Raw genomic sequence first — 72,089 nt, 5'->3', positions numbered from 1 at the left:
GAATGAGAGCAGATGAAAAGAACCAGCAGCTTTTATCCCCTCACATTGTTACATTCGAAATTGTTACATTCGAAAGGTAATTTTTGGTTTATGAATAAAAAAATATTTTCGGAAAATCATTATTTTGAATAAAATTAAAGAAATAAAGAAAAGAAGAGCATAGAAATATACTATTTGCAGCATGCTGCTTTGAAAATCAGGTAATTACTCTCATTAAACTAAAAAAAATAGTTAATAGATGGCGTTGCAAACTTGAAAAACTGCAAGCAATGTTCTTAAAATAACCACTATTTGCAGAAACTAAGAAAAGAGATGCAGGCTGAGGACAAAATTAAAAAATACAGGGGCAAATATTATACTGCCCCTGTATGCAGTTGAAACGGTCGAATAAGCATTAGCGCCATCTATGTATGAAATTTGTTACTAATTTTGAACTAGTTGCGAATAAAACTCTTAGCTTTCTTAGCAGAACGCGGGGAACCATACATTTCTATACTTACCTGTTTTTTAAAAAATTGGTTTTCAAATTATGAGTCATTTTGGGGGGAACACACAGTACGTTGTAGGAGAACTGCTGCCAATAATAAAATATATATGCTGCCAAAATCAAGAAGCTTCGAACTGAAAGAGTCATGTGAAAAAAAAAAGACCAAAGAAATACCGAAAACGATAATTAAAAAGTATGAAGTTTAAGCAAGATAAACTTTGAACTTAAACTAAATTCAGCGATTCAAAATTTAATTAATTATTAAATAGGACCAGAGGCTCAACCATTAACTCAGAGACAACTTAAAATTGAACAAAAGTTAAGTCGGAAAAGACTATTTTCTTCAATTACAGATTTATTAATTAGCAAATTCCATTTGCTTCACTAAAACACCATTTTTCATCCCCACACTTCTCCATTAAACTGGTTAGAATATACTATTTTCCAAACATTAATTAACCCATCTACCCCACTACAAACTCGTTTGCATTTTGGGAACAGGCAAACTTTATCAACTCAATGCTCCAGATGGAGCACTCAGTTGTTCTTGATAGAGTTCCACCCCTTATCATAAATGAACCATCAATCCTATTCCCTAAAGGGGAAAAAGTAGAACACTGGATGATGCAGACGATACTATCCTACCCTGCATCACGTTTTGCTAATCGATTAATGTATCGATTAGGCTACCCTTTCTTGCTATGGTTTTTATTTTTTCTTTAGTTTTAAACATTATTCATCTTTTTCCAGGTATTTATGTAGCTAATTCCATCATAAATATTTCTGTTGAAGTAAGTTTGATGATAAATTAGACTTAGAGGTTTTATTTTCAGCTTTTGCATTTTCTGAGAAAATTTCCGAAGGTCGTATAATGATTGAAACGTTTGTGGCACTACGATTATGCACAAATAAAACTCATTGTTTTTTTGAATAACTTATTTAAAAATATATTTCTTTTCATTGGAAAATATTTTTTCTATTAATCGAGAGAAACGGTTGAATAATCGGTAAAATCAAATAATAAATGTTTATCGATAATAACCTTTTTCGCAACTTTTAAAATTAATCGCTTTCAAATTTTATTCAATCTACAAACGACTAAAACGATATTATTTATTATGAAATGACATTATATTATTTTGCGATCGTTTTCAAAATTAAGAATTAGAAAACGATTTTGAAAACTTGCCACGCAGAGAAACGTTTGCTTAACATCATGTTCTTGTTTCTCATTTTAAAATATATATACGTATATATATTTTTTTTTTACAAAACAGGGTACATGAAAGCAATTGCACGTCTATAAATTATTCTAGCAACAGCGTGTGAGTAATTTGAAAGTTAATTCTAACGATTGTAGAACTTTCCTATTTAATATAAGTAGAACTTAATAATGAAACAACGCACAAAAATACTTTTTATTGATACAAATAACTTTATTTATAAATTGTGAAAAATTCGAAAGCTAATTTTAACACATATTTATCAAAGAAATTAAGAACATAAAACGTTCATACACCTTAAGTTTACACATTAATTATCAAATACATTGACATAACTTAACCAAAATTCCGATTCTCGATCTCAAAGCTTCATCACTATGTGCATTTATGAATAGTTATTGGATTTCAGTGTTAACAGAGCAAAGTGCTTTAATATATAGTAAAATTCGCTATGAATTAGAATAATCAATGCGCCGTTAAATCTGTTTAACTCTGAGAACTGACACGACTAAGCCATAGAAGCTAATGTTAATTGCTAATTGTTGTCAGTAAATATACATTCTCTTCGTTTCTCAATACCTTTAAAGACCTCTATTTTTTTTAAAAACTGTTCTATATAATTGCATAAAACATACACTAGCGTGCAAAAAATCTTTGATCAAACTCAATCTTTTTTTTTTTTTTAAAAAAAGAAGAAAAAAAAGAAAGAAAGTTGGAAGTGGAAAAAAAAGTTAGCATAATTTTATTTGCGTTCAAATTCGATTTTTTAAAATTAATTTTGACGTGCAATTGCTGATTTTACTTAACTCGATAGCCCGGGATAACCTGATTGGTAAGGCGTTGGGATCATGTTCAAGAGATCGTGAGTTCGATCCCCGCAGGCCGAAGACTCCCCTTGTAGTAAGCGATGACTGGTGCACGTTAAAACTCTTGGGTCACAAAGTCCTTCCGGTTACCATAACAAGTCATGCCTTTGGGAGTATTGAATTGGAGATTGATCGTTCTCTTGTTTAGGTCAAAATTACGAACTGTGGATGAATGAATGGGCCCGCCTTATTAACAGATTTGGACGTGTGTGTGACTGAAGTTGCTTTCTTGGACATAGATGGCGCCACTACAAAAACAAGAAACGCTCCCTCTGCCTTAAATACGCTCGTTTTCACCAAACAGGCTTGCTGGATTGGAAAGTGATATTAGAAAAAACAACAACTTAACTCGATTGGTAGCAATGCAGCTGTTAAATTTATATGAAGTTTAAATGAATGTAAAATTTTACTCATAAGACAGTGGTTTCATTTTTGTATCCTGAACTAAAACTTCTGTTTTCGATTTTAACAGTAATGTATTAATAGTTCATTTTATATTAATAATTTTAAAGGGTAATTTTTATAAACGTAGAAATTCTATAATAAAACCTCATTTTAAAAGATATAGCATAGGTGAGTAATTTTAAAGGTACTATTTTAGAATTCACAAGCACTTTCTAACTAAACATTCGAACAAAAAATTCTGTTTTAATTTTTATTTTAAGTACATGATTTCTAAACATTTATTCTATTGCAAAATAATGCTATTTCTAATCAAAACGCGGCTTTGAAATTTTTGGAAAACCGTTGAGAAAGTCGCTGAAAAATTTCTTTCAAATCATTATTATTTTTAAACTTTCAATTCCATGTCAAAAACTTGACTCGACCAGAAGTAAAAGATAATCGGCTGCTGGTCAGACACAGGTGGTTCCGGTTGCAGTGAGTTGGAAACATTTCCTTTTCGTTTTGAAGTCCCTTGTGGGCATATGCTTCATTTTCTACTCGACTGGCCTTTTTCCGTTTTCCACCATAGGACAGATGTTCTCCGTTACAATTTCATACCGATGTCCGGATATTCGTTTTCGTAACAACAAACGACGGGCAGCCGCTATGTTTCATCATTAATTATATCCATGAATTAAACCCAATCTTTTTATTCATTCTTTAAATGAAAAAGTATGTCAAAATTCGTGCAGTCTGTATTTCGAACTTTACAATACTTTCTATTCAAAGAGTTATTATTAATGTTTTCTTATTTCCTCGGAAATTTATAAATGAATACGAAAAGGGTAGCTTTGAAGGTTATTCATTGCCAAATAAATACAAAATTCATGTATGTAATGAGAAAAGCATAGATTATTAAATCTCTTTTTTATTCATTTTTTTTAATTTTTGAGGTGTCCGACTAGTTACGACAATTTTTTTTTTTAAATATAAATAAATAATTTTCAAAAACTAGTTTATTTGCTTAATCATGTGTAAAAACTTATAAAGCTAGCAAAAACAATTATCATTATTATTATTATTTTCCTTTTATGTGGCCATTTTTAGGTAAAAATAATGCATTTTTTGTCTTTTTTTGCATTTACGTTAAACACTGTAAAAATTTTTCTATTCCCTGAAACAAAAAATCATTGTGGATCTTAATTAGAAGACTATCAATTATGTTTTGAACTATTATCTTAAAAACGAGTGAATATACTACTGAGTTAGGGATTTATGTAGTTGAAAAAGCAATTTTTTAAAAAAAATTTGCACTTTTCTTTTAGAAAAAAAATTGCACAAAAAAAGGAAATTTTACTTTTTTCTTAGTCTGTAGTTCAAAACATGTGTGCTGTAATCATAAATTCTCATAATAAATTGGTGAAAATTACTTTAAAAACAATATGAGATATCATGTTTAATGTGGTGCAAAATGAGAAATAAAAATCTGATTTTGAGGTAAACGCATTTAAAGACTTAAAATCACTAGTCTATTCACTGTTATCACCTTGCACGAAAACTGCTATAAGTTTGTAGATAGAGTACAAACAAAAGTAAAGTATTGTCGGAAAGCTAAGAGTACAGGAATTCCAAATTTATAATAAGCTCAATTTTGCTCAAAATCATGTTTTTGCACTAGTTTTAAGCGAATTAACTTGCTACCCATGGTTCCTCATTTAGCTAAATGCCCATGAACAAGCTAACAACCCATGGTTTCCTAGTTTTTTTCTAGTTTCACCATATCCCGAGAATTTCTCCAGCGAATTGAAAATTGCTTAAACAAAATTATGAAGTTCAAAAAATATTTTTTAGTAAATATTTATTATTTTTTAGTGTTTTATTTAATGATAGTCGGAAAAATTTTGAATTGTAAGATATAAAATTTTTCACCTTATTTTAAAAAATGTAATTTCACATCGCAAAATATAAAATTTAAGCAACATCGGCCGAATAGTTCCTGAAAGATCGAATTTTAAAACAATTTGCAAGTTTAAAATACACAAGTGGGCGACCTTTGTGCTAAAATACAAACTAAGGTAGACAACGTTAAAGAGCACAAAAATATTATTAAAAGCAGACAGCTGTTTCGGATGCTCAAAGGGCAACCTTCATCAGTGCAACAGATTTCATTGCATTTGCATTTTGTAAACAAATTTGTATTTTTACGTACTTTCACATTTTTACTTTCAGCTCACTTAAATACATTTTTAGAAACCAATAAAATATTTCTCGCATCTCAATTTATGCATTTAAGCGTTTTTTTTTTTTTTTTTTTTTTTTTTTTTTTTTTTTTTTTTTNGTAATTCTAAAAGGGAAAAAAAATATAGCGAAAGAAAAATGTAAGAAAAGCTAATTTGCAATTGAATTATAGAGTTAATCAACGGAATCAATGAAATGGATTGTAAAAGCGTTTTCCCTTTCAATCTTTTTATCAACAAAACAAGAAATGTCTAAGTTTTGAATAGTTTAGATATTAAGCTTGTTCAAAATGTTTAAATACTNTAAATATATATATATCACGTGATTTTGGTTTCAAAAGTACAACCCTATTATAGTAAATGTTTTTTCTGTATTCTGAGAAATACCATGTAAAAAAGAAAGTAGGCATAAGGCACATAAAAATATATAGTCTTAAAAAATAATAGCTCGCATAATTTTTACTAAAATTTTTATTTTTGCCATTTTGTCTGAGCTCAATGGGGGTGTTTAAACCCCTAAACCCCTCCCTTGCGTACGCCACTGATTGTAGTTATCTCTTAGATTATAGTTTCAAAGTTAAGCTATAATTCGTCGCAAATTTGCTACAGCATTAAGAATGCGTGAAATGGAACCATATTCCCGTTTAAGTTAAAATATAATGGTAATCAAGTGAAGGGAAGATGATACAATAAGGTTCAACGTTGAACCGTATTAAGGTTCCGCCAAAGTCAAACGATATTATCGTCCACCACATTACAAAATTTCTAACAGTCTGGAAAATTATTTAGGTTAATCGTATTTAAAAATTGGAAATCCCGTAGAAAAAAAAATTAAAAAACTTGGAAAGTCAAAGAGTTAAACACTTCTTAGAAGTAGTAGGTTATCTAAAATTTAAAATGAAATTAGGAACTGACCGCTATAGGATGTTACATAAATAGAACAGTTTTCCTGTAGTGTCTTCAATAAAAACCCTATTTCGTCTTGCCCATTATAGGAAATTATATTTTTAACCCTTCAACAACAAAAAATAGGAATATTACTTTTGTACTTCTCTAAACTTGATTTATATGAGTAAAATAAACAAAACTAAAAACTGGCACACCAAAAAAAAATTCCATTTATTTTTTGGGGCACATTTCAACAGTGAGAATTACACGTAAGACTTCTTCAACTCAAAAGCCAATAATTAAAAGAAAAAAGAAAGAAAAGAAAAAGAAACCCAGACCCATTATTTATTTTCTCTCTTTTTTTTTCTTCTTCCTACCCTGATATTCTCACCAGGGAAAAGTCTGATATAGAACCCTTACGAAACAATCAAGAATTGAAACATCTCCTTTCATACGAAGAGGATTTAAAATCCAATCACTGTCTTAAACCATTGCTTAACTTTTGACTGAAATCTTCAATATGTCGCTCACGACACGTAATAATAAGGCGCCAAGCATCGACAATTTAAGAGTGGCGCTGACCCAGAAACCCGCATTTTTTTTACAAAAAAACGAGGAAATTTAAGGCTTTCGAACAATTAGCAGCTTTCACTGATCGCTGAGTTTTTATAACTTCACCTTGAAGCCACAACGCCCGTAGGTGGCCCGCCAAAATGAGACATTAACAAGTTTTTCAGTTGTTTGATCATCTTTGTTTTTTCCCGCAAGCTTGTAGAAAGTTGTTCTTTATTCTTTGCTTAGCACACCCTTTCGTTTTTTGACTTATTATTGTGATATGATCCTTTCACCATTTCCTTCATCGTATGATGGGGGCAGATTCAATTTAAAAATTTTCCGTGATAGTATCCCTAATGTAAGCCGAGTGCTTTGTAATACTGGGGCGTATAAAGACATTTTTGAGGGCGAGGACCGATATGTAAAATCTTTTAATACTCCTACCCTTCTTCAGATAATGAATTGGTACGTAAATTCGAAATTTAAATTAAAAACAATTCATGAATGGATTCTAAAGGTGATTTTTTTTTTAAATCTGCCCCTTACTAATTCTTATTCTCTTGATATAAAATGAGTAATGGCATAAAATCGTTTTCCATTGTAGTCGATGCATTCTTATTGGCCAGAAAATCACGTGGTATGAATCCGCCTTTTTATTTGAAGATCCAAATATCCCTGGTTGTCATCAGCATAAAATTGATAAAAGATCATTTCTAAAATCTTGCTGTTGTTCCTTATCCTCCAATTGGGTATACTATAGCCTGAGTCACAGGTCGTGTTATTCCTACTAAATCTTAACTAGTAAACAGCATTTTCTGAGAACCTGATTTCTAGTAACAAGTAAGCATTAAACGAAGTGTGTTGTTATAAGTCGCTACTCGTCATATTGGAAATGTATTAGTCTAGTTCCTTTTTCAATAATTTATTTTGTTGTTTTATCTAAGTTTATGAATTTAGTAACCATATTTAAAACTCAGCTTATTAATTGAGCTAAAAGGTAAATATTATTCCTAGTAAAATTTTCGGAGTGGAAGTAGTTGTGTTTTTTTCATATTATACCCCATTGGGTATAATATAGCCTACGTCACAGGTTGTGTTGTTCCTACTAAATTTAACCCATGAACGGCATTTTCTGCGAGCCTAACTTCAAGCCACAAATAAACAAACGAAGTGTTCGATCGTATAAATAGCTGCTCGACAGATTTTATTGCATTCTAAAGAAAAGTTATTGAAACTAAATACAACTAAATAAACAACAGCAACTAAAACAAATAACAACAACTACTAATAACAATAACTAAATAAACAACAACTAAATTCCATTCGTTTAGCATTGCGTCATATGTTGTTCCTACTAAATCGAAGTAGTTGTGTTTTTTTCATATTATACCCAATTGTCTGACGGTGTTGAAATCTTTCTTCTATGATCAATTTAAAGGAGATATGAGAATTCAATGTGGAACTGTAATGTTTTTTAAGTTTATAGAGAAAAGTAGCAAAATTTAATATAATTTATATAGATGTAAATACAATTTATAGAGATATGATTCTGTGCTGCACCGAGTTTATTTTTTATTTATTTATTATTATTTTTTTAAGAGTTTATAGAGAAGAGTTCATTTTTCTCATTTGGTGATGCAATGTTAAACCGAATTTTTTAAGAAACCCAATTTTCTTGGTTGTCATCAGTACAAAATTTATAAAGGAATTGTTCATCTGTAAAATATTTCTACTATCACGAAATATTAGGATTCAATGCTGAACCGAATTTTTTTAAGAGTTTATAGAGAAGGTCCACTCTTCTTACTAGATAATTCAATGTATAAACGATTTTATTTTTTTAAATTTAAAGAGAAGAGGTCGATAATTTAATGCAATTTATAGAAACATTATGATTGAATGCTGAACCGAACTTTTTTGAGTATAAATCCAGCCAACTTATACAATTACATTAAGGATTTAGTAATCATAAAATAAATCGTACTAACTTTTCGCACAATTACTAAATGATCTCAAAAGTGAAAAGCATTTGGCGAGTTTTTATAGTTACTAAATATTAATTCAGGTGGAGTTGTAATGGTAATCGAGCGAAATGATTAGGAATGGTTATGAATTTTATCCCAGTAGGATAGGGAGCTAAATCTGAGAAACTAAATCTATGTTTAGACATAGAATAAAACATTTGGAATCTTTTAACTATATATTTTTTAATTTAAATGCAAATATATGGTCGAGAAACAAAAAATTATTCAAGAAATCGTAAGGTTGAGGGAGCAAAGCGATCAGGTTGCAGAGTCCCTTTGTTTTTATATATTTAGAGCTTGGTTCAGAAATGAATTATTTGAGCACATAAAAGTTCAACAAGTGGTGTACGAAGAAAGCTTTTTATTTGCTCAAGTTAATTGATTGTCCCTTATCCTCTCGGTACTCTACTCAAGTATGCACTAAGTATTGCCATCTTGAGTTTTAGGTTATAAATAATATTTATTTATTTATCGTTTTCTCGATGCGATTTTAAGATAGAATAGAGATATCTAAGCTAACGTCACTTAACTTACCTGTCGAATGAAAATCCATCAATGATCAATCCATTACAGATGCAACCAATAAGAATGCGCTTTTAGAATAGAAATACGAATCATCCAATAGGAAAAGTGTAAGGGGAAATTGATTGATTGATAGCATAGCACTGATCTAGTTCAGACCCTGACTTGGACATCCCTTTTGATCCACACATATGGGATTCTGGAATCACATAGGAATGTAAACCACATAAGATATAGGATTTGGTGCGTGCATGCAGCTTAATGGCTATTTATTGTATTTTAAAGTGTCTTGATTCTTCTGGAGTTGCGACTCACACTAATGGGATTCTTTGATCGCATAGAAATGTCAACAGTATGAGAAATAGGATTGGGAGAATCTATACTACTCAATAATTATTTAATTATTTTAAGGTGTTCTATGGTTGTACTGACATTTAGAGTACGAATCACACATTTGGGATTCTTTGATAGCATAGAAATGTCAATGGTGTAAGAGATTTGATTTGTAGAATCTATATAACATAATGACCATTTACTTATTTTAATGTGACCAATGGTTGTACTCACATCTATACAGCCATAGAAATATTAACGCCATAGGAATTAAGTTTCATTGCAAATATGCAACTTCTGGCTGAAAGGATCCAGTTTTTTTCAACGGTAATACAAGATTAAAATTAGCCGATCACAGTAAAATCGAAATGAAACTGAAGCTGTTTGAATTTTTCATCATTAAAAACAGCAATTCATCCAATTTTATTTTTCATTAAAATTTAGGCCATAAACTAAATCTTCTATAAAGGAAACGCAATTATTATAATATTTTTTTTTAAATGTTTATCCCCTGATAATTTGTTTCAGCTGTCACCAATACTTTTACAGCATCTCTTACTTAATGAGTATTAGTTTTTAAAGCAGATGATCAAAGGATAAAAAGGTTAGACCTTTTCATAAAGGCAATCATTAAGAAATATATAACTGACGCAATAATGTTAAACATTTTATGTGATATAAAATTATATAAGAAAAAGGGGTAAATAAATTGGAACTCGTAAAAAATTCAATTAAAAAAAAAAGGATTTGTGTGCCAAGGTTTTAATAATCACGACCTGGGCGCTATCAAGCATCAAAGAATTGACCTAAAATCCCAGAAATCGAAATCTTCCGTCTACACACCCAAAAGAACTGTATCTTCCTAAGTTATCGGAGAGAAATAATTCGTTAATCTATCTCGGCCATAGGTCTGTCGTCTGCTAGTTGTATCGATTTCCGATACACGTGTATCATTATCAGACAATAATGATCTTTTCAAAATGACAAGAAATAGTTTTGGGTTTAAATGCTTAACTTTTTTTCTTACGATTTGCTGTCAAATTGAAAAATGCTTATACTCTCCTAAAAACATTCCATGCAAAGCAAACGACAAGATTTAGTTTTTATATATTTCTTTATATAAAAAATAAAGTTGTCTCATATTGTAGTCAGGCCGTTTTGTAGACGTTTTTATTGGCTGGAAAATCACATGGGAAGGATAAAGTTTTCCCTCAATGACTTTTTTGGTTTTTTCTTTATTTACTTTTTTTTGGTTATCATCATAAAATAAAAAAAGGTCATGATGGTTTTGTTTTCCTATAAAATATTTTGCATCCGTAATGAGATACCTGTAAGTGACGTAGTGCGGGTATCTCGATCCTGATTGGTCGTTGAAACGTGACATTTGCTTACGTTAGCTCTTTCCATTCTATTTCGAGTAAGCGAAGCCCGTCAAGTATTAATTAACTTAACTGACGCATTCTATATTCTTTCATAAAGATTTCAATTATTTCACTATACATTTCTTTCTTTCCGGGACAGCCTGGTTAGCAGGGAGCTGGCCTTACGTTCGTGAGAACGAGAGTTCGAATCCAGCCGGCCGAAGACTCCCCGTGTAGTAAATGATGACTGGTGCACGTTAAATATGTTGGGTCACAAAGTACTCCATGTTCCCGTAACAAATTAAACCTCAGGGGTACTGAATTGATCGTTCTCTGGTTCTGGTCAAAATTACGATCTGTGAATGAATGAGTGAGTCCGCCTTATCAACGGGTGTAGTTGAAGTCAAATTCTTGGCCATAGATGGCGCCACTCGAAAACAAGAACAATCGCAGCTCTTCCTTTAATGTCCTACGACAACAACATCAACAACATATTTCATACTTTATAGACAAGCACGGAGCCATTCAGAACATAATAAAACTAATTATGTTGCCAGGTGCACAAACCAAAAATATATCACTGTTACAATAAATTACATAAACAAATAATAAATCTAAGTGAAATAAATGATGTAGGCGAAAAAGAATTATATTTCAACAAATTTGAGGTGCGATACGAAGCTGTATATAATTAACTTCACGTTAGTTAACATTACAACTTATGTGGAAAAACTCAGCTCAACTTTAACGCTCAATTTTGCTTATAAGCGATCATCTGGGGCTGACGTCTTACGTCGCATGTGAGGGTATTCGTGATCTTCTTCTTCCAGAAGTGCAATCACTCAGTTTAAAGGTACTTACCTATACATAATGGAATGTAGCTTGCAAAATTGTATTCACTTAATTTTTAATGCTATTTTAAAAATGATTACAGAGCAAAATTAAAGTGTATTAGTACAGGGGGTGCACGGAATATTTTCTTTCAAAAAGTACGGAAACTACTTTGAAAATTGTTTGAAACTTCTTAAATTTTTAGAATATTCAAATCGGACTTTTTTCATTAGTTGCCAAATACGATTCACTATAAAATTAAGGATTTTTTTCCCTTTAATTTTTCCCATGCATGTGAAGTACTAAAGATCTACTTTAACTAAAGATCTACTTTAACTAAAGATCTACTATCTATATTTTGCGCAATTTGACACGAATTTTTCTCAAATTTCAAAGCTAGAATTTTGTAACTAATTTAAAATTGATATAAAACTTTTGTTTAATTTTATTGAATATTTTTAAAGTTATAGTAAAAAAACAGAAGACAAATTTTTTTTAAAAATATTTTTCTATAAAAATGCCCATATCTCCATAAATATTTAAGCTAGGCTTACTAAATTTCGTGTGATTATTGCTTATAGCAACCAAAATAAATGTCACAAGTTGCAAATCTAATGCTACATTTTTCGGCATAGTGAAATAGTGCTCAAAATCACTGAGTAATTGCCTGATCGAAACACTTATAAAATACTTCGCTAAGCATTTCTGGAGAAACAAGAGAAAATAGTATGGAAGTGTTTCCATTATTTTGTTATGATAACACTGAAAAAGGTTAAAGTTACGATAAAATAATTATGAAGCAAACCGAGGGAAAAAGAAACAATTGAGTAGCAGTTATTGGCTGTTGGGGGGGGGGAGCAGAGGGCAGAGCCTTCTAATATTTAATACCCATTAATTATGTATTTATTTAGAATTAATCTCAATCAACGTTACTAAAGATTTGGAAAACTATAAAAGACTACATCTTTTTATTTAAATATTTAAGTGGATATTGCAAAGTGTTCTGTTAGTTAAAATCGCAATTAGCATAACATAAAATCGAACTGCATCTTTCTATAAAAGAGAACTGCAGAGTTATATAAAACAGATTGTATTATGTGATATGATACATTTTTCTGACAATCTGTTGCCCGACATACAAGTTTGCTCGATAGGTCATCTTCCCGACAGGTACGTTTCTCCGACAGGTACGTTTTCCCGGACAGGTTCGTTTGGCCGACAACTCATTTGTTCGACAGTCTATTTGCCAACCTTTTGACGCTCAGAATTAACTATAATTCTGGACGGTCCCAAGTGAGGGAAAGGTTTAGAACATAAATAGTTACTACACAAACAGATTAAATATCGTTTGCATTTTCTTGCCATAAGTAGCTCAGCCTTATTTAAAAGGTTGCCAACAAAGAATCTTGTACTCTTTTCTCTTACATACTAGAGCCCTGTCGGGAAAATAAATTGTAGGCCAAATGTACATGTCCGGAAAATGAGTTGTCGGGAAAATGAGTTGTCGGGAAAACAGCATCGAATATTTAAGTTGTCAGGTAATCTAGTATCAGACAAGTGACCGGATCCGATAATGAGTTATAAGACAGAACTGTTAATTGTAAAAAATCAGAACATAACGTTGTAACAGAAAAGTCGAACAATTGACGCTGAAGATTTTTACTATGTCTAAACTATTAGTGTAATAGTTATCGTAATAACAGTGCAGTGTTGACAGAAAGATTTAAAAATATCCATTACTCAGGTCTAGAAAACAAATCTTTGAGATTTATTTCTATTTAATTTTTTTGGGCTTGTATGTTTTGGGTATTTAGGGTTTGTGGAATTTGCTTTCATTTTAAAATCATTCAATATGATAAAAAAAAATAAAAGTACCATTTTATCAACTTGTGCATGTCAGCAAAATACTAATGATATTACGGATTTTATTCTCTTTATTTCATTTTGTGAAATGATTGTAAAGTTGGTTTTTTTCCCCCTCAATTTTTGATGTAATGTACCACAATTTTTTTTCATCGACCCAAATTCTGAAAGTAATTATTTTTTCACTTAATGATGCTATGTCACGACGAAGTTCTTAATGGAAGCATCATAATAACGTACTTCATATATTCCTTCGCATCATTAAATTTTATATAGTTGTATACATATAATAAAATTAAAATTGCCTTATAGTTTCCATTAATATTAATACGAACAAGTGATAAAAATGACCAATTAAAGTGAAATGAATTATTATTTCAGAACAGAAGTTTAACAGACCTACATTTTTGATAATGATCAAACGACAAAAGTAATTACACAACAATGGGTTAATTAAAATAGGTTATTAAAAATTTGTTTTTCTCTTTTTAAGTTGCTAGGAACCCCACCCCCGCTTACTTAGCTCGTCAACCTCCGTAATTAATTCTTGTTCATCATTGTTTATTTCTTCTTAAACATCACAATTTCTCACAAAAATACGGACAGAATATTTTGCCTTCAAAAGATACAATTGTTATAGTTTTATGTAAGAACATTTTGTCTTCTAAAGATATAAAAGGACATTTTGGCTTCATAAAATACAATTATTGTTGTTATATGTAAAAACATTTCGGCTTCAAAAGAATGCAAATATTGTAGTTTTATGCAAGAACATTTTGGCTTTATAAAATACAATTATTATAGTTTTATGTTAGAACATTTTGACTTCAAAAGATACAATTATTGTAGTTTTATGTAAGAACATTTCTACTTCAAAAGATTTAATTATTGTAGTTTTATGTAAGAACATTTTGGCTTCAAAAGAATACAATTATTGCAGTTTTATGTAAGAACATTTTGGCTTCAAAAGATATAATTATTGTAGTTTTGTGTAAGAATATTTTAGCTTCAAAGGAATACAAATATTGTAGTTTCAAGTAAGAACATTTCGGCTTCATAAAATACAATTATTGTAGGTTTATGTAGGAACATTTTGGCTTCAGAAGAATACAATTATTGCAGTTTTATGTAAGAACATTTTGGTTTCAAAAGATATAATTATTGTAATTTCGTGCAAGAAAATTTTGGCTTCAAAAAGATACAAATATTGTAGTTTCATGTAAGATCATTTTGCCTTCAAAAAATACAATTATTGTAGTAGATATTTGTAAGAACATTTTGGTACTCTTTTAAGCGTAGCAAAATATACATTTACCTAGATTTGAAAAATAATCATCTGTACTAAAAAAATTACTCGTTGAAAAGACTTAGAATGAAGAGAATATGATATATATGAAGAGACAAATAAGGAACAATTTTTAGGACTAAGGTATAAATCTTATAAATTTTATGTTTCAAAACTTAAGTTAAGATTTGTATCTGGCAATATGTGATTTCTCTTTCTTCTTCGTAACTTTTGATTGACTTCTATCAGAGCATGAGCTTATAAAATAAAGATCTCGTGAGGGAAAAATAAATTTTTGACATCAATGAATAAATAGTCAATATTTAAAGCAAAAAAACTGAAAAAAAATCGCGAAGGTTATTCAAATCACGATTATCAATAATCTTTAAGCAAATAAGAATTTCGAAGAAAAAAAACTTTCGTTGAAGTTGGAATTCAAAATGGTCTTATCAAGCTGATAAAATTTCTTCTCTGTAAGCTCATTTCAGCGGACAGTACATCAATGAACTTTTTTTTAACTACAAGTTTAACAGTTACTAATTCTTGAATAAATAGTCAAATATTTTTCATATTTATATATTCCATGAAATTCTTTGTACATTTCTCTACACACCTTCGCAATTTTACGCTAAGTCTTAGATTGTGGGTCGCAAAGAAAATGTAACGTAAGGAAGAAAAAAAAAGCTCTTAAAAGTGCAATAACTTTAGAGCAAATTGGAATTTCGAAAATACAAACAAACTATGCGTTAAGTTCAAAAACAAATGTGGACATCTGAATATGCCAAATTTCAGCCCTGCGGTCTGTAGAGAGGCTCGCATGGTATTTTTTCCAATAAGTTTCTTTCAATTCTCAAACAACAAGTTTCCAAATCTTGAATAAATTATTGAATGTTAATTATTTTTGTTCCAACGTAATCTCTGTACCCTTTTCTTCTTCAAGTTTCTAAGTCTTATAGTTTTTGCGCAGCAAAACAAAATGTACCATTAAATTCTACACCCAAAACAGCGAGGACTTCGGCGACCTTTACACTTTGTTGGAGTGGTTTGTTACTCCTCTGAATACATTAAGTTAACAGAATTAAGTTTCGGTCGTGTGGTGGCAACAGACATTTTCTTTTCAGATAACGTAAGTGACGTCATCCGTGCATATGATTATGGAATCTGTATATAAAGCATGCATTGTTGTAAGCATGTTTTTTCAGTCGACTTCTTGTCTCTTCACTATGTCACGTCACTGTGTTGTTGTTTCCGGTGACGTACCAACATTTTTGTTAAGATATATTTATGTTTAAATATCTTCAGTTGTACGCTGTATCGAGATGGTACTGTATGAAATAAAGAAATGTTTAAATCTTCAAGTTTCTTTATGTGAGTTAACACTTTCACTCAATACTGTGCTACTCCGCTAACGCATCAACACACTTTTTAATATGGAGAAAAAATTGAACCGGAAATGTTTTTTTTGAAAAGTTCTTTGTAGTAGAAATTTTTTAAAAACGTTTTTGAATGGTGCTATGGGATGATACTCTATCATAAAAGATAATTAAAGGTGAAAAAAAAATATCGAGAAAAAGAAAACAAAAATTCAATCCAAATCCAAAAGGGGAATACAAGAGGTTTTTTAATCTATATACTCTGCCTGACGATCTCGACATTTGTTATTACTATGCATTAATACATAGTATGGAATGTTTTACATGATAATTGGACACTTGCAAGTGACGTCATCGTAGATAAATCATCACATTTGTCGATTAGGTAGCCAATCAGGTTAGACACGCACGCGTAACGTCACTTGTAGGTATCCCATTAAATCTGACTTAAATCACGTGGTTAGGCATAATTAATTCTTTTTCTCGAATTGCAAATATCCAGTAGTCTATAATTTTACCAAAAAAAAAAGAAAATCTTTTTTAAATGTAAAAAAGTCAGTGAAAAATAAATTTTGCTGTTTTATTTATTTCCATAATTATTTTCTATTATTAAGTTACTACAATTATTTTTTTTCTCCAACTTTTATTAATAAGTCTATCAGTTTATTTTTGATTTTTCAAAAATAACCTTCAATTGCTTGTTACGAATATCACTTATAAAAAGAATTCTAATTATCAAAAATAATCCAAATTTAAATGAAATAAATAATGACTAATATCTTATTCACAAAAAAAAAAAATAATAAATAAATAAAATAGGTACGAAGGTTATTATTTTTAATAAAAACAAAATATAAATCAAAAACAACACATCAAACATAGATTGGGGAAAATAAAATAAAACAAATCGATTGTTTCAGTTAAAAAACAAAATGCTTAAAAGGAATTACAAACAAATTATAACAATTCTTTCCTCTACCTTTTTCCCGTATGGAGCAAAGGGAAAGAAAAAAATAATTAAAACCGATGTTTCGATTGCAACTTAAAAAGCTATACGAACGCAAATAGTAGTGATTTTTTTTAAAAAACGAGTTGAAGAAAAATAACTAGCAAATCGAGAAAAACCTTGAGTCCGATCAGTACTCCGCGAAGGTCTACAGATCATTGATTTTGAGGGAGAAAAAAAGGGTGTGAGTTGAGACTGACCATGAATCGAGGGCGGCTTATACGACTTTTCCCTCCCCACTCCTTTAATACCATTTTTCTTACATTTATAGACCGGCTTTTTGTCTTGATTTATTTTCTTAAACATAGCACCACCGCAATCAAAAAACAAATTAGTTTCTGTCTTTTTTGACTTTCATTTTTTTTTCTTCTCCGGGTATATACCACCGGGAAAGCTAAAAGCTTTAAATAACTACTTGTAAGTTAGAGTACGCTGTTATCATAAATTGACTATTGTTTAGAGATGGGGCGAGAATTTTATTTTACTAGTTGTTTATTTATTATTAGTTGCTTTGATTTATGGAAGCTAATGGCGCATAAAGTTTTCATTTTACATTCTTGTACAAATAGTTTTAAGGGTACGAATAATATTGTAATTTGTATTTATTTTTTTCTGCTCTGGATAAAACTAAATAATACGCAGAGGCTTAGTAATCATGTTTTCAAAATAAGGTGACTGTCTTAATAAGGTCGTTGTAATGGTACAAATAATATTGCAAATTATTTATTTTGTGAGCTCTGGATAAAACTAAATAATATGTCGAGGCTTAATAATCTAAGGTGACTGTTGATCAAAATAAGTTGATGGTACAAATAATATTGCAAATAATCATATTTTCAAAATAAGGTGACTCTTAATTTGGTAGTTGATATGGTACAAATAATATTGAAATTATTTATTTTGTGAGCTCTGGATAAAACTAAATAATACGTCGAAGCTTAGTAATCTAAGGTGACTGTTGATCAAAATAAGGTGATGGTACAAATAATATTGCAAATAATCATATTTTCAAAATAAGGTGACTCTTAATTTGGTAGTTGATATGGTACAAATAATATTGAAATTATTTAATTATTCTGCTCTGGATAAAACTAAATAATACGTTGAGGCTTAATAAACATATTTCAAAATAAGGTAACAGTCTCAATAAGGCCGTTGCAATGGTACAAATAATATTGCAATTATTTATTTTTTCAGCTCTGTACAAAACTAAGTAGTACGTAGAGGCTTAATAATCATATTTTCAAAATGAGATGACTGTTGATCAAAATAAGGCGATGCTGTTTTGAAGCTTATTGAACCCTATTAAGGCGTTTCTTAAAGTTAATTGCTCAATACTAAGTTCATCTTGAGCATTATTAACATCCATCTAACACCTTAAAAATCCTTATTAAAGTTGCTGTTAATTTGTAAGGTATTATGATTCACGGTACCCATATTATGATTCAATATTAAACCGAATTTTTCTAAGAGTTCAGTAATTGAATATATTTTTATAGCTATATAACGGTTCAATGTTGAACCTAATTTTTCATGAGTTCATTGAGAAGAGTTCGATATTTTAGTATATTAAATTTCGTCGAGAGTTTATAGAGAACCGTGTCGCAACGTATTTGCGTAAATGTTTAGAGTTTACACGAATTGACTGTCTGATATAGTTGTAAGATTGAATCAACATACATTTGTGTATTAAGGTTTTCTATGATAAACATCAAAATCCATGATTAACAGTTATGCGTTGAAAGTATCTAATTTTGTTATCGTTTTCAAATAATTCTATTGATATTTAAAAAAATAGAAGCACTACGAATTCAAAAGCTGATTACTTAAGAATTATTCTTAATTAAATGTTTCAAGTTGTTGATTTTTATTTTATGCATTACCCAGTTCAGGGCACGAAATTTCCACTCGCTATTAGCGATCGAAGACACCCGGTGGCTGAGTGGTGGCGCCCTCACGCTCCCGTACCACAGGTCCTGGGTTCGTTCCTCGGGCCGAGCAAGGTTGACTCAGCCTTTCATCCCTTCAGTGGGTCATTAATTGAGTATCAAGCATGCTTGGGAACTAAACACTGGGGGTTTTGCGTTCGGCTGACCACCAGACCAGAGCATCTACTCCTGCACCCTAGAGCCCAAAGTCAAGAAAACTGAGATGGGCACAGTAGGCCTTGGCCCTCTATGGGCTGTCGCACCACTGAGTTTAGTTTATTAACGATCGAATATTTAAGACTGGCGAGTACATTTTGTTCAAGAGATAGACCGCTCAACTCCCAATAAGGTAACCCAGGTTCTAATCCCAGGGATGGCTGGTTGATATGAACTCCGCACCCCTCTCGCATTGACCACAGTGCTAACGTAAAATAAAATCAGCGGTTGACTGATCATGGGTTAAAATCCCCTTGCCATCAGGCTAACCGTGGGGGATTTTCGTGTTTTTTCCTCTCCGTGTAATGCGAATACGGATAAGTTCCATCATAAAAGTCTTCACGAAGGCAAATTTCTCCCAATAATTGATCCAGGAATTCCCATGTTTTCTCTGGTTCAAAATTACATGGCTACTGAGTTGAAATGTGGTACTCGTGAACTCAAAATTAATTGGGTCGGCTGTTCAACAACGATTATAAAAGAAAGAAGAAATATAGAATTCCAAGCTGGTAAACCATTTCCATTCTTTGTACCACTACGATGGAAAGCTGTTTACTTTTTTTAATTCATTTCTTTTCTACAATACGCCAAATAAGTTGTCTAAATTCCTGCCCCCCATCTCGATTCTACAACAGTTCTACAACAACGAACAAACGAGACCGAACGATTCTCGTTCGTTCGACTACCTTTGCCTTGGCTGGAATAAACTTCACCCGTTCGTTTTACTCTCACTTTGCACATGCCAACTCGTGGTGGAAGACCTATATTACACCTGTTTGCAGTTTAAAAATTGTTTATTTGAAAATAAAAAAATAAAAAAATAATAAATTAGTAGCGAGCTTCGTCTGACTTGCACCTTCATAATTAAAATTTTATGACCTGACCTAGTCGAACCATTAAAAATATTTACATTAGTCAGTATTCTTGTATAATCTATTATATTATTTTTAAAATATCAGATACTCATATTTTCATGAATGAATATGTTTTTTGGTAAAATATCCCATATTCTACCTATAAATAAAATGTTTCACGGTTTACATATTTTTTAATATATTCAAAAATTTAGAAGTGGTGTGCATACATTTTTTTCTTTAATTTTTAGATAGTTGCACCCTTTCCAAAAAATCCTTTGGTACACAGCGAAGTCAGGTGATGAAGATTTGATTGAGTGAAGTGCCTGACCAACACACTCTATTTTGATGGTGTTAGCCTAATCAACTTGAAAAGAGCATCCTCGAGAAAAACGCTTCTAAGTATCTCCTCGTCCGCTTTGGATTTGAAAGCGCTGCATGAAAATTCAAAATATGAGATATTCTTTCCACTTATAAACCTTTGAGTATTTCATTTAACCCCTTCCATCTCGCTCCCGTTAAAATCACGGGGAGAACTTTCGGCTATTATTTCTTGTACCCGTGATATTTCCGGGCTAGAGCAGTCAAAAGTAATACACCAAAAACGTTTAAATATATCCATTGCTTGAGCCCGGAATATTTTTCATTTCTTATTTTACACACAAGATGGCTGCACCGGACTATTTTTAATGTAACTGGAAATAGTTTATTTTAAACTAGTTGTCAGCACTATCCAAATATATACAATTGTGATATGTATTTCGTACTCTTAGGTCAGCTATTTATGCTCTTCGAGTGGGAGTTAGAGTTGCATGGACACATGGAGTTTTAAATTTCAAGCTGAAAAAAATTCTAAAAATCAAAAATTATTTCATTGTTCATACATCTTTTTTTAATATAATTTTCTTGAATAAAAAATGAGACACTTTTATGACCGTTTTCTTGAAAATAATAAGATCGCTAAGGGGTTAAGACAATTCCCCCCCCCCTCAAATTACAGAGTGGATTAATCCCTTAATTCTTTCAATTAATGTCGATTAGGAAATAGCGGGTTCGAAATCCTCAGATTAATATGAGCGAAGAGCAAAGGTAGAAAGTTAACTACATTTAACCTCTAAAAACCTTTGATGAAGAAAAAAAAAAGAGATTAATTTATGAGTTGAAAATCCTTTTACAAGATTCGTAAAAATACTTATAAAAAATGTGACGCGACACCTTAATAAATTTCATATTTCATGATACAAAGATGCCGACATTAATAAAACGTCGTTCCATGAGCCGGCTAAATGATTTAACCCGATTTTATGCATGAAAATAATAATAATAGAGTAATCAGTAGGGTATTGTGTAATCTGTAACCAATCGAGAGCCATACACAATTGTCGCCAAATTTGACAACAAGATTTTTTGTCGGTGATAAGCCTCGCTTGATACAGGACAAGAATTTTAAAGACTTTTTTTTTACTGTGAGTAAGAATTATTTTTATACCCGTTTGCCTTCAGCGCTTGTCTACAACAGCTTTTTTTTTCTGGTGTAGTTTTTTTACAGTAGATTATTAGTAGCAACACTTGTCTAATCTTCACTTTTTTTTTTATGTAATTAATACCGAAGACAAACTGGTGTCGATTCCGATTGGTATTGTATTATAAATACTGATTTTCTTTTTAAAACCTTGATTGCATCTAATAACTCGATAATCGACGATGTTTCGAATGATGAAATACTTGATATTTTGTTTTAAAGAGAAAGAAACGTTGATAGCAAAGCGGCGTTCTATAAAAAAATGATATTTAATCTTTCAGTATAAAATAGTGTCTTCTAGCTACACGGTGATAAACTATAAGAACAGTAGCGTGCAAAGATGGTTAGATCGTTTGGACAAACTCCCCGATTACGCTGTTAGAATTTTCATTCTAAAATAACGGTAAAATAACCGGTAGCTGTCTGTCCATCTGATTAACCGTAAAGTTTACGGTAAAGCACATTTTTTACCCTTACAGTTTTAAAAACCATTTACAACTAGTATGGTTATAAAACTATGAAGACAAAACTGCACGTTTTTTTAAAGCCATTTACAGCCAGCATGGTTTCAAAACCGTAAAAAGAAATTTAACTGAGCATAGGAGCTAGGATTTTCGTTAGGTAATGGACATTGGAGAGTGCAAAACACTGGAAAATCGGTATGTGAAAGGAATAGAAAAAATATTATGGTGTCAATGATGAGACTCGAACACCAGGTCTTTCGGCCGTGAGACTGACAGATTAACCCTCTCGGCTATAATATGTAAGCAGTTGTAAGGAGCAAAGTGGCTTCATTAGGTGGGCTTAGTTAGTGCGATAAAATTCTGGTTGTTTTACCGTATTAGGTAAAAGCAGTTAATAAACGGTTTGTCTCAATTTTAAGAGTTTGATTGCCATTTTATTTAAGGTTATTTAACTGTTTTGTTTGAATATGGTAAAATAACAGGTATATAAATTGTTATTTAACCACATTTTTTGAAAAATTTCTAACAGTGTAGATGTCTCTGAAAAAAGGAGCGCAATCGCTAAAGAGCGGGAAAAAAACATTGGAAAAATATATATCTATACAAATATATTTTCGAAAGTCATTTTTCATGTTAATATCAGCAGAAATTATTCAGTAGTAAAAAATTAATTATTTCCAGCTAAATGTTCTTAACCTTTCTTTCTCGAGAGCTTTAATTTAATTAAAATTTTGTATTTAATTTAATACTTAAATTTATAAATTTTTTCTTCAGCATTTTTACTCTCTGAATTATCCCCTTCAATGTTAATTTTTATTTTTAGTTAACACTGTTTGGTATTTAGTTCGTAAAAATCATATCATTAGATTGTTAGCCTCCCAGTGAGGTGAATCGGGTTCGAATCCCAGCAATGGCTGGTCGATTCAAATTCCGCACTTAGCTCGCACCGACCACAGTGCTAACGTAAAATATCCTCAAGTGGTAGACGGATCCTGGGTTAGAGACCTCTTGCCATCAGGCTAACCATGGGTGATTTTCGTGTTTTTGCTCCCTATGTAAATACGAGTTAGTTTCATCAAAAAGTCCTCCACGAAGACAAATTTCTCATAATACTTGATCCTGGAGTTCCCTTATCTTTAGGATTGGGTTCAATTTTACAAGGCTACGGAGTTGAACATTGGCAGTCGTCAGTTGTTCAACAACGGTTATAAAGTAAAATAAAATGTAATGAGGTGAACAGGATTCGAATCCCAACAAAGGATAGTCGGCACGAATTCCGCATTCGGCTTGCACCGACTACAGTGCTGGCGTAAAATATAATCAGTGGTAGTTCAATGATATTTTGAATAATCATTGAATACATAAAATAAAATGTATTTTGTGCGCCAACGAATTACCAGCGTATAATTACTAAAAAAAGATATTCCAATCTTTTTTATCAGAGCTACAGCCCAGTGCTAGCCAAGGTTTTCTCAGTCTGCTTCCTCCGGCCAGTACGATTTACATAAAGGTTTCTCTTATCTATTCACTCCCAGCGCTCTCAAATCCTTTTCCACTGTGTCCAGCTACCTTATTTTTCGCTGTAAAATAAATCTATGAAGTTAGTCATTCTTGTTTTATAACCCTCATTATAAAAAGTTTAATAAAAAAAAAAAAGAAATCTACTAAAATTCACAGTTAAGGAAATATGCATAAAACAATAAATCCACGTTGTCGATGGCCAACCAAGCATGATTTTCAGCGACATCAAACCCCAACGGACAGGACAAATCAACAATTTCAATTTCCTCTTTCAGGACATGATCAGATAGATAGAAAGCTTGATTCTAATGAAAGGTCTTCATTACAAAAAAAAGACCATTACGGGTTAAAAGAAAGCAAGCATTTGACAAAAGACCCCTGGAGGGGAAGACTCAAATATGATGATCATCTTGCAACGGAAAAGGATTATTATAGAGACAATAAAAGTGGGATTGTCATTTGACAAGTCAAATTGCCTCTTATGGGGAGAATTTGTTGCTTCCAGTCAAGCATACCTAAGTGTTGTTTGTTGTATGGAATGATGCCATACTTGTATGTCTGTGATAAGATACATTATTAGCTATTGCTTAAGTACAGTGTAGTTAGACTACTGAAACGTTTAAAGATTAATAGAAAATCCATTAATGCACCATAGTGCAAATATATTGGATCTATAATTGTCAGTTACTTTCTTCAGATTCTAAATTGTTAGTTGTTCTCAAATTTTCAATTGTTAGTTGTTTTATTCAGATTACAGCCATGTCACAAATATGTTGGATCTTAATTGTTAGTTGTTTTATTCAGATTATAGGCATGTCACAAACATGGTTAATCTTCTAATGTTGTTTTATTCAGATTTCAGTCAGGTCACAAATATGTTGAATCTCAATTGTTAGTTGTTTTATCAGATTNAGACTCAAATATGATGATCATCTTGCAACGGAAAAGGATTATTATAGAGACAATAAAAGTGGGATTGTCATTTGACAACTCAAATTGCCTCTTATGGGGAGAATTTGTTGCTTCCAGTCGAGCATACCTAAGTGTTGTTTGTTGTATGGAATGATGCTATACTTGTATGTCTGTGATAAGATACATTATTAGCTTTTGCTTAAGTACAGTGTAGTTAGACTACTGAAACGTTTAAAGATTAATAGAAAATCCATTAATGCACCATGGTGCAAATATATTGGATCTATAATTGTCAGTTGCTTTCTTCAGATTTTAAATTGTTAGTTGTTCTCAAATTTTCAATTGTTAGTTGTTTTATTCAGATTACAGCCATGTCACAAAGATGTTTAATCTCTTGATGTTGTTTTATTCAGATTTCAGTCATGTCACAAATATATTGGATCTTAATTGTTAGTTGGTTTATTCAGATTATAGCCATGTCACAAAGATGTTTAATCTTTTAATGTTGTTTTATCCAGATTTCAGTCAGGTCACAAATATGTTGGATCTTAATTGTTAGTTGTTTTATCAGATTATAGACATGTCACAAAGATGTTTAATCCTCTAATGTTGTTTTATTCAGATTTCAGTCAGGTTACAAATATGTTGGATCTTAATTGTTAGTTGTTTTATTCAGATTCATGGTACAAACATGTTTAATCCTTTAATGTTGCTTTATTCGATTTCAATCAGGTCACAAATATGTTGGATCTTAAATTGTTAACAGTTTATTCTGGTATTGCATTAATGATGGGAAGAATCACGATTTACAAATACAGTACTTAAGTACAGAGTGGTTAGACTACTGAAGCGTTTAAAGATTAATAAAAAATTTATTTATACACCATAGTGCAATTATATTGAATCTTTAATTGTTAGTTGCTTTATTCAGATTTCAGTCATGTCACAAATATATTGGATCTTAAATTGTTAGCTGTTTTATTTAGATTATAGTTAAGTCACAAATATGTTGTATCTTTTAATGTTGTTTTATTCAGATTTCAATCAGGTCAAGGTTGGATCTTAAATTGTTAACAGTGTTATTCTAGTTTTGATTAAATGATGGGAAGATTAGCGACTTATAAATATAGTACTTTAGTACAGAGTGATTAGACTACTGAATGTTTAAAGATTAATAGAAAGTTCATTCATACATCATGGTGCAATTACATTGAATCTTTGATTGTTAGTCACTTTATTCATAGTTTAACCATGTCATAAATACATTGGATGTTAGTTGTTCACGAAGATTTAATTGGCTGTTTTATTCCAATTTTTTACCATTTTTCAAATGTATTAGATCTTTATTTCTAGTTGTTTTATTCAGAGCATTTAGTTGTTTTAACTCAGTCGCAAACATGTTGAATCTTCTATTGTTGTTTTATTCAGATTTCATTAGCGTCACAAGTATGCTGGATCTTAAATTGTTAATGGTTTTATTCAGGTTTATCCTTTTTTGGGATATCTTCTTGTGTGGAAAAAAGAACGCTCATTCGTTTTGTTTACACGACGTGCTAGGCCATGCTAATAAGATTGTATTAAACATAATTAGCAGCTTTTGAATGATGTTTTGGATTTCAATGCTATAATGTTCTGATGTTTTAACGGTGTGTTCTAATGGTGGGCATTTGAAGTTATTTCATAGAATACAATATTTATTTTTAAATAAAACAATATTTTTTTGTGTTTCTAACGCCCTTAATCACTTATCTCTTATTACTCTATTTTTTCATTGATTGTATTGTTATAATCGAAAAGTAAAGATGCTTAAGTGATTATTAAAAACAATTCTAACTCAAGAAAATACTAAAAAATTAGGTTTCTAAAGTTTCTGGTATTTTTCATGGCTAATAAAAAGACACTAATATATATATTTTTTAAATATTTTAAAGCAATTATCTCATTTTATAAATTGGCTTTTGCCTAGATATAACCAGAACTAATGACAAATCGTAGCAGACAGCGTAAACTATTGTTTAATTAGAGGAAGTTAACAACTTAATCGAAGCCTTTGTAGCAGATTCCATTCTAGTGTGTTGTAACAGCTCTTTATATAACAGTTAAGTTGCTATTCTAGCCAGATCCAGTCTAGTTAAATTTTAAAACAGCCCAAAAAAATCTTAAATTCATATATTTGCAAATAGTTTACTGGTCAATATTGATGAGTAAAGATTAAAGCAGATTCGGAAACAACCTAACCGAAGCCTTTGTAGCAGATTCCATTCTAGTGTATTGTAACAGCTCTTTATGTAACAGTTAAGTTACTGCTCTAGCCTGATCTAGTCAAGATAAATTTTAAAACAGCCCAAAAAAATCATAAATTCATATATTTGCAAATAGTTTACTGGTCAATATTGATGAGTCAATATCCAGGCAGATTCGGAAGAAAAAATAAGTTTGCAAACCGCTACTAGGGTCAGTCAATCCTGAAAAAAAGTTTTTTTTTTTTAATCCCCGCTAACGTTGAACCACTCGTCAATTAACAAATAAATAGCATATCTAAATAACATAAATAATTCAGCCGTAGTAAATGGGCGTTTTATTCAAATTGCTAATTTCCCACACCAAAAGGGGGGGGGGTCTTCATTCTGCTCTATGGGCTAAAATTACATGGGATGGGTGGGGCCACGAATGGCATGCGCAGACACGTGATGTTCATATCCAGCCGGAAACCACAACGCTTATTTGAATTAGGAGAAAAAAAAATTTGATGAAAGATATCCGGAGCCTGAAAATTCAGCTAAAGGTCAAGGTAATGAATCCCTCCCTACCTGATGGACATAGCGGAACGAATGATTCTACTCCAACTTCCCACCAAAAGATACCCATCATTTTGTTCTAATTTAAAAAACTGTTGCTCTTCGGCGAAATATGGCACATTAAAGGTTTCAAATGGCTTAGAATAAGAGTTGGTTTCAGAAGAAAAAAAGAATTACTCAAAACAGATGGATGAGAATTTGAAACAGATTATCTTTGCCCATTAAGTTGACGGTTTTTCCGCTTTTGGTTTTTGAAAATTCATTTCCAACTACTATTTAGAACCACAACCATGTAAAGGTGATTTTCAGCGAATCTGAATCTAAACTTTATTTACTAAAGAAAAAAGCACAATTGTGCATTAACCTGTGCGAAATTATTTTTTCTTCGTATGGTTTTGAAATCACAATTACAGAGCTAAGTTATGGTTAAGCAGCAAACTCGATGTTTAGTTGAGTTTATAATTTGAAGACAGCAACAAAAGCATCACAAAAAGTAAGTTTAATTTTCTTCCAACAAATAAAACTCAATAGTCATGAGGTCAAATCCGCATCAATCCATGACCTAAAAGTATATATTATAATGATAATTAAAAGTATTTAATTCATTTTTAGAAAAATGCGAGCTCCGGTGAAAATTTAAAAAGCAACTTAAAACCAACGAAGACAGAAAAGAATTCTCGATAACACTAGATACTATATGGATTTTCTGTTGGTGATGTAAATAACGTATGCAAGAGCTGCTGATATGGGATTTTATGGGTGATCCATGTAGTAATCTGATGTTGTGAGACTAAATAAAGATGTCTTATTAATTATACGAATTTTTTTTTTTTATAAACGAAGACTAAAACAGTTCTCAATTAATGCAAGACACAGTTTAAGATTTATAAATAGTTGATCTCTGTGCTAATAGTTACGGGACTATAAAATTTATTTATTTACTTTTTTAAATTTACGAAGACGGCAATCAATTGATCAATTGAATCAAGACAATTCAATTGATGCAAAAATTAGTATTATGAGATTTTTGTAGCTGATCCATATTGTAATTTGAATGATGCGAAACTGCAAATATCTTACTAATTTTAAGACTTTTTTTTGCATTAACTAAGACTAAAAGCAAATCTCGGTTGACGCAAAAGTTAGTAATATAAAATTTCTGAATGTGATCGTTGTTGTAATCTGATTGAAGTAATTACAATGCTAAATACACCTCAATGATAAATTTTTTTTGTTTTTTTTTTTAATTAACGAAGAGGAAAAGCAGTTCCCAATTAACGCAAGAGTAATTAATACCAGATTTTTGTAAGAGACCCGTGCATCAGTCTGACTAAAATAGTTATATAGGTTTACAAATATATTTTTAATGAAGTTTTTTTTTTTTTTTTAATTAGCGAAGCAACTCTCGATTAACACAAAACTCAGTATGAGATTTCTATATAGGTGACCCATATACACTGCTTGACAATTGCTAAGGGGCCGTTCAAAAAGTACGTACATCCCGAAGGGGGGGGAGGGGAGGGGATTTGCTATTATGTACGGTTTTGTACGATGGGGAGGGGGGGGAGGTATTATACAAAGTACGTACTTTATAAACATACACCAAATTTAAATTTGACTTTATCCTACACACTCCTTAAGTAAATATTTAATTTTATTTAAAACATAATTATTTTAATTTTTATGAAAAGGGGGGGGGGTAGACTAATAAAATGTACGTACTCTAAGGGGGGCAGTAAGACCTTATGCACGGTAATGTACGAAGAAGGGGGAGGGGCTTAAAATTTCTCCATTTTTGTGTACGTACTTTTTGAACGGCCCCTAAGGGACAATTACATTTTTAGGAATAATTAATAATAGACTTTGTTTGAAGAAATGATACTAAGTACATACTTAGTAGAGACAATGTGCATTTATTATAATGCAAAATTTTACAAATATTGTCTCCTCCAAAAATAATAAAATTAAATATAAAAAATATGCTCCTTAGACAAATTTCAAACAGCCACGAAAAATGGGCCTTCTTTGCCAGAATGAAACAGGCAGGAGTATCTCAGTAAGATATTTAATTACCTTGGACACTAATGCACGTTTTGCATCTGTTATTTATGCCCTCCCCTAAACTATCGGGGTGTCCTTAGGGAATATTGTCCCACTCCTCTCTCAAGGCGATAATCAGATCTTACACAGTTCGGGGTAGTCATGTACTTTGTGAAACACGGCAGCCGAGGGCGTCTCAGACTGACTTTATAGGATTCAGGTCCAAGGAGTACGCAAGCCATTGCTTACGGATAATACTTTCACTTTCTAGTGTGTCCTATACTTCGGTGCTCTTGCGTGGTAGCGCATTGTCGGTTATAAACAGAAATTCTAGACCTATAACACCCCTAAGAAGACGAACATAGTCAAGAACAATCTCTCTGTAGTACCGCTGGGATGTGTAGCTCTATCTCACTCAAATATATGAAGCATCATTCTGCCATTGTGCCTGCCCACACCACATTGCAAGAACGTTCTGTTGTGCATATCGTGTTCCTTTTCTCTCTTTTCATACTAGCTGGTGGCCAGAATAACTTGCAGTGAAACGAGATTCGTTATAGAATATCACTCTGGACCACTGTTGGGGATCCCAGCCAATACGTTATTTAAGTCAAAGTAATCTTTGTCGAAGATAACGTGGTTGAAGCGAGATGCATCGAACAGGCTTCCGTGCATACAAACCAACTTGATTCAATCGCCGAAACCTTTGTACCGGTAGTGGTTGCAAGGTCTACAGCTATCTTACCAGGTGCGACATTTCTGTTCCGTTTTGCCCCTAGGGATTCACTTAAGGTGTGGTGCATAACGTGCCCAGCTTCAGCGACTTTTTATGCACGAGATGACATATTTTGACAGTCCCATTACTATGAACACAGTGGTAACACTTGCTTCCAGTTGTCCAACTGCTTGTCTATTGTGGTAAGCACTCAAATGATGTCTTGGTGATATTATGATCTTAATTATTGCAGCACCTCCTTGAATTTCACAGAAATAAGTACAGCAACCTACGACACTATATTGGTTAAACCCCTAACAGCATGAATTTCCGAATGAATGAATTGCTTGTTTATACCGCCCTTGCTGTAGATAACGGATCCTGCTCTGCAACGCTCTCTGCGCTTGATTTTACGGTTACTGGTGGGCTGTAGGAAGACTTTGCATAAATCAGTTGTTCCTAAGCAATTGTCAAGCAGTGCATTAACCTAATGAGATAGTTAATAAACTTATTAATTTTATGAGTTTTATGTTTTTTCTTCATTCATTATGGCTAAAAACAATTATCGATTGATGCAAGAGTATGTGGTAATATGGAATTTCTGTAGGTAATTCTTCAAGTGATTTGACTGAGATAATTGCGAGGTTAAACACACCTCGTTAATTTTAAGATTTGGTTAGGAAACAGATAAGATTTCTATATGGTGACCCATGCATCCATAGTTGAGATACTACAAATATCTTATTGATTTTAAGATTTTTTTTTCTTAAACGAACGAAAGACTAAAAGTGGTTCTCGATTAACATAAAACGCAGTATGTGTTTTCTATAGTTGACCGACGTATCAACCTGATTGAGATAATTGCGGGGCTAAAAATGTCTCATTAATTTTGAGAAAAATTTCGCCTCCAGTGAATAAAAAATCAGCGTATGCTCTGGAAGCCGCAGTATAGAGCGTGTGAAGCGACCCTGAATTCTCTAGTTTCTCTTCAAGGTTGTGGATCATTAAAAAGGCGAAAAAAGCCCAACGCCCCGCTTCAAGGGCGTCTTCTTCCGGAGCCTCAAAAACATAACGGCTTGGTTGGCCGCACACGAAAATCGCCTCTCAATGAGGTAAGTTTGCGATTCGATTCCATTCCAGGCAATATTACTTAATTGACGCCTCATATCATCTTTAAAATAATATTTTTTTTATGGACCTGTTCAAGGTTCCCTTTTCACACTCTATGAGTTGTACGAGGAAAATGCTATTGAAGTAACATTACATTTACGTTTAATTTGCTCAAGATTGAAAGTCATTGGTTTCGTAATGTGATTGGAGCCAGTGACAGCCAGTTAATTTAGTTGAGAAACTTAATGGAGAAAAAAAAACATGTTCCGTGACATGGTGCACATCAAATTTAGAATGCATAGAAACTTCAAAACTTCCATTGAAAATCTATTCCTTAGCAGTCGACTATAACATGTCACTGAACCTGGAAAATTTATTGTTTTTCCAAATTGTACTTAACATGTTATTCCATTAAGCTTTTCAGTTGTAAAATTTCTCTCTACACTCTGAAGAAGAATGGCTCTTTGTTGAAACATAATAAGGTGCACATTTTCTGTAACCCTAATAAGGTGTTAAATTGTATACCTAATAAGGTGTATACTGGAGTCAAGTTTACGAAGTACGATGATAGGGTTCACCTTGGCACCTTATTATGGTTGCAATAAGTTTGAATTCGAATGTGGTTCAAAATGCTCTAAAAACAGTGTACTCGACATTGGAATGTTATCTAACTTCATTAAAACGTATAAGGGATGAAACAATTTTTATAATACAGCATAAATTTAGAACCCATCTATATTGGTGACCAAACATACCAATCTTCTCACTATTAAAGAACAGCCAATATACAATGAATTCGAGAAGATGAATATCTACGATACTTTTAACCCAACTAAGAAAACCTCAAGTATTGGAACATATTGATTTTCACACTAGACTTTCTGGCTCTGTGGTAGCAGGAATCCCATTATCCAATTACAATTGATGTTATATTGTACCAACAACGATAACTGGGAACAGTTGACGAATCCACAAATCCCATCAAATATTTTAAATAGGGTTGTGCTACACTCTCTAAAAAACTCGATTCAGTGTTGAGCCATAAAATTGATGGTTTGAAGCGTATAACTGAAAGTTGCGGCAAATTTGTACGGTATTCTTGCTCAACGTGAACCAATACTTTTTAACAAGCAGAAGCATGGGCTTTATGTCCAGAGACAGTTTCTGAGCTGAGTGAACAAGAGAACATTTGATTAAATATGAGTTAACTAACTTTAAAGCTTATACGTTGACAATAGGTAAGAAAGATTTGAAAGGAACATTTTTTTTACACCAGTGGACCAGGAGAAACTGGCAAAAACCAGTATTCTACTGGTAAATCTAGTTGAGTTGGCAGCTATATGCATTGCCTTTTTCATCTTTTCTACCAAAAACAGCTTTATTCATTAGTTTGTATCTTTTTCCTGTTACACAAATAATTATACATTTAGACTTTAATAGATCATCAAGTTTTACTATCGTACACTCAAGAAACTGTAATCAAATATGCTTTAAATCACTTGAAACCTAATCTGCAATGCATTTTTCTTCTATTTTACAAAAAAAAAACAGCATTATTTTTTAATTTGAAGAAGTTTCTTTTTCCTGTTACAAAAATAATTATACAAGCTTTACTATCGTACACTTAAGAAACTGTTATAAAATATTTTTAAATACTTGAAACCTGAGATGCATTGCATTTCTCATCATAACTACCAAAACCGCAGGCATTATTTTAAAATTTGAACGAATCTTTTTTTTCTTCTGGTACACAAAAGATTAAACATTTAGTTTTTACTCATGTCAAGATTTACTATCGTACAATTATGAAATCGTTCTTTTAAAATTTATCAGTTTTCTTTTAAAAACCACGTGCATAATGCATCTGAAAATAAAAAGAGAAAAATCGAAAATTTAATAAATTTATTACGAGTTAAGAGTTACATTTACAAGCTACACTCTTCGTAAATTCATTGTATTTTTGTATTTCAAAAATATATGAACATTGTAATTTTTTAATGATATGAATAAGTAAATACGGAACATATTACTGATGCGCAATCGTTAAAATAATGTCTTAGATTAAGTAATACGGGGGTGATTGTGAGTCCAGCTCAAAAATCCTGAAAATTCCTTGAATAAAATCATTAATGACGCATTTGAAAAGTTTAATATGTTTATAAATTTAAATCATTGATATTTTCAAAACATGAAATTCTAAATAAATTATATCCAGCATAACTTAAAGGAATAATTTTGTATAAGCTTACTTNATTCGAATGTGGTTCAAAATGCTCTAAAAACAGTGTACTCGACATTGGAATGTTATCTAACTTCATTAAAACGTATAAGGGATGAAACAATTTTTATAATACAGCATAAATTTAGAACCCATCTATATTGGTGACCAAACATACCAATCTTCTCACTATTAAAGAACAGCCAATATACAATGAATTCGAGAAGATGAATATCTACGATACTTTTAACCCAACTAAGAAAACCTCAAGTATTGGAACATATTGATTTTCACACTAGACTTTCTGGCTCTGTGGTAGCAGGAATCCCATTATCCAATTACAATTGAGGCTATATTGTACCAACAACGATAACTGGGAACAGTTGACGGATCCACAAATCCCATCAAATATTTTAAATAGGGTTGTGCTACACTCTCTAAAAAACTCGATTCAGTGTTGAGCCATAAAATTGATGGTTTGAAGCGTATAACTGAAAGTTGCGGCAAATTTGTACGGTATTCTTGCTCAACGTGAACCAATACTTTTTAACAAGCAGAAGCATGGGCTTTATGTCCAGAGACAGTTTCTGAGCTGAGTGAACAAGAGAACATTTGATTAAATATGAGTTAACTAACTTTAAAGCTTATACGTTGACAATAGATAAGAAGGATTTGAAAGGAACATTTTTTTACACCAGTGGACCAGGAGAAACTGGCAAAAACCAGCAGTCTACTGGTAAATCTAGTTGAGTTGGCAGCTATGTGCATTGCCTTTTTCATCTTTTCTACCAAAAACAGCATTATTCATTAGTTTGTATCTTTTTCCTGTTACACAAATAATTATACATTTAGACTTTAATAGATCATCAAGTTTTACTATCGTACACTCAAGAAACTGTAATCAAATATGCTTTAAATCACTTGAAACCTAATCTGCAATGCATTTTTCTTCTATTTTACAAAAAAAAAACAGCATTATTTTTTAATTTGAAGAAGTTTCTTTTTCCTGTTACAAAAATAATTATACAAGCTTTACTATCGTACACTTAAGAAACTGTTATAAAATATTTTTAAATACTTGAAACCTGAGATGCATTGCATTTCTCATCATAACTACCAAAACCGCAGGCATTATTTTAAAATTTGAACGAATCTTTTTTTTCTTCTGGTACACAAAAGATTAAACATTTAGTTTTTACTCATGTCAAGATTTACTATCGTACAATTATGAAATCGTTCTTTAAAATTTATCAGTTTTCTTTCGAAAACCACGTGCATAATGCATCTGAAAATAAAAAGAGGAAAATCAAAAATTTAATAAATTTATTACAAGCTAAGAGTTACATTTACAAGCTACATTTTTCGTAAATTAATTGTATTTTTGTATCTCAAAAATATATGAACATCATAATTTTTTATGATATGAATAAGTAAATACAGCTACAAATTACTGATGTGCAATCCAATCGTTAAAATAATGTTTTAGATTACGGGTGATTGTGAGCCCAGGTCAAAAGTCCTGAAAATTCCTTGAATAAAATCATTAATGACTCATTTCAAAAGTTTAATATGTTTATAACTTTAAATCATTGATATTTTCAAAACATGAAATTCTAAATAAATTATATCCATCATAATTTAAATGAATAATTTTGTATAAGCTTACTTTTATCTCTAATCAGATTTATTATTCTACCAGAAATAAAAGATGAAAGATGATATTTACAAATGAAAGAGATGCAAAGTATAAATTCTAGTTCGAATATTGTTTAATGAAATATACAGGAATTTTTATTTATAAATGTGATCAATAATTTTTTGAAACTTCTGAACCTTAGATTTCGGGAAACTTCTGGATCTTGGGTAGCGAAAAATCCGGAAATCCGGATTTTTTCGGGAGCACAATTATCTCTGGTAATAAGAAGTATAAAATGTTTTTTTTCTTTTTTTTTTTTGTCATTTGTGGTACAAAAATAATTTAAAATTCTATATAAATCTTCTTCATTTGTGTGGATTAATTGTTTAATCCATTCTTTAATAACTTTTAAACCAATTATTTTTATACTGAGTGCATTTTAAAAGTTTATAAATAATTACTTATGGATAAGATAATTTTTTAAATTTATGCGTTTCGTAATTTCAGCCACCAAATTCGTACTTTTAAATTGACATGCTTAAACACAATTTAAAATAATGCGTTTAAGGTTTGTACAATTGATTGATTATGCTTCTATTTTGGTTATTTTTCCCTGTATAATTAACACAGTGCCGAGTAGAAATGGGCAAAGGGATCAGCTGCTACAGGCTTTTATTGAGTACTAAGGACACTAAAACTTTAAATGTATTACTTAGATTAATAAACTGGGCCGGGATAGCCTGGTCGGTAGGGCGCTGGGTCCATGTCCGAGAGCTCGAACCCCGGCGGCCGAAGACTCACCATGTAGTAAAGTGACTGATGCACGTTAAATCTGTCTAGTCGCGAAAGTCCTCCATGTTCCCATAACAAATCAACATCTCTGGAGGTACTGAATTGGAGATCGATCGTTCTCTGATTCAGGTCAAAATTGTGATCTATGGATGAATGAACGGATGTATGAATGGGTCCGCCCTATAAAACGGGTATGCCGTTTGGTGTGGCAGAAATCGTATTCTTGGCCATAGATGGCGCCACTGAAAAACAAGAAACGCACACTCTGCCTTAAATTTGCACGGTTTCACCAAGCAGGCTTGCCCGTGTAGCAAGTGGCATTAGAACCAACCAACCAGACAAATTATTAAACAAAAATTTTATCAGGTAAATGTGTGGTTAAAGACAAAAAATTATGAGGAATAAAAAACAAATTCAATCAGAAAATTTTAGATCCTTAAAAATCCTTTTTTTTTTTTCCTTTTTTTTGCGCCTTTGAAAATACTTTGTTGGAAGTAACAAATTGTTTATCCTCGAATAATTCCTGCATACATTTACATAAAAATGAGTTTAAAATATGGATTTTGATTTTAATATATAATTATCTTTCAATTGTTCGTACCATTGATTTCCAATGTTTTTATTATTATTATTTTAAATCCACTTATTACAATCCTCAGGGGCGAAGGTGACTCACCACTGCATGCTGCTCCTAACGCCACTGCACGGCACGCACGCTTCTTCTTGAATATGGTATCAGACCACCAAACTTTGGATTTGAGTACTGTGAATAAGCTAAAAAAAATTCCAAAAAATTTACAAAAAATAAAATAAAAAATATGCACTTAATAAAAATACAAAAAACATAATACTTAACAAATATATAAATACTTCACAGAAAAAACATGATACCTCAAAAGTATATAGATACTTCAAAAAATGTTGATTGAAGAATTGCATTTTTATATTGATTTTGCTGTAAAAAAAAATCAATCAAAAATTCTAATATTATATCATCAATATTTTTCTTATTCTGATTGGATGGATTCTAATTGGCTGACATTCTTGTATTTTGCATATTTTGAAAGATACTGACGAACAGAGTAAATATACGACATCAGTTTATGTGTGAATGTTAAATAAAGATGATTAAAAACATTTTAGAATTCCTCCTATCCGTCTACTCCCCTTTGTCGGTGAGTTCCGTCGGAAGTTAAGAAGTCTCATAAAATAATTGACTCCTAAAATAAAAGTTAATGCCTACAATTATGTACTCTGTTATATGTTCAGAAAAAAAGTGTTCTCTGAATAAATATGTTGAAAAAACAACATAAATCACTACAATAAGGAAAAAAAATGCTTTTGATGAAGAAGACATGCTAACAGAAGTGGGTGTGAATTCAATGTCAACTACCTGCGTTTCCAGGTTGTTTAATAATCGAAAACAACACAACACGGCCATCCAATAAAAGAGAAGTCATGTTTATTTATGTTAAATTCGTTTTTATGAGATAAAGCACGATAATAAAAACTCTGGTTGAGAAACTTATCTTGTTAAATTAATGACACGTGATATGTATGATTCAGAAAATCAATTTAATGGTAATTGGAATATAAAAATTGCGTTCGTAAAATAGAAGTTTTATGAATATTTATTAGCATTCAAAAACGATTTAGCACAGTCAAAACACATTGTTAGTGTAAATAAGAAAATTAGGAAATGCGTAACACTATCTAAAAAATCGTTTTAATGTTGAATCATAATATCGGAGCTTTGAACCATAATACGGTACACATTTTTCTGTAAGCTTAATAAGTTGTTAAACTGAATGATATTTTAGTTTCTGGTTGAACTATAGCGTCGTGTGATCAAGCTTGAGAAGTTCAATTATTAATGCGGAACCCATGGGCTTCGTGGGGTCCAACTTTTGAGGAGGACGTAATTAAAATGCATAGTCACAGTAGCTCTCTAAATTTCACACATACGAAAAAAATTCTTGTGTCTGGTAAAAGATTGATTATTTTTATCCCTTTTTAAATTTAACATTCTCGTTTTTAACAATGATCATTCATAAATGTTTTTTGTAATTTCCAATTATTGAGGGGTATATACCAACCATCCCTCCCACAAACGATGCCCATGGAAGAATCATATATAAACTTTAAAAAAGAGATTCTCAAAATGGATCAAAATAGCTGCAAATAATAGTCCAATTTGAAAATATCATGTACTCATTATTGAGTATAGTGACATGGTCAAGGCAGCATATACTCATCTGTCAGCAAAATACATAGTTTCAAAAATGACACACCAGTTAGTCATTTTGAGTAGTTTGTTGTTTAAACGAGAGTGGGCAGTTTCAAAAATGAGTATATACAATTTTGAACATGCAACTATGCTCAACAATTAGTACATGGGATTTTTAAACTCGATTATATTTGTTTTGGAGAAATTGTGACATATTTTTGCTTAATTTTGAGAAACCATTTGTTGCAGGGTAGGCTGCAGCAAACTTCAACTATCAGCATGGTCAGAAATGTCTAACAATGTACACTTTAAATTTTTCATTGTTCATTTGAAAAAAAAACTTCTTTATGAACAATGAAGTAAAAAATTAATTGATCTCTCAATTGTTTTCAACTTAGGGACACATATTTGGTGGAAAATCAGATTTAGTATGAGTGCAATCCATCAGGTGTTGACTGTACTAATCAAAGAAGTGTGGGGTGTACTAATTCTATAGTATGCTTGGTAAGTTTTCGGCAAAAAATAAGTTTAATGATTTTATATGACGGAAGAAGAAAAAACGTTAACTTTAGCTATCGCCATTTATGCTGACTCAAAAATGGCTCGCAGTATCAATGTGGGAAAAAAACCGCAGCGCAGCTTTTTAAATATAAAAAGCATTTTTACGGCAACTCCACTCCATTGTTTAGACTCATAAAAAAAAGAGATTGAATTCTACCATCTTTATCTAGCCAAATAAATCTCGCCAAATCGGCAATTATTTAAGTTTTTAAATAGTTTAGCTATTTGTCCTTTTTAAAGGCTGCACAATACTTGTTAGCAAAACAGTATGTGGATATTTCAAATTAAAACTTATCTTAAAAGTGTAAGCAAACTGTGGCTTTTTTCTTTTCCTTGGCGAAATAACTTCGAACATTTTTAAATGAAACGCAGAAACGTTTTGTAGTCAGGTGGGCAGTCTCAGATTCTAAATTCATTTTATCACCATAAAGGAAAAATCCGTTGTTTCGTCGCACCGCAATACCATGGCGTAATAATTGCGCTAAATCGTTGCTTGAACAACGACACCATTCGAAAAACACCATCCAACAAGCTTCGAATCCTTTTTACTCTCTGCAAGTGAGAATAATGGATTTTCAAAATGAGAAAACTATATTGATTAATGAGCAGGTACCGAACTCATTACAATGTGTTCAATTGACACAAGAATTACACGGAGGGCGGTGAGAGAGAAAAAAAAGACAACCACATGCGTTTTGCAAAAATCGTGATTTTCTCGTCCTTCCTTCATTCTTTGATCTCAGTTCTGAAAATGAGACGGGCAATGATTTTTGTTCGCAACCCAAGGCCAAGGTTATTTAAAATCATAGAGCAGCTCTAGATGGTATTATCAAATGCCTGGTTCTTTTTTAATACTATATTCCATATTCCGTTTCTTTACACTCCTAAGTTTTTGACGATGATATAATCCATTATGTGTCCCTGATGGACTGGCATGTTATGTCGTCATGGCATCCTCTGGAAATCTACACCTAGTAACAAGTTAATGAGAAGTTGAGGGATTGTGCTTAAAACATTTAAATGATTCCTTCCAAGCACCTTTGAATTTAAATTTATTTTAAAAAAAGTTTAATCTGTGTTTCCAAAATTAAAAGTGGATACGCGTGATACTTCAGATTGTATTTTCTTGATAAATCAGTTTGCATGAAAGTATTTAAAGTGAATGTAATGCAGTGATACGATGTTTAAAACAGAATATCATCGATTGGTTGGTGTTTAAAACGGTAGGTCAAACGGCTGCAATCATAAAGGGTAACATTTTCGTAAAAGGCTAGCAACAATATCGGATGCTTAGATTCAGGGCAAACAAGCACCATGAACTCTAATTGATTTGCTATAGTACTGTTTTTCGCCAAGAAAGTTGCGAAAATCATACAGTTTCAGTGCCTGAAAAGTTCAAGCAAAGCAATTATTTTTAGTTTTTCCATCATACCTTTAAGATTTACATTGACTTTAGAACGGATCAACAGCTAAAATGCAAAAATAATAATAATAATTTTCCTTTAAATAATAGCTAATTTTGTGAATTTTTTACCAAAATGAAAATCATTAAATTAACAGTTTCATACTAATTAATAGTTCTCAGTTATAGCAAATTTTTTGAGCCTAGAATATACAACGTTGGAGTAACTTTCTCTAGTATTGAAATATTAGTCCAGAAACCTTTTCGAATTATTACCACAAACCTTTAAAAGTTATTAAAATTTTAAAAAAATAGCCGATTTAGCGACATTTTCCCACCTTGATGAAAATTATCAAAATCATTGCCTTACTCTCAGTTTTTGCAAATTTTTATGAGCCCAAGTAATGCAGCATTAGAGTAAGTTTTTAAATATTAAATCACAAACGCTTTTCATTTTCCCAAAACTGGAGTTTTCCTTCATATCGACATTTCGCGAAATTTTCATAATTATCACAGATGGCGCTAGTTAAAGGTAAGCAAAAGCTGAACCTAACAAGCATTAATAATTGTTAAAAATTCACATTAGTTGCAAGAATAGCATAGTATTAGCTAAAAAGTGGTATTTTCTTATGTTATTTAGCTAAAAAGTGTTATTTTTTATTGAGTCTGCGAAAAATATATGGAGATCGATGACTCGAGATATCTGTACTCCATATAATATGAGTAAAGAAACAATGTAATCGTCTTCGCCCATCAAGAATCGCGATTCTTGATGGCCGATCATCGCACTATATCGCGATGTTATAATCTGAATGCATCCTTCATAGTACCGATTCTTGCTTGAAATGCAATGTTTGGAGCACTCTTTTTAACTTCACTTACAACCCAAAGAGCATCATTGCTATCGTTATAGTTCTCCTGATGCTATCAGACGTGCCCACCTGGGGAATTCATGAAAGTTCTTCAGCTCACTGTTCATAAATTTTAACGTCGAGAATAAGTTTAAAAGAAACTACAGTTTTTTTTTCCTTTTATAGATTAAAACTCATTTTTAAGTGAAGGACGGAACATGAAAGTTAACAATAGGAAGCCTCCGCAAAAGTCTATGTAGCGAATTATGTCTAAACTCAATTCAACCTATTCAACCTAATTGTTTACTTGCAACTCGAGAAGAAGAGAAGTGTTATGCCTAACCATATGATTTAAATCAGATTTAATTGGATACCTGTAAGCGACGTCACGCGTGTATGTCGAACCTGATTGACTTCTGAATCGAAAAATACCAGGATTTACCTACGATGACGTCACTTGCAGGTATCCAATTGAAGACGGAATCCTTGGCTTAAATCTCTATTGCAATTACTTTGGAAATGCTAAGTAAAACATTCCCCCGACTGTCCTTGTGAGTCAGAAAGGAATTTGAGAATACAGCTTTATAATTTCATGACCAACTGCATGATTATTGCAATGAGATCAGCATTACACACAAGCCGGTTTACTTCCCAGACAAGCTAGCAACCATTGGTCAGGTGCGACGCAGTCCTCAAGCTGCCATTGAGGATCGAAACACATCTTTTCACGATAGCGGTTTAATATTTTAAGCAGTGAGGTTTGATACACTGCGATTTGATAAAGCTTGTGACGAACTCAGTAAAATCGGTCATTTAAACTCGAACCATACTGCAAATATACATATCATCTTTATAAGGTTATAAATTTAATCATGTAAATTTTGTAATAAGATGTTCGACATATAACCTTACTAAAATTTAAAACTAATTCGTACAATATAGTTCAACAGTCACCCATACTTGAGTTTTTGCGCCATTTTCAAAATAAGCGTAGACAGTGCTGGCTTCAGATAGGCTAAACTTGACCTAACAGGCATGAGTAACAATGGCAAACTCACAGCAGTTATCAAAATAGCATATTATTCGCAAAAAGCATAATTTTATATGACGACGGAGCCTTCGAAAAACAGCCTTAAAAGCTAATACACATCCTATTTATTTCTGCCTGCCAACAGAGGGCAGCACAAATCAGACGTGACAGAAAAAAGAAGATAAAAAAGCACTTATTTAACTAACGGTCTGTACCTCAAAATGAAAAAGAAAGAACTCGTTCACTATTCGACTTAGACCTTCATGTAAGCAAATTGATGGAAAATCTGTGTAACGAGAAGATTACTAAACTTAATTAAAAAATTTGTTGAACACTGAAATAAGGGACAGAGGACTACATCCTACATTTAAAAATAGTCTGTAATAAGTTTCTTTGGGTTCCGGTAAACTTTTGAAATCTCTCTTGGTTAACTGAAATTAAATGCTCTACAATCACATATCCATCAATTAGAGTCAAATCTGAAATTCGCCATGGCATGAGCGGAAAAAAAAATAGCCACGCATAATCCATCGTTAAACTAAAGTTATTCAGGTTGCTTAATTAGTAAGAATTCTTACTAATATTTACTTTGAAACTCTTTCGCCAAGGGGGAGAAAAAAATAGTTTGAATGTCGCTGTTTTTCGAAGCCCTGTCACCAAGGAAAAAAAAAAAGCCATGGTTTAAGGGCATTACACTTGAAGCAATGCGATGATTTTAAACTATATTCATAATCTTGCCGTGAAGAATTATCTGGACTTAAGAACAGACAAATAACTTAAATATTTTAAAGGTTATTAAACTTTTTTTTTTCAAAAAATCGCCAATTTTTCCACTTAGATGAAAATTATCAAAATCACTGCCTTCTTCTCAGTTTTTGCCAATTTTTATGATCCCAAGTAATGGTTTTAGATAGACTAAACTTGACCTAACATTCATGAGTAACTGTTGCAAATTCACAGAAGTTATAAAAATAGCATATTATTCTCAAAAAAGCATAATTTCTTATGACGACGGAGCCCTTGATAAGCAGCCTTAAAGTAAACTATACTCAGAACTGTCTGGACTTAAAAATAAGCAAATAACTTGAATACTTTCAGAAAAATTTGAAGTTTTTAAAAAGTTGCCAATATGGCGAGATTTTTCCATCGAGGTTATTAAAATGATTAAATTAATTATTAAAATTAATGAAATGAAAATTGTTACTGACACTTCACCGACAGCTAATTTTCCGACAGTTCACATCACCGAGATCATATCGCTGACAGTTCACATCACCGATAGCTCATTTTTCGCCGACAGTTCATTTCTCTGACAAGATAATTCCGCCTACATGATCATTTGGCCGACATGACCAATTTAATTCTGATTTATGTTTTCTGACAAATTTTCTTAACTAATTAAGTTTTGTTATCTAAAAACTTTTTGAAATTTTTTTTCCATATTTTATTTGCATTATTTTTTTATACTCTTAATTACATATTTTAAATTTGGTTATTGCTGAAACCTAGGGAAGCAATTAGATTTCACAAATTTGAGAGAAAAGATTTTACAAGCATATCAACTTAAATTTTTGTTAAGTTTTATAAAATACTCGTTTTTGGAATAAATTCAAAAGTGTTTATCTAAAAATTGATTTAAAAATAAATTTAGAAAATCTTCACAATAAAAAAAAACAAATATTTTAATTAAAAACAATTAATCCAACGGTTATTATTATCTTTTACGTTTGTCACTGAAAATTTCACCGTTGCAATTTTATTTTTGTGAGCCCTTTGTATACCCTGGGGTTTTTGCAAAATACCGGAAAAAACAGTTCACAGTATGATATGCAATGCAACGTAACAACAAAAGTTGTGGCTAACAACTTTTATATTGGTTATATGACATATCAATATCGGTAACGAACGTATCTATACATATTTTAATAACATGGATAATTAATAATTTTGAATGGGGGCCAATTAGTAAATATGCAATCAATTTCCTTTTCATAAATGCTTTTGTTTTCAAAAAAACTATATTCCATGGAAAACGCAAGGCTACGTTTTCAGTGTCAATAAACTGTTTTTAAAAAAGTTTTGATACCAGTAGCAAATAAAGGGGTAGTAGCCATGCATCATTCCAAACCTATATTTGTCATAATATAACCAATTTAAACGTTTTGCTGTGGTGTACCCTAACATACAATGTAAACAAAATATAGACAAAGTTTTAATGGGGTTTATATATATATTGAGAAAGCATGGAAAAAATATATAAATCATAAATATTTTTTAAAAGAGATGAAGAAAAAATTATTTTTTAATAAATATTTAAAAAAATTACAAAGCCAGAAAGCAAATTAAGGAAAAGATATAATCTTGTCATCAGCTCACACGACTATATCCGCAAAAAAGAGTGCTTTCTAATATTGCATCAATATAGCCGAAGCAGAATATATCAATACAATATACCATTGTATTGATATATGTATTGTATACTATTGTAAAATATATCAATACTATTGTATTGATATATTTTGCTATACTGGTCTACTGATTGTTCAACGAAATAATGTCGGCGAAATGATGATGACGGCGAAGTGGCGTCTTTGATATGATCTGTAGGTGGAGTGATGTAAACCAAACCCTTCTGCACAGATAGCTTTTCTTTATACTGACATTTTGCACCATTTTCATAATTAGTAAAGAAGTTAAATGCTAAAGATAGTTAAAAACTCACAATAGTAATGAAAAGAGCATATTATTTGCTTAAAGAGGTTATTTCAAATGATGACATCAGAATTAGGTGCATGTTGAGCAACCCTCAGACAGATCATTGCTCTTTCTCGATGGAACAAAACAAATTTTTAATTTTCTTCGCCAATCACAAAAGTAGATGGTCTATGTTTACCTCACAAATTGATTTCAAACTAATAACACTGCTTCTATTATTCTACTAGTCCCTGAACAGCAATAAAAAAAAGAAACATGTAAAAACAAAGGGTAGTGCTCTTAACTTCTCAGGAAAGAAATCGTTCTAGAAAAATTCGAAAAAGAAAAAGAAGTGTCAGTCTAGACGTTGACAGTGATTGATGAAAGCGAATTCAAGGACAAGAAAGCGTAAAAAAAGGGGTTTCAGAATAAATAAAAGGCAATTAAACGCCCTCTTTTAGAAGAGTTTTTATTCAATTCTCAGAATGAAAAGTGTAGAATTAAGAACAGCGAGGGGAGAAGTCAAATAATATGTCACGAATCGAACATCGTTTGCATAGATCTAAAAAAGAAAAATAAGATTCGAAAATTTCATTTAATTGTATGCGACAGTAAATTGCCAGTTTCCTGTAATTTGGAGTCCTAAAATTTCCGAAAGCATTTAAAAGGGTACGGACGAGTTCAGGAGAGCGTAAAGTAACCATACGTATACCAATTAAGAGAGATTAAGGTTTTACAAACAATAAAAAAAATCTAACCGATAAGAATAGATTTCTTAAGGAAAGAAAAAAAATATTTGGCAAAAGGTATATGGCCAAAAATATCTTTCTTTAGATGAATGGTAAACTAGCTTAAAACTGTAAAATGTATGCTACAAAAGTAACGTTTACTTGGAGTGAAAAATATTGTTTTGCCTATTTAAATAACGAAATAATTGTTAATGTGGATTTGTCTTTAACTTATATTATACTAGGAGGCTTCGCCCCCTGCTCGCTGGCGCTCACCAACCCCCGGAACTGCTTTCGCAGTTCATTTCGGATTGCTTCGCAATCCGATGCTCGCTTTGCTCGCTCATTGGATACGCTCTTAACGTCTAGCTTTCGTATACTTTTTTGAACACTGAAGTTCCGAAAACTTTTCACTGTAGAAAATTCTAAACCTGTGCATTTCAATATTAATTTGAAATTGCAAACAGTTCAAATATTTTTCTTAATCACACTATTCTAAATTTCAGTTGTTGAGAAAAGTAACTGTTGTAAGTTTTGTTTTAAAGTCTTTCCCACCGGAGGGCTAAAACCATGTGCTGTAAAACAATATGAAATAGTACTGAACGCCGGATGCAAAGCATCGGCTTCGATGAAGATAATTTTGTGAGAATTTTTTTGATAATTCGTTGAGAATTCACCCGATTAGACATATGATGCTCACAACGTGCTCTTGCGCGCCGAAGCCTTTCAATTAAAACGTATTAGCGTTTTATATAATATAGATTAACCATATGATGCTCACTACGTGCTCTTGCGTGCCGAAGCCTATCAATCAAAAATGAAAATTGTTGCCAACGCGAGAAAAGAAATATCATCGATTCTAATGATACATACGTATTAGCGTTTTATATAATATATAGATGGATAGTTAAAAAAATAAATTTGCTTTTAAAACCCACATTAGAAATCACAGTTTTTCCAAGGCTGAATTAGATATTAATCGTCTGTATTATGCATGCTCGCTAATCTGTTGAAACATCTCAACTCTAATGACCCAGAGGGCGCTACTAGCATAACCAATCGTTTACATTACATCACATATTAAGGTTCGAATGCTGCGTCGTCATATGAAATGTTTTTTTGCAAATAATATGCCATTTTCATAACTGCTGAAAGTTTGCATGACTGTTAGGTCATGAGGTTAGGGTAATCATTAGGTTAGGTTAATCATGACTGTTAGGTCAAGTTTGGCCAAGCTAGCGATGTCTATGCTTATTTTCAAAATGCAGCAAAACATCAATATGAAGAAAAGCAACAGTTTTGTAGAAATGTGCTCTAATTTTTTAATATTTAAAAACTGGTCCAATGCTGCATAGTTTGTATTCATAAAAATTTACAAAAACTGAGAAAAAGGGAGTGATTTTGATAATTTCCATCTTATTGAAAAAATGTCGCCACATTGGCGATTTTTAAAAAAGTTTAATAACTTTTAAATTATTTAAGTTATTTGTAAGTTTTGAAGCCTAGATAATTCTTCACAACAAAATGATCTGTAAAGTGTAAAATAATCGCGTTTCTTCAAGTGTAAGGCACTTAAAACTATGGCCTTTCTATTTTCCTTGGCGACAGAGCTTCGAAAAAAATATGTTCCATCTCGACTGTAAGAAAGATGTTCTAGTTGCCTTGGCAATAAAAAGAATGAGAGAATTCATATTTAGGAATTAAATAGTATTTAATCGACTGTCTAATATATTGAAAGAGTGCTGATTTTATTGTATATTTAGGATGTTTTTTTGTGATGAAAAAGAAAAATGCTATTTTTGTATGTACGATGTGCGTCATTAACATCCTTAGCAAACTGTTTTTTTGATATTGTAAAAAACGGTTTAGAACAATTATAAAATTTATAATTTTAAATTGAAAATAATTAATAATTGAATTATAATGATTGAATTAATTAAATATTGAATATAATTTTAATGAATTGAAATTATTCAATTCATTAAAATAATCATTTTTAAGTGAAACAATATTTATTTAAAATTCTCTTTATTAATTTGATTTTAATATATATAATAATAGAAGAGTAAAGAGACATAAGAGATTACTAAGAACATCTCTAACCTACTACAATATTAACAATTTAGGTTTTTTTATTTTCATCTGATTTTTTAAAGCTTAATTGAAAACAAATTATTTTTAAACGCGATAAATCCTATAGCATCTCATTTCATAAATTGGCTTTGTCCACAAATAACATATAACCCGAAGTATTGACAAAGCGTAGTAGGCAGCTTCAATCAATGTTTACATAGAGGGCGTTGCCAGCCTAACAGAAGCGACATTGCTTTCGTAATAGTCCATTTTAGTCACAGTTAAGTGACCGATCTAGATCAGCCTTAATTTTGACCATCAATTTTACTTTTTTCGCTACTCTCAGACCAAATGCATATAACCTTAATATTTATTATAACTAAATTATTTAACTACATTACTTCAATTACATTTGCTAGAAAACATTTTAAACTATGAATACGATAGATTCTTTAAATAATGGAAACGTGTTGATATTTGATGAAATAAATTTTAGAATGCTGATTTTTTTAGCTGTTTATAAAACATTTCGGGAAAGAAAAAAAATTTATATCAGCTTATAGGTATTAATTTAAACAGAAGTCAATAAATAGACTTTTTTTCAAAAATCAATGATTTTTAATTAAAAAATCTTTTCTTCCCATGCCGGGAATCGAACCCGGGCCGCGTGGGTGAAAGCCACGAATCCTAACCACTAGACCACATGGGATACACACAATAAGAAAAAAATAAATACTGTATAACAATTTTTGTTTTGATATGTTTGAATTTTTATTTTAGCAATAAAATTTATTTTTGTTTATATATCTTTTAAATAAATTTTCAATTTCGTTTAAAAAATAAAAAAAAAGAAATTTTAAAAACCTTTCAATTTAAATTAAGAATAAGAAAATGTTGCTTTGAATATTGCTGAACAAAATGTTGCTGAACAAAAAGATAAACAACATAAAGTAAACAAATTGAAATAGAGAATGAATTATTGTAGTATCTGTAGGTGTCTGGTTTTAATTTATTTAAATGAACTTGACAAAAGATAAAAAGGGCACCGCAGAATTAGAAATCTACCGTTTCGAATAAATTTTGCCCAGTCAGCGATAACCATGATCGGGTTCAAGGTTTTTCCTCCCCTGATTCATTGAGCAGTGTATGATTCACTGTCCAGTTAAGCCTACGTGGGATTTTCGTCTTTCATTATCACAATTTTCAAGGAAAAATTATGACTCTTTTTGAATAAACAATTGATGGCGCTGTTATAGTTCTGAAATTCCACTTGCAATCAGGAATAGGGACAATCAGCGAATACAGTAATAGTTCCTAGTAATGTATTTACATCGAATTAGCTGTTATTTCATTTATTTCAATGACTTAAATGTTTAAAAATATTAAGGAAAAAACTATGGAACATTTATCACGGAATAATTGATTAAAATTAAATGATTGGAAAGTTGAGTCGGGAAAAAAATAAATATATTTTCTATTGTTTATTGATGTATTGAGTCTGTTTCAATTATTTATTTTTGAATTACAATTTGCGAAAAGAAATAAAAAAGTAGAAAATGGTGGATTTTTTTTCTTCAAAAATATGTTGTATGACTTTTAAGAAATATTGCACAATTATTTATTTATTTATTATTATTTTTTTTAAATCTTGAGTCATTGAAATTTATAAGTCGCATCATAATTTATGTTAAAGGTTAAGGTAGCATCAAAATTTAAGGTTAAGGTAGATAAATTAAAGGTTAAGGTAGCATCAAAATTTGCTGTGTAAAAGAAAATTCAAGGGCCAAGTCAATATGCATCTCTAAACTAAAGACAAATTAAAGGTAGCATCAAAATTTGCTGTGTAAAAGAAAATTCAAGGGCCAACTCAATACGCATCTCTAGACTAAAGACAAATTAAAGGTAGCATCAAAATTTGTTGTGCGAAAGAAAATTCAAGAGCTACGCCAATATTCTAAAGCCGATCTGCATTTACATTATATGAATAATTTTCCTTTAATTTGCTACAAGCAGAATAGTATTTATGTATCTTCTGTTTAAAAAAATAAAAAAAGAATTAAAAAATGAGGGTGAGAGGGGGCATAAAAATAAAGAGAAAACTTTATTTTTTTCCTCGATACATAAAACAAGTCTAGAAAATCCTTCCTGCAAAAGATAATTTAAATAATAGAATTTCTTCCATTTCGTAGAACACCGTGGCTTGAGAATTCATTTATTTTAAAACATATTGAGTAGATTAGCTCATTCTTCCTGCAATAATATTTTCTGTCTTAATTTTCGAAAAACGAATTAGAAATTTACTTCAATATCTTTAAAACCGATTTGAATTTAACTTTGAGAAAACGTTTTACTACATTTAGAAAATGTTTTTCAATTTTGGAACGCAATAAAAAAAGTCGTCACGACAACAAAATATAAAATTACTTGAGATGACTATTAACTTTTATTACTAAATTAATTATTTTCGCATTTGGCTCAAGAAAAATATTTTATCGACTGAAATATGATTTTGGGAATTTCCAAAGTTTTGGGAATTACAATTTTAAACTTCATCGCATTTAAGAAGAAGAAAAAAGGAGTATTTTGTTTGAGATATTTTTTTATTGCACAATAATTTCGTAATTTAAAATATGGATTTTTATTTTTATAAATGTTTGCCTTGATCATGCCCAAGGCACAGAAGTAGTCACAGTTTTTTTATTAATTGCAATATGAAAAAATTCTAAAGAAAAATAAAGTTTCTGCATTAACCCATCTCGAAATTTTTTACCCTCTTATGTGTGATGTTCTCCACTATTTGTTTACATTTTTGTCAAAAGGGCAAAATCCCTAGAAGAGGCGCTATCAGCTGGATCTTGCTAAGCGTGTCATTTACGATTAAGGGGGCATGCTACTCTTACTCCCCCCTCACAATATTACCTCCATGATTGGAGGAGAAACTGCACCTGCTGTTGCTATGCTCTTTCTCCTGTCATAGTAGAATAACTATTTAACTGCCTTGCGAGATACTAGATGGCGCTCTTCCTTTTTCATTTAAAATAGAAGTAGAACTTCAGCACGAGAAATTTTTTTCCCTTTCAATTAACAGCAATTATAATGAGCCATGTTTAATGCATGATATAAAAGTTTTACGAAGTAATACTACATAATAAAATTTTAAAAACGTACAATGCAATTTATTTCTTTTTATGTCAAAAATATATTAAGGTAAAAGAAAAAAGAAGAAAAAAACGGGATCAGGATAAAAAAAAATTTTTTTTAAATGCAAGGCAAAATTGAAGTACAAAGTAACGATATAATGCAAGGTTTAAAAGTTAGTCCGAAATGCAAAACATGAAAATTAAATTAAGATTTGTTAAAAATATTAATAAAAATAATTGTTTAATTTGAATACTATTAAAAAAACATTACTTAGTTGGAAAAAAAATAGCTTGCTTATGAATATTATATTAAAATTATTGGAATCTATAAAATATTTAGAGCACTTTCAAAGTCATAAGAATAAAATTAAAACATATAAAAATTGGTCTCACAAATTAGTCCTTATATATATTTTTTTCTCTTACAAAAAGTACCTAATTATTTTTGAATAAATATTCAAGTACTTTTTTTAAATATATGTATTTGATTAAAATAAGATAAAGATAGTTATTTTAAACTAATTGTTTAAAGATAATAATGAAAAAATATTTCCATTTTTAAAAAAATCTGTTAGATTATCGGGATTATATTTCTACAAAAATATAAAATCCAAAAAAAAGTGCTTTAAAAAAAATGTTTTTTTACTCGCTTTCAAAATTTTTTCAATTAATTGATTTTGTAAATGAAAGAAATTTCGATGATGAATAACTGTTTCTCTTAGATCTAAAAAACGGCAAATAAGTGCAAATTTGAAAAATTATCGTCTGGAAATGAGTCGTGTTTGGAAGATTTTTCCTGATAGAAGATTTTTTTTTCACAGAAAAAGACACTGGAGTTTCATATTGCATTTCATAACCATAAATTATTAAAATTTTTAATATAATATTTTTTATTTATTTTGCCCTAAATTAATTCAAAATGATGGAAAAAGTAGGAAAAATATGTTTGATAAAAATTCTGCGTCGAAGGATTAAAGAAACTTTTTTTTTTCCAGGGCTCCTTTTTATTTATTTTTCTTCCCCAAGGACTTCTTTACAAGTGATTTTCCACTAAATCTACTTTTTTTCGGAATATCAAAAAGCTGTTTTTCGAAAGCTTGAGTGTTTTTTCGGGTTATAGGGTTAAGAATACATTATAAATTGCAAACAAGTAAAATAATTATGAATAGAAATAAAAACACAAAATTAAAGCCCGTGCTGCAGGGAGTCTTTTAAAGAAAAGCATTTTTTGTTTCCAAGTAGTGCGTTAAAAATAAGCCGCATGAATAAGATACATAGATTATAATTAGTTATCCAGTAAACATATGTTGTAGTCAAAAATAATAAGTTCTGATAGAATTTAATTAAATAAAACATTTCGCGTGTTATTTATAGAGGTCATTCAGAACACAAACCTTGAAAATGATTAAGTGAAAAATATTTCCGGAAATGATTTAATAAAAAAGTATTTTATTATGATTTCTTGTAATCCGATGTAATTCGTATCAATTATTTTTGAATGTTTATGGGTGTTACTCGAGCAAAAAAGTAAACAGGGTAATAAGCTATTTTTCAATTTAAAATATTCTTAACATTTAGAATATAATCTAAATTAATAAGTAATTTGTAAATTGCTAAAGTTAATGTAATTAAAAAATATTTTTTAAAATTTCAATTAAGATTTTCAGTTTGAAATTTATAAATTTTTAAGAATAGAGATATAACTAACAACTCATAAAAAAAAAAAAAAGTACCGCCAAGGTTTTAAAAGTAAAAAAAAAAAAAAAACGGAATTTATAAATTACTTTTTCTTCCTGAGCTGGCTTTAAATCATGACAGAAAATGCAATTTTTACTTGAAAGTAAACTCATAAGTGCGACCAAATATTATTTTAGAATTTTAATTAATAAAATTTACTTTAATTCCTTTAAACATTTTTATTCATTTCATGAGAAAAATATATAAATTTTAATTTTTAGCACTTAAGGGCTGATCAATTATTACAAAAGCAACTAACGGGGGGGTGGAGGAGTTTGTGATTGGCTTAGGTCAGTGTTTCCCAAAGTGTGGTATGCGTACCCCAAGGGGTACACGTTCGTATGTGAAATATCATGCAACAAACGGAAATTTCAAAATTTTTTTATTTAAAAACAAAACTAGCCATGAAAATTTACAATTATGTATTTTTCTATTAGCTACTTTTTGCAGAGTTTACAGTTAATAATTAGTGGTGTCAACTGCCAGTTGTGATTTTTAACTTTGATACAACTTTTATAGTAAAAAATCATTCATTTTTTATTAGTGGTACACAGCGTTACGAAAAATTTAGAAAGGGTACACAAAACTCATAAGTTTGGGAAACACTGGCTTAGGTTGACAAGAGGGAGGAGTAGTATGAGCAATGTATGCAAATTATTAAAATTTCCTAGTTTTCCATTTTTTTTAAAATGTAAACAAAAAAATTACAATTTGAAAATTTCCAAATTTGATACTAATGCAGGGAATGAAGCTGAAAAAATATTTTTCAGAGGTCAAGTGTTTTGACCATAGAAGCGAAACACAAAAGATTCCTAACAAATATTCTACTCAAAATTTTATAAAATGTATGAAAACGTAATATTTTACTTTTTCTAATAAGTTGTGTTATTAATTTGAATTTAATCTTACTAGTATTACATTACGACACTAAAAGTCAAAGTAGTTACGTCGTCGTGCGTAAAGCAAAGTAGAGGAGAATGTTGCAGCATTCTAACGTAAGCATGGAGAGGGTTGGTGATTCGTTTATTTTTGATGTCAAGGGGAAAGATAGAATCCAAAATAGCCGAAAATATGCTTACGTGAAATTTGAACGGCCTCTTTGACATATTGTGGAATATTTTTACAGCATTATTCTTTAAATTTTGATCATAAAATAAAATCCACAAAACTCAAAACGTTCTTTCGATTAAGATGGCTAGAAGTAGGCTAATAAATTTTAAATATTTCGAATATTTACCCGCTTTAAAGACCCAATCATTTCTTTATAGTAATATTTTATAACTTAACTTCTATTTTTTAGGCATTCAAAAAGTGCCTTTTACTAAAAGTGATTTCGAAAAGCAGCTTTAAAAATATGTGCCCTTAAAAATTGTTGGTTTTTTATACAAGCAGGGATCCATAAGATTAGCGCGTCAATGGATTCACAGACCTCCGTCAGGCCAGACTGGAGATGAGTAACAACAACAATTGAGTCATGGGTAATAATACAGTGTCTTAAATGCGATTAAACTTAGATTTCTAAGTGAAATAAAAAGCATTGAATAATTACTCTTTCATCAGAAAAATGAGATGCAGTGTTTGGTAATGGTTAATATTGAATTTTAGACTTTCTCACGCGTTTTATTTATTTATTTTTTTTTTATTTATTTTTTTTTCATTTGCAGCGTTACATTAAAGAAGATATTTAAGTTGCCTTTGCTTCTCAGTTCGCGTCATGAAGAAGACAAAACCAAATTTTAGTCGCACCCCCAGTTGCAGAAATTCTCCTACAAGACAGCGGGAGCCGCAGAATATCAGAGCATCTGCAGATTAATTTTTCACATCTGAGATTTAAAAAAAAAAAATTCTAATGGCACTTAAAGATAATTTTCCATTTCAATTTTTTTAAAAAAAAAAACCGAAATAAATAAATATATAATTATTAAAAGGAGAAATAGGAGAGTCATTTTTAATTCTTTAACTTCACCAATTACTATTTATATCGGGTTCTTAAGGCTGTTTTTCGAATGCGCCGTCGTCATATGAAATTATTCTTTTTTGCCATTTTCATAACTGTTGGGACTTGGCAACAGATACTCATGACGGTTAGGTTAAGTTTAACTTATCTGAAGCCATCGCTGTCTATGCTCATTTTGAAAAGGGTGCAAAACGTCAAAATGGAGAAAAACCACAGTTTTTGGAAAATGAAAATTTTAGAAATGAACATATATATATATTAACCCAGCTGAAATTCAGTGCTTTATTTTCAAAATATACCTAAGTAAATGTTAAGTAAATTAGTAAAGTAAATATGCAAAATAAGAAAGTTACGTGGCAATAAGTAACGATAATAATAATTTATGTAGTAATGGGAAAAAATACTTCTGATGTTCAAAATAGGTTCTACCGAGAGTTGAACTCGGATCGCTGGATTCAAAGTCCAGAGTGCTAACCATTACACCATAGAACCCTTCTTCCCATGCCGGGAATCGAACCCGGGCCGCGTGGGTGAAAGCCACGAATCCTAACCACTAGACCACATGGGATTGACTTGCATCCTTTTCACTAAATTAAATTAAATCTTTTAACATAGATTCTGTGAATTGTTTTAAATAAGATTCTACAATAAGAAAAACTCTCCTTTTTATCTGCTAATTGGAAGAGTAAAAATATGCAATGAAATTAAAATGTAAAAATCTGTTAAAATTTTCTCAAGAATAGATAATTTTTTTTTCATCTTTGATTTCAGAGTCTATATCGAGATTTAATCTTGACTTTTTCTCTAAAGAAGATAAAGTTCGATTTTTAAAATGGCATTGCAATGAAGCAATAGAGAATGTCGGTTAAGATAAGATGGGATAGAGGTACTTAAAAAATATGTTCAGAATTTTTAAATTTTGTAGCTAATAAATACGTGTGTTAGAAAATTTCTTTTATTAACTAAATATCCTTTACTAATTATGCAAACAATTTTGTTCACTTACAGAAAAAAAAAAAATAATATTTTTTTGTTTTGTTTTTATTGAGATAATCTAAGCTTTTTTTTCTTTCTAAAATTGATTTAATAAAATTCCGAAACATAATAACAAGATATTGAATAACCCACCCACAAGAATTCAATTTATCAGTATTTGAAAATCGTTGAATGTGGGAGCAGGTGAGAGACCCAACTAGTATATTTACATTTTTTTCCCAATAAAAAATTTGAAAAAAAAAAAAAAAATAGTCGACTTAAATCCTACAGTATTGATTTTGAAGAACAAAGCATGCACAAAGAAAATGATACAGCCATTTATTGGTAGATTAAAATACGTCTATGCTCTGGATTCAATATTTGCTGAAAATTTTGGTAATTACTTTAGTTTCAGTCGAATTAAATACTGACTAATTAAACCATGATAGATATTGTAGGAAATATTTTTTTTTTTAAAATAGCCGTCGTAAAAAATAAAAATTGAAAATAATACTGATCCCTGAATTTAATAACATATATTAGGGGTTATTCAGCGTCAAGATTGGTTTGAGCAAATTTTGAATTTTCCTTTTTTTATGACTTTTTCTAGTAAACTCATCCATTTTCTGTTCATTTTTTTTTTTGTCAATTTAACGAACTTATCGTTCTTAGAATAATTGCAAAAACAAAACAAATGCTGCAAGCCTATTAGATGTAAAATGTTTCTTTAGTATATAACATTAAAATATGCATAGAAAAAATATCAATTTACATATTTTTCTCCGATATATTAACTATAATATATAAATATTAACTATAATAACAATAACTGTAATTTTTAATTTAACTAACTTATCGTTCTCAGAATAATTGTAAAAATAAAAATAAAAAAAAGAATGCTACAAACTTATAACACGTAAAATGTTTCCCTAGTATATAATAGAGTGCCTGCCTCTAGGCACTCTAGTATATAACACAAAAATCTTCATAGAAAAAATATAAATTAAAAATATTTCTCTGAAATATTAAGTTTTAAAATTTTTGATTTAGTCTTAGGATCAGTCCCATGTGGTCTAGTGGTTAGGATTCGTGGCTTTCACCCACGCGGCCCGGGTTCGATTCCCGGCATGGGAAGATGGTTCTATGGTGTAATGGCTAGCACTCTGGACTCTGAATCCAGCGATCCGAGTTCAAATCTCGGTAGAACCTATAGTTTTAAAACAAGAACTATTTTTTCATTTCAAAAATAATTTTTGTTAAATATAATATACGCTAATATGAAAGAGATATGCTAATTATTATAATAATTGAAATATAAAAGTGTTGTTAAATATAAAAATATATACTTGTTAATTTATAAATTGCTGTTTTATTATTAATTTTTATTTATTTTTTTATGGTTTATTCTGTTTTACTAACAACTGCATAATTAGGAGATTTCGTGTCATCTTAAAAAATTGCTGTACAGGATTTGAGAAAAAAAACTTCGTTGTATATTTAAAAAATTGCCAGAACTTAAAACAATACAATATGTATTTATAATGATTAGACAGATTATTTCTTTCCCAAATATTTTTTTTCTCTAAACTAGTTCTTTTTTCTTTTATGTAGCAAAAATAGAAAAAATATGCTCATAAATCTCATTTTAATCTATTTAGATGTCTTTTTTTCGAAGCAGCTTTTTACCTAATTTTTATAATTATTATCGATTATTTAAAATAAAGGGGAAAAAAATATTTGGTTTGCAGGCTTATTAAACAATTTTTTAATAAAACATATATAATAAGTTTGAGCTAAATTACAAAATAGTTTTCAAATGATATGGAAGTATTTTTAATCAAAGTTTTTTTCTTCCTTCTTTTTTATTATCTCATGCGGGTAATGATAAAAATAAATGCAATTAACAAGTTAGAATACTAATGTCTTTTTTAAGTTTATTAGCTCTTAATGGTAATCCGCTCGAAGCCTCTTATTTCAACAATGAATCATAGGTTTGAAATTCCCCTTTCCCTTCGTGACAGAGAAGGGCTAAATATTTAGTTGAGAGAGGGTTAAAATCTAATTTCAACCCTTTCCTTGTTTTTTGAAACAAAAATGGACGACAGTACAGAAGAGGTACAGCAGTATGAGAATAATTAGGTATGATTAAGCATAAAAATCAGTGACGGAGACAAATTTAAGGGGGAGAAGATGCGTGTAACAATCTTCAGATGATTTTTAATGTTTCCATTTTTAATGATAATACAACTCGAATTAAAGTGCGGTATAAACGTAATCTTGAATATATATATAAAAAAAAAATTTCTTTTCAAAAATTTTGTTCAATAATCTCTTATAATCGATAGTTGATGTAAACAGCTTTTCTGATAGCGCGGAATTGGTAAGCGAGATAAAATCGCCAAAATTTATTAAAAGCTTCAAAATAAAATGCTTTTTCTTCTTCTTATTGTTTTTGAAATAATGTCATCAATAAAATTTTAAAAAAAATGAACAAGTAAATTCTAGAAGATATCCTCGGCTTGAATAAGAACAGCCGACCCAATTTTTGGGTTTACAACTCCGTAGCCTTGTAATTTTGAACCAATCCAGAAGACAAGGAAACTCCTGGATCAGTACCCCCAGAGGTATTGATTTGTTATGGGAACATGGAGGACTTTGCGACTCGACAGATTTAACGTGCATCAGTTACTATTTACTTCCATTGTTTTACACCATCGTCTTTGGCCGGCGGGGATCGAACCCACGAACTCTTGGACATAAGCCCAGCTCCCTACCGACCAGGCTATCCCGGCTCAACGACGGTTATCAAAAAAAAAGAAGAAAAAAAACATTGAGAGGGAGCCGTGGTGGCTTAGAATATAAAATGCTCGCCACCCAATGAGGTGAACCGGGTTCGAATCCCAGCGGAGGCAGATCGATCCGAATTTCGCACCCGGCTCGCATCGACCACAGTGCTGACGTAAAATATCCTGAGTAGTAGACGGATTATTGGTTAAAATCCCTTTGTAGTCAGGTTAACAGTGGGAGGTTTTCGTAGTTTTTCTCTCCATGTAACGCAAATTTGTGTTAGTTCCGTCAAAAAGTTCTCCACCAAGACTAGTTTCTCCTAATACTTCATCCAGAAGTTCCCTTGTCTTCTGAACCGGGTTGGAAGTCAGATCTGAATACTTTGGAGTAATCAGATAAATTGGAAGTCAGATCTGGATACTTTGGAGTAATCAGATAAATTGGAAGTCAGATCTGGATACTTTTTTCTGCCAATTCGAAATCTGCAATGAAAAAAAAGGTGATTTATTTTTAAGATTTCAAAATTTTCCTCCAACGTAACCTCTAGTATTTAGGTTAGGGTTCGGGTGAATGTTTCTTTTAAAAATATTTCACCCGTGTTTCTTCAGATCTCTGATTCGAAGCATATTTTTCGAGATATTTGACACCCTGTAATATGCAACCTATAGTAAATATTGCAAGCTCATAGACAACAGATTTTAATCCTACATTTAAAAAAAAAAACAACAACAAAAAATATATAGTTTCTGTTCAGTTAGTCTCAATATTGTTAGGAAAGTTTTAATTTCAGCAAAACACGTTTGTAGGGTAAACTAACCAGTGAAAGAACACTTAAGCTTCGCTTGCCTTTTAAAAAATCATATTAATTTCAAAATTCGTGATTTTAGTTAAATGACACTGTCAACATATTTGTTACTAATTGCAAATTATGTAAAAAAATTGTAGAGAACTTACATAATATTGTTTTAAAGTTTTGGAGGTTCAAATAACAAGTAGTAAGAAGATCAAGTGAAGGAACAGCTCTTACCAGTGAATGAACACCCAGTAAAGGAACACTGAATTTTGGTTATTTTTTAATGCTCTTTATGAATTTATAAGCCATACAAATATTTAGAACAAGCCTATTCTTGAAATTATAACATATAAATACTTGGAAAATGTTAACTTTTTTTTTGTAATCATGAATTGAAAATTAAAGTGTCAACATATTAAAGTGTCAACATACTGTTCATTCACTGGGAAATCCATGCCCAGTAAAGGAACATGCCTGTTCTCTCACTGGTTAGAAGTTGTTTTTCGTATTTTTAACATACTTTTGATACGGAACATCACTAAAGGTACAAGAAAATTAAGGTTTATCTTTTATTTTCATTAACTTAGAAAAAAAACCCAGTAAAGGAACATTTGTTCCTTCACTGGATTTTCATCGTTTGGTGATCCAGTGAATAAACACCCTCTTATCTCAGTACTTTATGATGCTATAATGCTTAAAAAAAAACGTAACTTCAATAACTATATTTTGAATTCTCTTTTTCACAGTGAGAAAAATAAAAGTATTACATGCAATTAATTCCACTTCAAACATATAAATACAAACACTCACCTTTTAATTTTTTCAAAGAAACAAGGTGATGCAGAGATAATAACAAATTCAACAATTTTTCCAGAGAAGTCCATTTGATCAGGTAATGCAAAACATTGCTAGATGACTTCCTATTGTTTGGCAGTAAGCTATTGTTACCAATCAATCTAAAGAAAAACTTTCAATTTCTTATTTTTAATCAATATATATGAAATGTTCCTTCACTGGTTGGTTTACCCTAATGGAGTTGCATACTGATTTGTTTAAACGAGTCTTTATTAATAAGTTTTTTTTCACGACAATATCTTCAGTAATATACAGAATCTCATAACAATTTTTGAATAGTTAAATTGTCGATATAACAAAAAAAAAAACATATTTTATATTTAAAAGATACACACTCACAGAGAGAGAGATTTAAGATTATCTCTCAAAAATTTTAAGCAATGACGTTACGCACGTAGCAATTTAGATATTTTTATTGTATGTGAGTTCCTTTTTAAGTTTAAGAAAGCTTCAAACTTAAACGTGCTTTAGGAAGCCAAAGAAATTTTAAACTTCAACTAAAATATATTATAAAACTCGAATCGTCACTTAAAAAAACTAAAGTTGATCGACTACTGTCTAAAGTTTTTATAATTTCGTTTCTCATAATAAAAAAAAGTTCTTTATTAAAATAACTATGAAGAGAACGAAAATGACAGCAATTGTACTTTCAAATAGTTTACTTCTGTTATTTCAAAAGGTATAGTTATTTTCATAACACTTAATTTTATTTCACTCAAAAATAGGGGTTGTTTTAATATAAACCTGTTATCAATCAGTAATTTAAAAAAGAAAAAGAAAGATTCTTAGAAATCCCTACTTCAACTTAAAATACAATAATAATAATAAAAGCATAACATCGTGTGATATTTAATTTTATTTTAAAGGAGACATAACAAGCACAAGGAAAGTTTTTTTTTCTCTCAGAAACCAAGATGAAACAAAAATCGAATTCACCCGATCGACTAAGGAAAACAAAAATTTTTTTTAGTTACCCAGCTAAAAGATAAATATTATATAGTACGCAGTTTATAGGAGGGTTGCCTAATTTATAAAATAGCTTTCTGATAAAAAAGCTGTGCAAACAGTGAAAGTTGAAGTTTTAAAGGCGCACCTGCTACTTTTGCCAATAAATTCTATAATTGAGATAGTGACTGACATTCTTACCAAGAACAGTATACGGTTTCATTTTATATTTACAATGGATACACAAACGTTGCGGCTGTGGAAAGTAATGATATTTGCGTATGGCGTTCTTTCGAAAGTTGTTCCTGGAATTAAATTTTGCCTGCGGAAAAAAGTGTGTTGCTTTTATCAAAGTTCCAAAAATGAATTTCATGCACCAATGTGTTTTCATGAGGTTCTCAGAATTTATTTATGGTATAAACTGACCAAAGTTCGACAAATGAATTAAACGCACAGAGGTGTTTTTATGAAATGGTTCTCAGAATTAATTTTTGATGGAAATTTTGTTTTATACAAACTGTGTTGCTTTTACAAAATTCCGAAAATGAATTATGTGCACAAAGATGTTCTTATGAGATAGCTCTCAGAATTAATTTTCCATATAACCTGAGCAAATTTTATAAAATGAATTAAATGTACAAATTGTTTTCATGAGATAGTTCTCGGAATTAATTTTTGTTAGAAAATTTTCCTGTATATAACTGTATTGCTTTTACCAAAATTCCAAAAAGGGATTAGATTCACAAATGTGTTTTTATATGATAGTTCTCAGAATTAGTTTTCGATATAAACTGACCAAATTTTCAAAACTGAATTAAATGCACAGAGGTTTTTTCATGAGATAGTTCGCAGAAAAAATTTTTGTTGGAAATTTTTGTATATATAAACTATTTTTACTGAAATTCTAAAAATAAATTTGATGCCCGAATGTGTTTTTATGAGATTTTGAGAATTTATTTCTGGTATATTAATTGGCATATATAACAATTACCTAATTTATTTTTTGTATTATAATATATTTTAATATTATTCGGTATATATTAATATTTTGGTATATAGTATTCGCCTGGTTATTAAAAAACTAAATGATCTTCTGATGTGTTTTTTGTCCTTTTCAAGGGACTTTTTAGAAGAAATTTTTGTCAGTTAATGAACCCTACTCAAATCAATTTATCGCAAATAATTTTCTCGTAAAAATCTCATAAAAAAATTTTTCTTCGAAATAACCCCACACAATATTTTTCATTTTCAAAATAGAAAAAAAAATTACCTTAATTCAATCATTTTAAAACCCCAAATAGCATCATTTTACGCCTTTAAAGTTTTGAAGAGAAATTCATAGAAGTTCGAAAAATTATCATTTCCAAATCTAATAAAGCGATCCTTTTATTTTCTACCTTTTTTGAGGTATTGTACTGTCTATTATAAATGCATCATCAAAAGTTTGTCAAGTACAGTAGGGAACCGATTATCCGGAACGATCGGGACCATCGCTATTCCGGATAACTGATTTTTCCGGTTTTCTGAATCGCTGCAAAAAGCCGTTTTTTTATTGTTAAACCCAACTAAAAAAAAAATTTGGAAATAATCTTAAAAAGAGGAAAAAACGATGAAGTAATACACTAATGATTATTTCCAAAATGATGGTAAGGTAAACATCTTTCAAAAAAGAAAGAAAAATCCTAAAATCTTATGAGGAAAAAAATTTTTTTTTTTAAAAATGGGGGGGAAATTTATCGAATTTCTTTCCGGTTTTTTGGTTTTTCGGTTTTCTGAATTCCGGATAACGGGTTCTGTACTGTACAAAAAAATATCTAGAAAACAAAAATCCAAAATTTCACCCAGAATCCAAGATGGCGGGGGTAGAGGCCTCTTAGAAACAGATCCTTATTTTCTCACGTTCGCAAAAACTGCAAGAACGAACCTAATTTTTATGCTAATTTTAGGATCACAAAATTTGGATTATTTTTTTTTAAATAGAAAATTACCCTTTACAAGAAAGTCTGAAACAACCCCTTTTTCATGAAAATTAATCAACTATTATAATTAGAAAACATTACATTACTTTTTTAATACTCAAATTAAACCAAATGATTAGAGTAGAGAAATCACTTAAAAATAACGTTAATTATCCCTTCTAATAGATAGCTCTCCTTTCCCCTGATTTTTAAACACTAATTAAGAGACGCAATTTAGAAAAAAATAATAAAGAGAACATTCTCGGGAAAATGAGAAATATTAATGCAAGGTAAACGGAAGCTTCAGGCCTTTTACCGAACTCTAAATTATAACTAATCTCAAACAATCAATAAAGAAAGCAATAGCCGCGTTTTTTTTCTCCATGAGTTTTATGCCGAGTGAGTCATTTTATTTGCTTTCCTTATTGATTTACTCGAATCGGTTAATTCCATAAATCTTGAGGTACTGACAATGTGAAATTACCGATAATTCCGAAAAGGGAGAAAAGAATTGTATGAATCAACTTTAATGCAACTCTATCATAAATTAAGTCATTAGCCTCAGATTGGCAACATGATTTAATAGGATTTAATTACATTAAATTAAATATGATTTAATTACGCGGAAGATCTCATATCGAACTACAGCAGTAGGAGTTTTAATGACACATTCCAGATAAATATGAGGGACCCTCATTTCGTAGTTCATTCGTTATTTTTCTGAGTTTTAAATTTAACGTAAGTTTTAAACTCTGTCCAGAGAAAAAGCACGCCCACATCAGCTTTCAGTGATAAGTGACAACATAAGTATATTACAATGCTGTTTCTTTGATATTTTTACAGTTGTTTTTATTTTATTTAATAACCACAGTTGAACATTAGCCCATTTCCGAGTTAACGACTATCAATGTTCTAATCTTGTTCTAACCAACCGAGTTCTAACCATAATAATGTTCTAACCAACCGAGAAGACAGTGGAATTCCTGGTTCCAGCATTGGAACGAACTAGCTTCCGCGGAGGACTATTTGAACGAACAAATCCGCATTTGCGTTACGTACAGAAGAAATCCACGCAACCTCTCACGGTTAACCCAATGGTAAGGGGAATCTAACCCATTTACCACTAGGGATATTTTACGTTAGCACTGTGATTGGCGTGAGTGGGGAGTTAAATTTGTATCTACCAGACATTGCTGGGATTCGAACCAAGGTGACCTATTGCCTGAGCCGCCGCTGTTCTTTTTGCAGTTGTTATTACTTTCTTGATATTTAAACATAGCTGGTAAACATAGCTAAGAAAAAAAGATTGAAAGAAAGATTTAAAAAACTATATACACTATAAAAGATTTTATAGCAAATAATATAATATTAATGTAATAATAATAAATTACTGTATAATATAGTAATAATGAAAAAGCATATAATATAATAATAAAAGGGAGATTTCCGTATCGTTATCTGTGGCAGGATAGGATAATCGCCAAGTCTTGGTAATTTTCGGGCAGCTGCCCCTGCGAGAAACTTAAAAAAAAAAAAAGAAAAAAAGAAAAGAAATGGACCAACTTTTGTAGCCACCCCCGGGCAAACATCTATATGTTTTTTTGCTTTTTTTCCCCCCTTAAATTACAAATTTAAAATCTATTTGGCCCCTTGGCGATTGTAGTTGGCGCTACTGATAGCGATATGTAAAAATATCCCTGCAATAAAACGGATAAAATTACCTCTCAATGTTAATTCCCCCCCCCCTTCAGCCTTAAAAATTAATTAGAAGGATGAAACTGGATTTTTAAAGTTTTTTTTTTTTTAAACTGCTCGAGTTAAAAAAAATTAAATACAAAACTTTGATTAACTTAATACTTGAAAAATTTAAACTAACCTAAATAATAACTTTTTACGATTTGCTAATTACGTTATATCTTAACACATCAATAACAAATGTTTTAATTTGAAATTCACTTCTTGAAAATGAATAAAATTACTAAAAAAAAAATATGTTAAATAGAAGTAATGAGAAATGAGGAAAGGGTGTATTATTAAAAGCGGAGATTGATTTTTAATGTCGTAACTGTAAAAAGTTGGAGCCCAGCAGAGATCCGGTAAAAAAGACCTTCACCCCAGAAGAGTTGCGGTTTTGTGAAATGCAGTGGAACATGAAAAAGGATGCGCATGGCAGTGAAGACAAGATCAGGGAGCGTGTGTCGAAGGCCAATTACACGAACTTCACAGGTAACGGTCGAGAACCAAAGCGAGACAACACATACCACGCCTTCCGGTTCACAACCGGACGCTTTTAAAACTTCACAAAAGAAAATAAAAGCCGATTTATAAGTTGTTGCTAGGCGGTCATCATTTATTGTAAATGTTCCTTTTATTTATTAGATTTACTTAAAAACATAACATGAGCTACGGATTTGATCCTTATCCCAGCCTATATGATTGGATATTGTTTTCAAAAAGGATCTAACTTGTAGATTGCAAGTGTTCTTATATTTAAATCTACTTAAAAACATAACTATGGGTCTGATTCTTACACGAGCCTATATGATTGGAAATATTTCAAAAAGTGGTCAAATCTGTAGATCGTAAATGTTCTGATATTTAGAGTTACTTAAAAACATAACTATGGGTCTGATACTAACACAAGCCTATATGATTTTATTTTATTTTTTATAACCGTCGTCGTTGTTGTTGTAGTTCATTTCCGTCGCACTAGAGCTGCACAATGGGCTATTGGCGACGGTCTGGGAAACTTCCCTGAGGATGATCCTCTGCAGAGGAAATGTCACCCCTTCTTCGGTAGCCCGACGACCTGCACGCGAAGTCGAGCACTTATAACCGTCGTTGAACAGCCGATTCGATTTTGGGTTTACGACTACTAATGTTCAACTCCGTAGCCTTGTCATTTTGAACCCAATCCAGAAGACAAGGAAACTCCTGGATCAGTACCCCCAGAGGTATTGATTTGTTATCGGAACATGGAGGACTCTACGACTCGACAGATTTAACGTGCATGAGTCACCATTTACTATACGGGGAGTCTGGGATCGAACCCACGAACTCTTGGACATGGGCCCAATGCCTTACCAACCAGGCTATCCTGGCCCTAGAATCTTATGTATGCTCGTTGCTTGTAAGCACTCCACTCTCAGCAACAACAACAAAATTGCTAAACAATACAAGCTTTAGATACAGAATAGTGAGAAATCGTCCTCTCTGCAGTTGACTTAGATATAAATTCCAAAATCTGAGTTTGAATTGAAAAATTAGAGAACTAAAGAAATTTTATCTTGACCTCAGTAATGCTCGAAATTGGTTCTAAATTGCATCCAGAACGTTCTTGGAAGGACCAAGACTGGAATCTTAAGATTTTACACCAATAGACTTAGACAGGCTTAAAAAATTATGCATAGGTAATGCCTAGGTTGATGTTGTTGTTGTAGTTAATTTACGTCGCACTAGAGCTGCACAATGGGCTATTGGCGACGGTCTGGGAAACATCCCTGAGGATGATCCGAAGACATGCCATCACAATTTTAAACCTCTGCTGAGGGGATGGCACCTCCGCTTCGGTAGCCCGACGACCCTGCCTAGGTTGAATCGGACAAATCTATTTCTATATAAGCTCAATATAGGACGAGTAATGGTTATAAAATATATGACGAAATCCAATCATTTTATTTAGGGTGCACCTAGATAAAATATGGTTTCGTAACGGCCCCTCTAGTTTTTTTTATTTTTATTTTTAAAATTCAGATTTAAGTTGAATTAACTAGGATTAAAGAATTAAAGCAGCAATTAACAGCACTGGACTCAAAAATTTTATCGCCTTTAGGACACATATATTGTAAGTCAAATCTTGTACCATAAGGAAGCACTTCAATAAAAATAAAGTGTGCATATTTATTTCACCTATTTTTATTTTTTTCATAAGACAAATAATACACAACATTTACAGACAATAATAATGCAACCAAACTTAGAGACCAACATAAATGCGAAAATGATTCTGTCCAAAACTTAAATCGAACAATTGAGGAGTAACGATTAACATCGCAAATCTGTCAGATACAATTCATTCTTAGATAATCGAAGCAAAAAAAGTTGACTGTAATTTAACACCACCTGTACAATAAATCTTTGAGCCTGAGGTATCAGACATTATTAGCCTCCCCCCCCCAACCTAATTTGGTACAATTAAAAGTAAAATTCTGGTTTCTATACAGACAGCAGGCGTTAATGCAGGTATGACTTTTATGATATAACCATATAAATTGTATGGGGATAGAAGAAAAAAAAAAGTTTCGGTATGACTGGAGGGATGGTTGCCATCTTCAATGCAGATTCTATTCGGTGCACGTACCCGGGCAACAGCTGAAGGGACATAAAAAAAAAAGTGAAAAGGGGTGGAAACAAATGGCTCGTGCTGAACACGTGCCTCCGGGGGGTCTTTTGTACCTAGAGAGATGTGTCACCGTGAATGGAAGTAGCGATAAAAATGTTCGGAATTCGATGATGGTTGGGTAACTCCGTATCATGGGTTGATGAAGGTTGTACCGTTAGGTTCGACGTTATCTGGTTACCTTTTTTATTCGAATTAGAAGCCGAATTCGATTGCAAATCAACAGGGGATTTGTTATTTATAACGACTTTGCAAAAAAATTTTGAACTTTCAAATCGTTCGCAATATTAAACCGTTTAAAACCGAGCTTGATAATTAAAGTGTCAGTGGAACCCAGATCATGAACAGCAAAATTTCTTTAATGTATGCATAGTTATGAATGCATATGATAGAAATTGCAACAAGGAACACTTTTTTTTTTGTAGCATAAGATATTTTTTAACAGATCTTAGATGCTTTCTCATCTCTAATTTCATATCTGCAATAGGTCTCTATCTCCAAGCTACAGTTCAAAAAAAAAAAAAAAAAAAAAAAGTTTTAGTTAATTTTTTGTCGAAATGCACTATAATTAATATATTGAATATAATGAACAATGCAATAAAAACATTTAACATATAACATTAATGCTTAAAAAACGTTATATATAAGTGTCGTCGCATAAGCCCTGCCACAACCTTCTTAAGGAGTTAAGGCTGTTTTTCGAAAACTCCGTCGCAATATGAAATGATGTTTTTTGCGAATAATATGCTATTTTTATAACTGCTGTGAGAATTCAATTGTTACTCGTGACTGTTTTTAATAATTAAATACACAAGCAAACAAAGAATGAAAAAAGTAAAAAATATATCTTAATAGGGACTTTTTTCACTTTTAGGTAATATATGCAGAAACCAAGAGAATTTCCGATTAAACCACTAGATCAGGAGATACTGGGAAAATCCAGTAGAGTTAACAGCTATGTTTATGGAATCTCAGTTGCATGCAAATTCTTGAGTTAGTATTTTATATTTTAGGACCGGCCTAATTCTGAGTCATCTCCGTAGCCTTGTAATTTTGAACTCAATGCAGAAGACAAGGAAACTCCTAGATCCAGCATCGGAACAAACTAGCTTTCATGGACAACTTCTTGATAGAACTAACCGGCATTTGGGTTTCACGGAGAGGAAAACTGCAACAACTTCCCATATTTTACGTCCGGTGAGTGCCGGGTGCAGAATTCATATCAAGCAGCCATCTCTAGGAGTCGAACCTGCGTTACGTCATTGGGAAGTGAGCAATCTATCTCCTGAGCCACCACTACTCTCTAGTTAATATTTTATAACCATCTTTGAACAGCCGACTCAATTTTAGTTAACAACATTCAATGTTCAATTGCGCTGTAGCCTTGAAATTTTGAATTCAACCCAGAAGACAAGGGTTCTTCTGGATCAAATATTGGGGGAAATATGCCATCAAGGCGGACTTTTTGATGGAGGTAAATCGCATTAGCGTTACATGGAGTGGGAAACCTCGAAGCCAGACAGTAAGAGGACTCTAATCCATGATCTGTCTACCACTGGGGATATTTTAAGCCAGCACTGTGGTCGGTGAAAGTCGGGTGCAGAATTCATATCGACCAGGCATCGTTGGGATTCGAACTTCATTCGCTCTATCCCCGGATGGCCAAGGATCAGTAGTTATTATTGTAGCTCTTAATTATTTATTATTATTTTTGCTTTAAGAACGCAATCAAATTGTAAAGGAGATTGCCGTGTGATAGAAGCGTATTTTTTATCACGTGATCAGATTTAGGTACGCTATACTTCTTTTGATTGGATAAAACGATTCGATACACGCTGTTTAATGTACACTTTTGAATTGATCCCAAACTTAAACGCATTCCATTCTAGAGATATGCTTTTGAAGCACCATTCTAAACGCACAAAATAACAAGCCATGGCTGGTGTCTCCCATATTTACAATGTTCTTGGATTTATGGCGGCGACAGAGCGCTATATAAAGCAAACAGGAACTGGATGATCTTCTAAAGCGTCACCTGCTGCCTTTCCCCTCGAACTGCTCTCATTCATGTATTCAATGTCCTCCCTTTACCCTCAGGGTGGCAATCTCCCATCAAATACAGTCCATCCCTGTGCTCATGAAATTCCTAATGGACATCTTTCACATACAATGCCCATCACATCCTTCTTGAACACTGAATATCATAAATCAATTCCATAGAGAACCACATCTATCCGAATAAAATTTAGAATGATTAGAGATTTTTTTTAGTATTTAGGCTTTTGCGAATTGAATTTAATTGAAAATAATTTTTTTTTCTTTCAAAAAATGTCTATAGAAACGTTATATTAATTAGTCTTTATCGCGACATTGGTGTTCAAATCAGTGTTAATTAAAATTAAAGATGTTCTTAATCGAATTTGAAATCCTTATAATTGTTTCAAGTCATTTTAAATTTATACTATTTTTTATCTTTGTTTTAAAAGCAGGAGGACACTATTAGCATATTTTTTTTTAACATTAAGCGTTATAAAATGCAGAAACTTTTACCAATTTTCTTACCGAGTCTGTTGTGTTTTACCTTTATCTCCGACCGTTTTAATATTACTATATAAAATGTTGAAAATTTACGGAACTGACCGAGTCTCTTATATTTTACCTTCACCTCCAACCGTTTAAATATTACTTTATGAAATGTTGAAAATTTACGGAACTTATCGAGTCTCTTAAGTTTTACCTTTACCTCCGACCGTTTAAATATTAGTTTGCAAAATGCTGAAAATTTACGGAACTGACCGAGTCTCTTATGTTTTGACTTTACCTCCGACTGTTTTAATATTACTTTATAAAATGCTGAAAATTTATGGAATTTACCGAGTCTCTTATGTTTTACCTTTACCTCCGACAGTTTAAATCTTACTTTATAAAATGTTGAAAATTTACGGAACTGACCGAGTCTCTTATGTTTTACCTTCACCTCCGACCGCTTTAATATTACTTTATGAAATGTAGAAAATTTACGGAACTTATCGAGTCTCTTATGTTTTACCTACCTTTGCCTCCGACCGTTTAAATATTACTTTATAAAATGTTGAAAATTCGCGGAAAGGTCAATATGCTTTCAAACATTGTTCTGAATTAGTATCATGCTAGGGGTGATATTGTAAGAACCTGATCGTGTAACTGATTTTCACCATACATATTTAATTACCGATGGTCCCACGTTTTGAAACAAATAATCCCAAGAAACTGAAAAGGAAAGATATACTAACACTAATAACTTTTTCCATTGAGAAGTAGTATATCCTAGAGGGGCCACGGTGGGTCTGGGGATAAAGCTCTCACCTCCTGATGAGGTACTCAGGCTCGAATCCCAGTGATGGATGGTCGATGCGAATTTCGCAACCGGTTCGCACAGACCACAGTGCTAACGTAAAATAGCCTCAGTGGTAGACGAATCATGGGATAGAGTAACCGTGCCATCAGGCTAACCATGGGAGGTTTTCGTGGTTTTCTATATGTAGCGTAAATACGAGTTATTTCCATCAAGATGTCCTTCATGAAGGCAAATTTCTCCCAATACTTGATCCAGGAGCTCCCTTGTCTACTGGATTGGATTCAAAATTACAAGGCTACGGAGTTGAACATTTGTAGTCCTAAAGCCGAATTTGCTTCGGCTGTTTAAAAGACGGTTTTAAAATATAAAATAAAAAGTCCATAATCATCTCACCATCCATTAAAATGCCAAAATAATTGAATATGGTGCTGAGATGTAAATCAAAAACTGAAAATAATCACTTATTTAAGAGAAATTACAAAAATAATTTGTAATAATTTGTTTTAGTATGGATTAAATTAATAAAGCAACTTTGAAAAACGGTTTATGTAACGTTGAAATATAATTTAAAGAGTCTAGCCCTATTTAATAAAGCATAAATCAAAGGATTTTTTAAAAAAGAAAAAAATATGGATTAAAATCAATTCATGAAAATTTATTTAATTTTGTCTTATTATATTACGCATGTCCCTTAAAAAAATGGTTTAAATTTGGTAATGAACATTTAACATAATTTATAAAGTCAAACCGTATTTTGTAAAAAAATTATGTTGTTTTTTAAATAAAATAGTTTTTTTTTTATATATACAACTAAATCTATGATTTAAACCATTTTACGGTTTTCGTCTGATTAAACTATTTATGCGTTTTCATAAAATAAGTCGATTTTTTGGTAGACCCTTATTTATAGACAACATTAAATTCCAAAGATTTTACTAGTTAAATTGAATTGTATAAATGCAATTTATAGAATCTAAAAAACTGATAAAAATAGAATGATTTTAAATGAATGAATAATTTGCAATTATCTCAAGAACTTCCTAGGATTGCTTCAATAAATAACCACACTACAGAATAATGCGTCGGATGGTGTGGAGGCTAAATTTTGGGTTCGAGAATACAAATAGCAAGCCAAGAAAACCGGAATTGCTTTTAAAAAAAATTTACAAGGGAGGGAAAAAAACAACTTTTATAGACTCCCATAGAAATAAATCCCTAAAAATGGACCCCTAGAACAAGATTTTCAGTCATGTTCACTATGTTTCTGCGAGTTCCAGTAAAAAGAAAACGATAAATGGATCCTTTCATTTTATAGAAGTTCTTTTTCTTTTAAGTATCGTCTGAAATTCCTAAAAGGAGATTATGGAAACCCAAGCAGTATAACAACAGGTGAAGAAGGAATATATTTTTCGTCATCGTTAAAAAAATAAGACATCTTAACGCGACCTCGAGTCAAATTTCGAAGACCCCTCAAAACGCAGACGATGTAAACAAGGGGAGGGGGGGGGGGGNGGGGGGGGGGGGGAGAGAAAGGGAATAATTGCCAAAAAAATACTAAAATAAAATAAAATTGCAGGATGTTTTGAAGAACCGCCCACTTTCGTGAGAAAGGTCGTCAGAATGTTTTCAACAGGTATAAACCTCACTAGCTACCGATTCGGATATTGCATAAGTGT

At 31.3% G+C, this 72,089-nt stretch overlaps 5 non-coding genes across 5 annotated transcripts; 2 read left to right on the top strand and 3 right to left on the bottom strand.

Annotated features, from left to right (window-relative positions):
- Positions 1–48,167: 48,167 nt before the first annotated feature.
- Positions 48,168–48,239, bottom strand: TRNAE-UUC (transfer RNA glutamic acid (anticodon UUC)). Its single transcript has one exon. It is a non-coding gene; the product is annotated as a tRNA-Glu (tRNA).
- A 6,545-nt stretch (positions 48,240–54,784) lies between these two features.
- TRNAQ-UUG (transfer RNA glutamine (anticodon UUG)) lies at positions 54,785–54,856 on the bottom strand. The gene has a single exon. It is a non-coding gene; the product is annotated as a tRNA-Gln (tRNA).
- A 4-nt stretch (positions 54,857–54,860) lies between these two features.
- TRNAE-UUC (transfer RNA glutamic acid (anticodon UUC)) lies at positions 54,861–54,932 on the bottom strand. The gene has a single exon. It is a non-coding gene; the product is annotated as a tRNA-Glu (tRNA).
- A 1,469-nt stretch (positions 54,933–56,401) lies between these two features.
- On the top strand, positions 56,402–56,473 carry TRNAE-UUC (transfer RNA glutamic acid (anticodon UUC)). Its single transcript has one exon. It is a non-coding gene; the product is annotated as a tRNA-Glu (tRNA).
- A 3-nt stretch (positions 56,474–56,476) lies between these two features.
- On the top strand, positions 56,477–56,548 carry TRNAQ-CUG (transfer RNA glutamine (anticodon CUG)). Its single transcript has one exon. It is a non-coding gene; the product is annotated as a tRNA-Gln (tRNA).
- Positions 56,549–72,089: the final 15,541 nt, after the last annotated feature.

This window comes from Parasteatoda tepidariorum, chromosome 3 (assembly GCF_043381705.1).
Source record: "Parasteatoda tepidariorum isolate YZ-2023 chromosome 3, CAS_Ptep_4.0, whole genome shotgun sequence".
NCBI classification, from domain to species: domain Eukaryota; kingdom Metazoa; phylum Arthropoda; class Arachnida; order Araneae; family Theridiidae; genus Parasteatoda; species Parasteatoda tepidariorum.
The sequence above is the reverse complement of the archived record's forward strand: the minus strand, read 5'-3'. Positions and strand labels throughout refer to the sequence as shown.